The sequence below is a fragment of the Apium graveolens genome, chromosome 3 (assembly GCF_009905375.1).
Source record: "Apium graveolens cultivar Ventura chromosome 3, ASM990537v1, whole genome shotgun sequence".
Lineage (NCBI taxonomy): Eukaryota > Viridiplantae > Streptophyta > Magnoliopsida > Apiales > Apiaceae > Apium > Apium graveolens.
The window spans coordinates 294644245-294713861 of record NC_133649.1 but is presented as its reverse complement, the minus strand read 5'-3'; the positions used below and the strand labels follow the sequence as shown (position 1 = coordinate 294713861).

At 38.1% G+C, this 69617-nt stretch overlaps 7 protein-coding genes and 1 non-coding gene across 16 annotated transcripts; 2 read left to right on the top strand and 6 right to left on the bottom strand.

The window, feature by feature from the left end:
- The first annotated feature begins 17317 nt into the window (after positions 1-17317).
- On the top strand, positions 17318-21673 carry LOC141713634 (uncharacterized). Of its 2 annotated transcripts, XM_074517138.1 has the most exons (3): positions 17318-17456; positions 18455-18810; positions 19089-21673. In XM_074517138.1, exons 2-3 carry the CDS (start codon positions 18464-18466, stop codon positions 21505-21507), a joined length of 2766 nt encoding a protein of 921 aa, XP_074373239.1. In that variant the 5' UTR covers positions 17318-17456; positions 18455-18463; the 3' UTR covers positions 21508-21673. The 2 variants fall into 2 exon arrangements, with proteins under 2 accessions (XP_074373239.1, XP_074373238.1); XM_074517137.1 differs by lacking the exon at positions 17318-17456 and having other exon boundaries at positions 17619-18810.
- A 564-nt stretch (positions 21674-22237) lies between these two features.
- LOC141713633 (uncharacterized) lies at positions 22238-25713 on the bottom strand. 2 transcript variants are annotated; one of them, XM_074517136.1, is made up of 5 exons: positions 25418-25713; positions 24889-24978; positions 23933-23976; positions 23045-23330; positions 22238-22739 (listed from the first exon to the last, which is right to left on the bottom strand). In XM_074517136.1, exons 3-5 carry the CDS (start codon positions 23951-23953, stop codon positions 22429-22431), a joined length of 618 nt encoding a protein of 205 aa, XP_074373237.1. In that variant the 5' UTR covers positions 23954-23976; positions 24889-24978; positions 25418-25713; the 3' UTR covers positions 22238-22428. The 2 variants fall into 2 exon arrangements, with proteins under 2 accessions (XP_074373237.1, XP_074373236.1); XM_074517135.1 differs by lacking the exon at positions 24889-24978.
- An 890-nt stretch (positions 25714-26603) lies between these two features.
- Positions 26604-32213, bottom strand: LOC141713631 (sugar transporter ERD6-like 5). Of its 3 annotated transcripts, XM_074517133.1 has the most exons (18): positions 31985-32211; positions 30804-30866; positions 30332-30421; positions 30185-30244; positions 29956-30021; positions 29688-29753; positions 29535-29610; positions 29386-29450; positions 28739-28831; positions 28235-28315; positions 28069-28153; positions 27930-27973; positions 27790-27852; positions 27661-27720; positions 27522-27575; positions 27323-27382; positions 27115-27229; positions 26604-26843 (listed from the first exon to the last, which is right to left on the bottom strand). In XM_074517133.1, the coding sequence occupies exons 1-18, from the start codon at positions 32129-32131 to the stop codon at positions 26731-26733; spliced, it is 1401 nt and encodes a 466-aa protein (XP_074373234.1). In that variant the 5' UTR covers positions 32132-32211; the 3' UTR covers positions 26604-26730. The 3 variants fall into 3 exon arrangements, 1 of the variants encoding a protein (XP_074373234.1); XR_012572001.1 differs by lacking the exon at positions 26604-26843 and having other exon boundaries at positions 27141-27229; positions 27522-27580; positions 27650-27720; positions 31985-32213; XR_012572002.1 differs by lacking the exon at positions 26604-26843 and having other exon boundaries at positions 27151-27229; positions 27650-27720; positions 31985-32213.
- Positions 32214-48106: 15893 nt separating this feature from the next.
- Positions 48107-49619, top strand: LOC141713632 (pyrophosphate-energized vacuolar membrane proton pump-like). Its single transcript, XM_074517134.1, has 4 exons — positions 48107-48418; positions 48553-48963; positions 49063-49122; positions 49216-49619. Exons 1-4 carry the CDS (start codon positions 48230-48232, stop codon positions 49420-49422), a joined length of 867 nt encoding a protein of 288 aa, XP_074373235.1. The 5' UTR covers positions 48107-48229; the 3' UTR covers positions 49423-49619.
- A 1417-nt stretch (positions 49620-51036) lies between these two features.
- Positions 51037-53961, bottom strand: LOC141713630 (arogenate dehydrogenase 2, chloroplastic-like). 3 transcript variants are annotated; one of them, XM_074517131.1, is made up of 3 exons: positions 53519-53961; positions 52725-53362; positions 51037-51342 (listed from the first exon to the last, which is right to left on the bottom strand). In XM_074517131.1, the coding sequence occupies exons 1-2, from the start codon at positions 53876-53878 to the stop codon at positions 52739-52741; spliced, it is 984 nt and encodes a 327-aa protein (XP_074373232.1). In that variant the 5' UTR covers positions 53879-53961; the 3' UTR covers positions 51037-51342; positions 52725-52738. The 3 variants fall into 3 exon arrangements, with proteins under 3 accessions (XP_074373232.1, XP_074373233.1, XP_074373230.1); XM_074517132.1 differs by having other exon boundaries at positions 52725-53359; XM_074517129.1 differs by having other exon boundaries at positions 52725-53961.
- Positions 53962-59963: 6002 nt separating this feature from the next.
- On the bottom strand, positions 59964-61997 carry LOC141711153 (jasmonate-induced oxygenase 4-like). Of its 2 annotated transcripts, none has more exons than XM_074513581.1 (4): positions 61679-61997; positions 61334-61581; positions 60890-61217; positions 59964-60756 (listed from the first exon to the last, which is right to left on the bottom strand). In XM_074513581.1, the coding sequence occupies exons 1-4, from the start codon at positions 61913-61915 to the stop codon at positions 60487-60489; spliced, it is 1083 nt and encodes a 360-aa protein (XP_074369682.1). In that variant the 5' UTR covers positions 61916-61997; the 3' UTR covers positions 59964-60486. The 2 variants fall into 2 exon arrangements, with proteins under 2 accessions (XP_074369682.1, XP_074369683.1); XM_074513582.1 differs by having other exon boundaries at positions 59964-60726.
- Positions 61998-63449: 1452 nt separating this feature from the next.
- On the bottom strand, positions 63450-63522 carry TRNAE-CUC (transfer RNA glutamic acid (anticodon CUC)). Its single transcript has one exon. It is a non-coding gene; the product is annotated as a tRNA-Glu (tRNA).
- Positions 63523-63680: 158 nt separating this feature from the next.
- Positions 63681-66932, bottom strand: LOC141713628 (heparanase-like protein 3). Of its 2 annotated transcripts, XM_074517126.1 has the most exons (10): positions 66437-66932; positions 66218-66298; positions 65783-65819; positions 65517-65700; positions 65260-65411; positions 64934-65161; positions 64661-64844; positions 64438-64563; positions 64258-64357; positions 63681-64177 (listed from the first exon to the last, which is right to left on the bottom strand). In XM_074517126.1, the coding sequence occupies exons 1-10, from the start codon at positions 66752-66754 to the stop codon at positions 63809-63811; spliced, it is 1779 nt and encodes a 592-aa protein (XP_074373227.1). In that variant the 5' UTR covers positions 66755-66932; the 3' UTR covers positions 63681-63808. The 2 variants fall into 2 exon arrangements, with proteins under 2 accessions (XP_074373227.1, XP_074373228.1); XM_074517127.1 differs by lacking the exon at positions 66218-66298 and having other exon boundaries at positions 66437-66929.
- Between the last annotated feature and the right edge of the window lie 2685 nt (positions 66933-69617).

Below are 69617 nucleotides of genomic sequence, written 5' to 3'. Positions count from 1 at the left end.
TTTCATGAATGTATTTTCTCAATATATTAATGAAATTTTCTATTTTTGCAAGATTTTATCTCTGAGTTGTTTGGTATTCTGATGTGTTTTTATATCCTGATTTATCCATATTCTGATGACCATTTTATCTCTGATACAAATCAAGTTCTGATTCTAACGTGGCAGTACCTGTTTACTTGGTTTATTTTTTTTTGTCATTCTCTCACTTAGTGTATTTTTTCCAGAATATTGGTTTCACAGTGAAAATAATTTAATAAGTGGTAACAATTTAAATTTTAAATTAAAACTGAACTACCTAAATTAATGGGATTACTTGGTAAGTGGAACAGTTTTTCCTTGAAAAACTGCATGTGATAAGTAATGATTACTGTTTTCCCATGCCTATTAATTATTCTTTACTGCTGCATGTCTGACAGATATCCAACGGTTACTTTTTCTATCGTGTATAAGTAAAAGAGAGAGAAGATTGTAAAATCTTTTATTTACTTTCACACTTTATCTCTCTTTTCTTTACTTCTATTCTATCTCATCTCCTGACGTTTTTTTTCATACAGACATTTTGTCAAACACCTTACAGGCAAACATTATTTCTCAATTTTTCTCATGGCACCTAAGGATTTGATTATAGATGGAGCAAAGTTTATACCCAACAACTGTGCTGCAATCTTAAACCATGATGAAGCTCCATCTGATTTGCACTTCTTCTCGCACACAGTGAAATTGGGTATGCATTGACTCAACCTTAAGTTCTTTCCTGCCAACAAGTTCTGACATTTTGGCGTACTGGGCATTTTGATAATGGTGGTACTACTGGTACTCCAAGCATTATTTTCGAAGTAAATGATGTTGAGCATGTGGTAACTCCTGGAGCAGTTCGAAAAGCTCTACATTTACTAAAAGGCTGCATTTTCTCAACAGCGGAGGAACCAGTTCTACAACAGCTCATGACCAATTTGGGGTATGAGAAGAGTTTGGCTAAGCTTGGACAGTTGAAAAGAGCACATATCAGAAAGGAATGGAGCTTTTTCTTCGACTGCATCACTAAAGCATTCGGCAATAAGTGTTCCAACTTTGATGCCATTCCTATTATGAGTCAGCACATCGGGTATGCTATTATTCACCAAACTCATTTTGATTATGCAAGTGCTGTGCTAGGCTTTATAGGGGATAGGATGATAGAGGATAGAAATGTAGTATACTTTGCTAGATTCTGTCAACTTATATATACTTTCTGCTGTGCTAATGAACCTCAACCAGCCAGTTCTTTATTTCCACCCTTTAAACTTGTAAAACGGGCTTTTAATGATTTGGTAAATGCTGACCTTAAGAAAAAGGTGGTTAGACCCTTACAGATACCTCAGTCTGTAAAACAGATCCTGGTAAATGCTGATCCTAACACTTACAGATTTGTTTACCCTGATATACAACCCACCAGTACATCCCAGACACCACAACAATCATCAGAACATACCATACATACATCTCAACCTACTCAACACTCTATCAGACCACATCTCAAACCTTCACAGATAACTCAACCTTCATCATCAGCACATACAGTAAAGCCTTCATCTTCCAAGCCCAAGAGGACAAAGACTGTACCTCAGCCACCATAGAAGAGAAGGAGGATTGTTCTGAGAGATGAGTCAAACAGTGAGGAACAGGTTCCTGCATCAGAACCTGTTGTTAAAGAAGCTGAGAAGGTCTCTTCTCAGAAGGATACTGGAATTGGGGGATCTAAGCTTCTCAAAAGGCTTAGAAGAATGTCTTATGCTGAAATTCCCAAGGAATCTCCATCTTCAAAGAAAAGAAAGAAACAGAGAGCTCACAGGCCAGTTTCAGAGGATGAGGATGAAGAAACTAAAGAAGGAGATCAGGAATCTCTGATCTCAAACGAGCCAAAATTTGCTACAGCTATTGCATCTCCACCTCCATTGTCACCAACTCTGAAAGCTGCTACAGATAAAGCAACTACACCACCTGTGTCTCCTGTACACGAACCAGTATCTATTGCAGACCCAGGCACAAGTGCTGAGATTGATATTCACAACCTAATTGTGCCTGAGGTTCTCTACTTAGAAGCTCCAACAGCTCCAATTAATCCATCAACAACACCAATTACTGATGCTAATGAAACTCCAGAATTGTCTACAACACCTTCTCTGCATCTAGATATTGAAGATCAGACTATAGGTTAGCATCAGAATATGGCTGTTGATCAGAACTTGGAAGCAGATCAGCACTTAGAGGATGATGTTGAAGCCTCCATAGCCTCTCATACTGTTCTTTTATCAGAGGATGCTGAATTTGTAAGTTCTGATGCTGCAAATGCTGATGAAGCTGGTCCTTCAGGACATGCACCTCAACAAACTGTTCCTAAATCTGAATTAGTCAAAAAGTTTGTTCGAGGAGATGCACCAGTACCTTGGAGTGAAACTCCTAGAGGACAGGAGTGGACTAAGGAGTGGAACACAGTTATCTTTGTTCCATCTGAAAAAATTCTTGCTGAGCACTTGGCAAAAGCTGATGAGATGTTAATTAATGATGATTTCAAGACAGCTAAGAGTTACTGCACTTACTACACGACACCTTCAAGGTCAACAGTCTATCACTCAAGACAAGTTGAATAGGGTTCAAGAACTCTTAATGCAGCAAGATACACTTGTTAAGCTGAACAAGAAAAACTTTTTCAAACCTACCTTTGACAGAGTTGCTTACATTGAGAAGACCCAAGAGAAGCAACAGTCTCAAATTGATGAAATTTTGAAAAATCAAGTTTCTAAGCAATCTCAACTCGATAAAATCCAATCCTCAGTGGAATTGCTTGTCTCTCTTCTCTTACCTGCTGATGCCAAAAAGGGGGAGAAGGTACTTAAGTCTAAATACAAAACTGTTAAGACACTGAAGGGGAAGGATGATGGAAAAGATGACCAGGGAAACTCTGGAATGGGTGGAGGTCATGGTCAAGGTAGAAGTCTCTCATCAAGAAGAGCTGAAACTACAAGTCATAGGACAAGTTCTGATACTGGAAAAAGAATTACTTCTGATACTGGTAAAAGGATAAGTTCTGATGAACTTTTGGATCTTGATGAAGAAATTTCAAGACAGTTATTTCTGAAAGAAAATCCAGGAATGGACCTTGAGAGTCTGATGGAAGAAGAAGCTAGACTTAAGTTAGAAAAAGTTAATTCTAAATCTGAAGCTTCTGTTGGTAAAAAGAAACTTCCTAAGGCCAAAGGCATTGTGATAAAAGAAAGGACAAATCTTGAAGCAACCAAGGCTAAATCACAGTTGCAGATAGATCCAAGGTCTAAGGGCAAAGAAAAAGTTGGTGAACCTGTAAAGGTTTATGTGCCTCATGTGAATGAAGAAATTACTGTTGAAGATTCCGATCTTACTCTGACTTCAAGAAAGATTTCTAAAACAACCTCTGACATGGCTTAAGTTGTTCAGAGTCAAGATATAATTAGTTCTGATATTACAAAGAAGCAAGTAACCTCTGACATAGCTCAAGTTGACTTGATATCTGAAGATAAGGAAAAGGAAACCTCTGACATTGCTCATGTTAAACCTTCAAAGATACTCCTACCAGGTTTCAGCAAAGCCAAACAGACTCAACCTTTGAAGACTGTTGCAAGTGGTTTTGAAGCAAGAGTGGTTACTAGAAAGGAAGCAAGAGATAAATCTGGATTGGGTAGTGCTGATGAAAGAAGAATACAAAACACAACCAATGATCCAACTTCCTTAAGTGAACCAGGTGTTGGAGCAACTCCTGAAAGATTGAATCAACTAGAATCTATACAAATGGTTTACCATACTTACTTGAAAGAACACATCTTGTTGTACTTTATGATAGATGGTAGGGTTTACCATATAAGGGAAAATGCTATTCAACTGAAGTATTTTGAAGAATTGGAACATGTATTATTCTTACTTCAAGTGAATGATAGAATAACAGAAAGTGCTGCAAACTATTTGACGACTCAAATTCAGAGACAGAAAAGGTTTTACTCTGTAAAGTCTGACAGCACATATCATCCAAAGTACAGAGATCACAAGGGTGATATTGTTGAGATGAAACCTAACTCTGCTAAGATTATAACTACCTTTCTGGGTTATAAGGCTGTAGAATTCAATCTTGAGTCTGACAAGGCGTATTTGATCAGACTGGATCAGGACATAAGGAAAGCTAGAATAAATGATCTCAGGGCTGCTATCTTCCAAACTGGTGAAGATTCTGCAGAACTTAAAGATGCTAAAAGGAGGATGATTGATGAACTCAGATATGCTGAGAGATGTTTGTTAAAAAACTATCTCAGAAAAATTCCTGACATCAGAGAGATCAGAAAGTGAAGCCAAGTCAAGATCTACAACTGCTCAAATTCTGATATGAATACAGACTGAAATTGTTATCAGAAGTTAAAGTTGGTAAAGCTTTAAGGACTGTAAGTTGTAGTTATCTAGTCAAATTCTCATGCATTTGTACTTAATGTTTTTGACATCATCAAATATCTGTTAAACTTGTATATTATGCTAATTTACAAGTTGGGGGAGATTGTTAGATATATTTGATAATGTCATGACTAATATGATTTATGTTTAGTTTTCAGATCTTACTTAAACAGGACAAATCAGTACTTAACTGAAATCAGCACTTATACTGAAGTCAGAACTTAAGTCATCAGTACTTAAGGTTCAGGAGATATTTATCAGGAGATAATATCAGGACTTAAAGGAAACGTTCAGATAAGGAAGGCGGATGATTAAAGGAAGAGAAGATCGAGACAAATGTAAGAAGAGATATGCATGAAGAAGGAATTCTATGAAGAATAGAATACTTGGAAGAAAAGATATCTGATTGATATATTTTAGGAAGCAGAATTATATTCCATATCAATTAGAAATTATCTTGTAACTATATAGTATATAAATACAGACATAGGGTTTACACTATAAGTGTTATCATTATCGAGAATATTATTCATTGTAACCCTAGCAGCTCTCGTGATATTTGTTCATCACTGAGAGAGGACAGTTCCATATTGTAACAGAGTTTATTACTTTGAATAAAGTCTGTTTTCAGTTACTTGTGTTATTTGAATTCGATTTGATTGTGCTATACACTGTATTCAACCCCCTTCTACAGTGTGTGTGACCTAACAGTATGTACCGATCTTTGCGGATTACTAATTACCAGTTAGTAATCCTACGACCAGGAAATATTTAAGTTTAGAGTTATCATCTTTTAGGTCTCATTATTATGATCTCATCATAATCCATAAAAAGCTTTACTCTAAACTATAGTATATCTTATTTAAACACTTAAATAGATAAAGCCCGCAATAAAAACAAAACAAGTCTTTTATTAATATCAATGAAATCAAAACATATTACATAAAAGTTATTCCTAAATCATCATACATGATTGGACTTAGGACACATCTCTTTCAATCTCCCACTTGTACGAAAGCCTATCATTCTGGTATCTAATACCCATCTTGTCTTTATAACGATCAAAGTGACTTTGAGAAAGTGGCTTTGTGAGTGGGTCTGCTACGTTATTATGTGTGTCAACTCCCTTGACGTCTCCTCTTTCAATACAATACAAGAAATGTTACCGCGTTCCCACTAACCTTTTTGTAGACACGTGGTTCATCTATGTTTTTGATAAAACCAAACTCTTTGATTGTCTCATCAAAACGAATGTTCCATCTACGAGAAGCTTGCTTTAAACCATATATGGTTCGCACCAGCTTACACACTAGGTGTTCATTTCCCTTGGAAAGAAAACCCTTTGGCTGTATCATATATACTTCCTCTTCAAGTTTCCCATTGAGGAAGGCCGTTTTCACGTCCATTTGCCAGATCTCATAGTCGTAGTAAGCAGCAATCGCAAGCAAAATCCGAATTGATTTTAACAGGGCTACATGCAAAAAAGTTTCATCAAAGTCAATCCCTTGCCTTTGTCTGAATCCTTTTGCCACGAGCCTGGCCTTATAGGTCTCCACCTGCCCATCTGCTCCAATCTTTCTTTTGTATACCCACTTGCACCCAATAGGCTTAACACCTTCAGGCGCCTCAACCAGAGTCCATACTTGGTTGATATACATAGATTCCATTTCGGATGTCATGGCACTATGCCATTTTTCTAAGTCAACACTACTCATAACCTCATTATAGGTCACAGGGTCGTCATCATCAATGATTGACAACTCATTGTCATTCTCAATGACAAGGCCATAATACCTCTCAGGTTGGCGAGACACTCTCCCTGACCTACGAATGGGCTGTTCCACAGAAGGTTGTTCAGTCTGAACAGGTGTTTCTACTTGATCCGTAGTAGTTTGTGCTTCTTGAACTTCATCAAGTTCAATTTTGCTCCCACTGTTTCCTTCAAGGATAAACTGCTTTTCCAAGAAGGTAGCATGTCTGGAGACAAACACCCGATGATCGGTGTAAAAGTAATGCCCTAAAGTCTCTTTAGGATATCCCACAAAATTACATTTTATAGATCGAGATTCCAGCTTATCTGGGTCACCTTTCTTGACATAAGCTGGACATCCCCAAATCTTAACGTGTTTAAGGCTCGGTTTCCTTTCTTTCGATATCTCATATGGAGTTTGAGGAACAGATTTGGAAGGCACCTTATTCAGTAAATATGCTCAGGTTTCCAATGCATAACCCCACAGGAATACTGGAAGATTCGCATAGCTCATCATGGACCGAACCTTGTCTAACAAAGTTCGATTTCTCCTTTCAGATACCCCATTTAACTGTGGAGTATATGAAGGAGTCCATTAGGGAGACTATACCATTTTCTTTGAGATAAGCTAAAAACTCTCCATTCAAGCATTCACCACCTCGATCTGATCGAAGAGTTATAATACTATGTTTGGTTTGTTTCTCCACTTCATACTTATATTCTTTGAACTTTTCAAAGGCTTCAGACTTGTGTTTCATCATACACATATCTGAATCTAGATCGATCATCTATGAAAGCAATGAAGTATGAAAATCCACCCATGGCTTGCGTAGACATTGGTCCACATACATCCGTGTGTACCAATCCTAGCAAATCTGCAGCCCTCTCTCCATGTCCACTAAATGGAGATTTGGTCATTTTACCCAATAGACAAGACTCACATGTAGGATATGATTCAAAATCAAAGGGGTCAAGTAACCCTTCCTTATGCAATGTCCTGCAGTCTAAATTCACTAATATGACCAAGTCCGCAGTGCCACAAGAAAGTGAAATTTTCATCATCCCTTTTTCTTTTATTAGTATGTTCAATTTGTAGTAAATTATGCCCTACGTCACATACATACAGACCATTGTTTAAAATACCACTTCCATAAAGAACGTTATCTCTAATAATTGAACATTTATTATTCTGAATAACAAACGAAAATCCAGCCAAGTCTAACATGGAATAGAAATAATATTCCTCATAATCGAGGGAACAAAATAAAAATTAATTAGAACAATAGTCTTGCCCGTAGGCATATGTAAATGAAATGATCCTACAGCTTCAGCAGCAACTCTTGCTCCATTTTCCATCCGTAGAATTACCTCCTCTTCTTCAAGAGTCCTACTTCTCCTTAGTCCCTGCAACAAATTGCAAATATGAGAACCACAGGCGGTATCTAATACCCAAGTAGAAATTTGACTTAGTGACATATTAACTTCGATCATGAATATACCTGAATCAGAAGCGGTTGTCTCACTACCCTTTTTCTTCTTCAATTCTGCAAGGTAAACCTTGCAGTTCCTCTTCCAGTGCCCCGCCTTGTTACAGTGAAAGCAAATAGCTTTGCTCTTAGGGTCTTCAGCTTTTGGTGGAACCGGCTTTTTCTCACCTACTTTCTTCTTCTTGGAAGGGTTCTTCTTCCTTTTCTTAGGATTGGAACCTTCACCAATTAGAAGAACAGAACTCTTCTTAGGGGGGAAATTCGACCACAGTATTCAACATGTTATGGAGTTCAGGCAGGCTGACATCCAGCTTATTCATGTGAAAGTTCACAACAAACTGCGAGAACGAACTCGGAAGTGATTGCAAGACCAAGTCTTGGCTCAGCTCCCCATCCATGGCAAAACCAAGTTATCCAAGACGTTCAATCAAATTGATCATCTTAAGTACATGGTCATTCACAGATGATCCCTCAGACATCCTACAACCGAACAGTTCCTTCGATATCTCATATCGAGCTGTCCTCCCTGCCACATCATATAACTCTTGTAGATGCATAAGGATAGTGTGAGCATCCATATGCTCATGTTGCTTCTGTAGCTCAATGTTCATGGAAGCTAGCATGATGCATTGAGCAACATTTGCATCATCTATCCACTTACGATACACAACATGTTCATCATTATGTGCACTGCTAGCAGGTTCAGTAGGCTTAGGTGAGTCAAGCACATATTCCAGCTTCTCAACCCTGAGAACAATTCTCAAGTTTCGAAGCCAGCCAGCAAAATTAGGACCAGTCAACTTGTGAGCATCTAGTATACTCCGGAGTGATAATGCTGAAGACATAACGAATATAGTAAATCTGTAAATGATGAACACATAACAACACTTAGAAAATATTCAATTTCATTTCAAGACACTATATGAATCGGGTCTTTATTCATAAGTGGCTCCCACTAGTTTATCTATTTATACAACCCCTAAGTGAAAATTAAGCATTCATAATGCTAGTGGGAATAGGGATCCTACATTCCATCACACAACCTCGGCTGTAGCACGAAACGTCATGTGATGTTCAATAGACAGACAAATCTTGTCAATTACATCTTATGTTATTCCCTAATAAAACTTTAGCTTCTTGAATAATTGAGTCACGACTGTTGCACGACAAACTCAATATTCTAAGTCAAGTCTAACCCAACATTTCGTACAATTGAATCAGTCTCCAACGGCCCACGGCTGTAGCACGTAACGACCTTTAGATTCTAATTCAATGTACACATCTCTATGTAATAGACAAGTATTTCTTATTTCGAAATCAAATCCCTCGGCTGTAGCACGAAACAACAATGATTTAAAAAGAAGAACCACTTTCCACCATGTTGGAAGGCTATGACCGACACAAGCCCATTATGTCATTGACCAATTACTACTTGATATTATTTAATTTTAGAGGGATTATATTATGTTACAATCATAATCATATTATAAAGAGATTCTTCCTTTTAAATTAAATATTTCAAATCAATAATCGATAATCAGATGATTCCCAGATCGGGGGGAGCATTGTCAAGAGGCGTCACTTAATACCCCTTTCTTACAGATAGAAATCTGCTTTTGATAGAATCATCCTTTATCTCAATATTGAAAATTCATATTTAATTACGTGTTTCATAAACACAAAAATCTCATGATTGTATTCATAATATTATTGTTAAGGCAAGAAACGATTCCTATTCTAGAGTTTCTAGAGCACGCCTTATATTGATTTAAGTTCACCTAAATCTATCATCGCATGGTAAACATAGGCATATATCTCATATATAAAATTAAATAAACAAGTAAATGTAAAGTGCAATAAAGTAAATGTGTTTGGTTATGGCCCATCCTATGTGATCTTTATCAAGCTCATGATAAAGATCAAGGTCAATCTAATATGGTGATGGAACTAAATACAACTACTTATTACATAAGTCTTCTTCTTTGCTTAGACTTCTTGTATGCCTCGTCTTCTTCTTTGTATCACCTCCATTGGATAGCCTTCTTAAGTCTTCAATTACATTACATGATTGTAAGTAAAACTAATCTAATGAACTTACAAGAATAACTCGAGTTACATTCGAGATTTATGATTACAAAGATTGACGACATGCAAGTCGTATTTAAAACCAAAACCAAAATCAAAACCATTACACTAAGGTCGAAAGGCCATAACCATCCACCATGCTTATACAACACATAAAAGCATGTTAAAACTACATAATCTGATCTTAACATATCATATTATCCATGATCTAATCATAAAAAAAATATGACAAAAATCAGAAAAATCTGAATCAAATCAGAAAAACAAGAATCACTATTTACGGGCAGTAAACGACGTCAAACGCCTTTCAGACGAGTCGTTGATAGCATTAGCTATCAGTTTTGTTCAGACGCTCGTTTACCTATGGAATAGGGTATTCGTTTGCGTAAATCGGACACCAGACCCAGATTTCAGCAAATCTGCAGCAGCCAATTCAGAATCCGTATCTAATATGACTCTCATAATTAGAACAAACATAAATTATGTATATATCAGTATAGGGAGTTACTCAAATGAGAACCCCAATTAAATTGAGAATTGAGATCTAATCTCAGCCATATAATTTGTATCCCTACATTAAATCTCAACCACCCATTTTATATTTTATACTTTTTTTATCTTTAATCTCTCTCATCCAACACACTCTCTTCACCCACCCCTACCTCACCAGCCCCCATTGGTCTCCGCCGCCAACTACTGGCCACCACCGTCGCCGGAAAAAGCACCGGATCTACGATCTTCTCTCTCCACCCCTCCCTCCCTTCGCCCCTGCCATCGATCACCATTACACCACCTTAAACTCTAGCAACACATCTATATCACCTCCGCCATCATCAACACTTTTCTTCAAATCAAGACGGTGTGCTCCAATTAAATCATTGACGATGCTTAGGACGAAAGAGATTGATGTGCAGAAATCCTGTAGCGATCGAGACGCCATTAAAGCTCTGCTCGAGCTCTAAACAAAGGCGATTTGCTGATTTACTGTTCAGATATGAGGATTCTTGGTGATTTAGTTTGATATTCGGTGATTTTCTGGTTGATTGCAATGATTAATGGTATATGACAGACATGTGTGATTGTGATGTGGTGGTTGTGATAGTTTGATTTAGTGAATTTTTTTATTCTGGTTGTCAGAGCATGGCTGGATAGAGATGCAGTGGGGTGGTTGTGGTGGTTATTTTTATTTTTTGTGGTGATTTTTAGTTTTCCGATGGTAATTTTAAGTTTGGCGGTGGTGATTTTATATTTTCGGTGGTGATTTTTTTGTAGTCCGTTGGTGATCTTTGATTTGACGGTGGTAGTTTTATATTTACCGGTGGTGATTTTCTGGTGATCGCTGGAGGTAGTGGTGGTCACCGGTGGTGGTGGTGGCCGGAAATGGTGGTTGTCGGTGGTTGGAGGTAATGGTGGGTGGTAAGTAGAAAGAAGATGTAAGAGATGATATTTGGGGAAGATGATAAAATTTAAAATGAATGGTCTAGATTAAAAATATATTTAAATTTTTGTGGTTGAAATTAGATCTCATATCTCACCAAAAAAAGGTTCTCAATAGAGTAAGACCCTATCAGTATATATACAGATTACATAATCATCTTATGATTATACAACTCACATGAATATCATATATTCAAAACCATACATATATAAGCATATTATATCAACATCAAATCATGGCGAATCACGTACATGCTCATATATCGAAAACAGTTAAACACATAAACGAATTAAAAACTTTTCGCAAGTAGCTCTGATGCCATTGAAGGGTTTTTAGCACATAAACGCAACGAAAACGTAAATTTAAATCTTAAAAAAACCTGAAACCCTCCGCAGTAGTTCAATATGTTTACCTTAAGAAGCTTTACGTTAATGAAAAGATGGAGGTCTTTAATAGCGATCCAAGAACGATGAACGGAAATCCCTAGCAGCTGCTCCTCAAGTGTGAAGCACTCCACCGGTATCCACCAAGAGTACAATGTGATGGAGGAGGAAGAGGTTGAGAGAATTAGTTGTCTCCCTTTTGTTCTACTTTAGAATTAGGGTTAATTATTTGGGTTGAGGTAAATAGGGTTTATAATAGTATATTTATAGGCAAAATTTTCAGCTGAAAATTTTCCATAAAATATTATTATTATTAACCCTTTAATTGATTATTCTTATTAACCAATTAACTAATAATTAAAATACCTTTTAATCATTAATCCCTTTTCTAAACACTTTAGAAAAATAATTCTCTCACTTGATTTAATCTCCAAAATTAAATTCTTAATTAATAATATTAAGAATTAATTAAATCTCATTTAATCAATTATTAAATCTGCTAATTAATTATTTATTTCACAAATAAATAATTACCAGCCATTATTAATTAATTCCTCCACCATTAAATCATTCTCTTTTATGGTGTGATCCTGTAGGTTCAATATTAAGCCGGTAGTAGAAATAAATAATAATAAAACTATTTTATTATTATTTATATAAATTCTCTAATTTATTAAATATGATTAATTAATAAATTAATCATATTTATTCTACATCGTGAGGGATACTTCTCAGCATATCGCGACTATCCGGATAATACGAATTCACTGCTTAGAATACCAAGAACCTATTCAGTGAGTAGTTACCGTACAATCAATTCCTTCTACCCTGCAATGTCACGATTAAATACAAGGCATGGAACTTGTGTCAAGCCTATCTTATTTAATCATTTGCTTTCCCATTCACTATACTTAGTTCTATTTAATGTAAATTAGAAACTCCTTTCTAATTTCATTCACTCTGGCCAGAGATTCCTGAACTAGCATAAGTGGATCAGCATTGAACATTATCTTCCTTCACTGGAAGGGGTAGATCCTCTATTGATCATACACTATCTTCGTGTACAAATTCCTCTACCCATTAGAGCCCTTATAATTTTCCCTGGAGACTAAGAACTAAACCAAAACATAGTTCAGTGTACACAAGATGACTATGATGACCTCGAGTCTAAGGATACTTGTACAACTGTCACTATGTGAACAACTGCTGACACGTGAGTGAACTCCATCAGTTGTTCAGCTGTGTGAGTCATGTTCAGTGAACTTATTCTATAATAAGCACCTATATACTAGCTATAGTGTCACCACACAAATGTCTATGAGAACAGACATCCTTCATAATGAAGCAAGCATAGTATGTACCGATCTTTGCGGATTACTAATTACCAGTTAGTAATCCTACGACCGGGAAATATTTAAGTTTAGAGTTATCATCTTTTAGGTCTCATTATTATGATCTCATCATAATCCATAAAAAGCTTTACTCTAAACTATGGTATATCTTATTTAAACACTTAAATAGATAAAGCCCGCAATAAAACCAAAACAAGTCTTTTATTAATATCAATGAAATCAAAATAGATTACATAAAAATTATTCTTAAATCATCATACATGATTGGACTTAGGACACATCTCTTTCAAATCTTTGACTTGTACCAGCTGTATTAGGCTTGATATAGGCTGATATTATGGGATATGATAGGCAGATTATAGGGGATTTTGTAGGCTGATTTCCAGGCAGGTTTAGTGGGATCTGCCGACTGATTTGTAGCTCTAATTAGCTCTGTCGTACCTATAAATATAGGAGCTTATTGTATAACTTTTTTCAAGTAACCCCACATATCTTTAGAAGTCTTGTAAGGCCTAAGATTGGGAATCATGGAGGGTTCCATACTCCCAAGAATCCAAGACATAATTTGAGCATCCTTCACCTTCCATTTCGCAAGTTCATCTTCTTTGTTGTCGATGCAGAAACTGTTCTATCAACGTAGCCCCATAATTCTTTTCCTTTGACAAGAATTTCAAATTGGAAAGACCAAGCAGAGTAGTTCTTCCCATTAAAACGAACAATAAAGTTGTTAGATTGCTCCAATGACATGATTCGAGAAGAAACAAGAACCAAGAGATGAATTCCAAGAAGGTCAGACTAAAAAAAAACTGATTATGAAGTAGGACAAGAAGTGCAGAAGCAGATTTTAAATAATCAGCTCTGATACCATGATAAATATGTGTGAAAATGCTTATTTCTTTCAATGAAAAAGTTATACAACAAGCTCCTATATTTATAGGTACAGCAGAGCTAATTAGAGCTACAAATCAGCCGACAGATCCCAGTAAATCTGCCTGGAAATCAGCCTACAAAATCCCCTATAATCTGCCTATCATATCCCATAATATCAGCCTATATCAAGCCTAATACAGCTGGTACAAGTCAAAGATTTACAGCTAATAAATAACAGTTATATACATACTAATCACCTAGTAAATAACACCTATAATTCACAGGAATGATGATTATATTGACATGAGTTACTTGCGACCAAGGGAGCTAGGAGGAGGATTTTTACTTAGTTTCTTGGCATGCATTAGTTACTTGCGACCCCTGTTGTAGTAGTGCAAGACTTACTTGCGACCTAGAGTACCAAGGGGAAATTTTTGCCTTAGAAACATTTCCTGCATGAGTTACTTGCGACCCTTGTATGCATACATGCACTTAGAATTTTATTTTTGCTCCTGTTTTTTCCCTGAGGCTCGTACCAAGTCAAGCTCAGTTCCTGTAATCAAATATTGAACTGTAATACCAAAATATTGATTCTAATATTCAATATACTGATCAGGGTGACTCCTACTACAAGGTAGTGATCACTTTGACTTAGTTTCTGTAGATTGCTTTAACCCTTAAACAGTCTCGTCTTCAAGTCTTCTCTCTGAGTCTTCGTATAAACCATATATCTACCATATCCAGATACGAATCCTCACTTAACAGTCTTTCTAATGATAATACTCAGATTCCTTTCACAAATTACTGACGCCTAGTGCAACTGGACTGGTTCACAGACGACTAGCTTCGATTCAGGTATTCGTATTATATCTTTGATTACATTGTTAAGCTTGCAACAATTTCATCGCTTCAAACATTGACTTTCAATAAACAAATGTACTTTCACCGGAATCCTTTCTGGTACTTTAGACAACGTCTTCATTGCTACTACAATCTTGAATACTTCATTCACTATTATTTACCTACGCTTGAACATATAAATGAACTCCTGCCAGTGGGTATAACTTCAAGACTGCAACTGTCTTCTTTAACCTCTGTCTATACCATGTCTTCAGTTCTTCAGATTCATATGCTTCGAACACTGTCTATCTTCAATTAATGCCAATACACTGAAATCTTCCGGTAGCACTTATACACTGAATTTGCATCATTTCTGAAATCTTGAAAGTCTTTAACCTTATTCTTCACTGAGGCATGATCATATTAATGAACTTCTTTCAGTGATCTGTAAACAAACTTCAAGCTTTCTTCTAATCTTTTGATTCTTTGTATTTGCCTTGTCTTCATTTCTTCTGATTTCTTGTGTAGTCGTAGTATTATTAACCTGTCTTGTTCTAGTATTGTTCTCATGTCGAGTTATCACGTAACTGTTCATACATCTACGCAGTCTCACCAACAGGATATCCATCGGTCGGGGAGTTTCCTTATCCGTGAAGTTTCGAAGTCGTAACCGAGCATTGGGCCTTTGTGACTAGGCCGCATCGCCGGGCACTCCTAAAGCAAATCAATGTTCGAGTTATAATAGGAAGTTGGTTCGACAACTTCTATTGGGGCACGGAATGAGAAGCCAAGTCTATCTAGGTTTCTTGTTCTCCAAGAACTACGTAGGGTTTGATCCTCTATAATAGGAGGTGTGTAGGCACATTGTAAGGGATTAGAAGCGATAACTCTATATGCTATCGATCTCAGCCCCCAATTCATCAGAATCACCATACTCCGACGACTTTCACGGCGAAGGACCACAACCGCAGATCTTGATTCTGACCGCGAACCTCAAATCTTTGTTAACCAAATTCCTTCGTTAACAGAATTTAGCTTATTAGTTTACTGAAATGATCCCATCAACACGACTCTTCACCGGGCCTATCGCAGTTATTACTTCATTTTATTTGGCGCATGTATGCAATACATCGTACACATTGGCATATATGTGCATATGTTACTTGTCATGTTCTCTTTTCTGTTCTTTCCCCAGTTGCTGGTGTATCTACAGGACACTCCTTAGCTATTGATGTATCAAGAGGATACCTGTAATGATAGGCGTACCAAGCACACACCATTTATCCAAAGGTGTGCCATATGATTATATTCTACCTGATACTGATATTATGTTTGAGTTTTAGCGTGACGACTTCATTCCCCTAGGGCGTAGCATTCGGTCGGTTCGGTCCAAAACCAGACCGAACCAAATAGACCGAAAAACCGAATTACCATTTTCTCTTGGACCGGACCGGACCGAAATTGTAATTTGGACCGGACTGAACGGAACCGAAATAATTCGGTTCGGTTTTGGACCGAACGAATCGATTTTATTTTTAAAAAAGCTGTATTGAAATTTTAAACCAAAAATTATAAAATATAAAATATAATTAAAGTAAGGTGATATATAGAGTACTAAGAGTGTAGAAAATAATTACATATTAAAAATTATGATTAAAAATTTTAAGATAAATGTAAAATGTATATAATATAAAATTATAGTATTTATAATTTGATCTATTCAGTCTATTCGGTCAATCGTAATGTGTAAATAACAAAATGAAAAAACTACCTTTAAAAGTAAGAAAATTTATAAAATCTAGCAAATTTATGAAAATACGTTATGCAAATTTGTAACCATATTTTTAACATAATATACAACCTTAAATGTAATATATATATATATATAATTATATATATAGGGTTTTAATCCCTAACAATCATGTGTTAAATAAACTTTATCTAACACACTACTTCACAACCCTTAGATCTTTATTTCAACGGTCCGGATTGAAGATATTTTTTTTAGCTTCCGCTATAAATATCCGCGGAAAGGACTTTTTCCTTTCCGCAGGATATTTATAGCGGAAAGGAAAAAGTCCTTTCCGCGGATATTTATTGCGGAAGGTAAAAAAAAAATTTCAATCCGGACGGTTGAAATATAGATCCGACGCCCCTGGAATTGCGTGTTATTTAAACGGTCCCTGACACACGATTGTCAGGGACTAGGACCCATATATACATATATATATATATATATATATATAATTCAATCTAAAATACAACCTAAAACAGTTGTACAATTTAAAACAAATGTAACCTATTATGCAAAAACGTATTTTTGCAAATATTAAAAAATAAAATATTAAAAAAATAAAAATAAAATAAAATAGTATTTTTGCATATATTTTTTGAAGTTGGAGAAATGGAAAAAAAAATTACAAAAAGTTATATTTTTTATAAATTCCAAAAAAATGAGTTTGTATATCATATTTATTCGGACTATATTTTTCATTAAATTATTTATAAATCAGACTTCTTAAAAAACATCATGTTTACGTCAAAAAAAAACATCATGTTTTGTTTATTAAAAATCGGATCTCATAGAATAATTTGAACAATTATCAAATTGAGTGAGAGTAGTGTTTGGCCAGTATTTATAATTAATCACTACATTTTCTACAAATTGTAAAGTTAGTCCTTGTGCGATGATTTAAGTTTCATTCACATCCTTTTAGTTTGTGTTAATCAATTTATAAGCTCGCCTCTTCCTGATTTTGCCCCAATTTTCCAAACCCTCCAATTCTTCTACTTTTAAAGGTCTCTCTCTCTCTCTCTCTCTCTCTCTCTCTCTCTCTCTCTCTCTCCCCCTCTCTCCCTCTCTCTCTCTCTCTCTCTCTCTCTCTCTCCCTCTCTGTGACTCTGACTCTCTCTCTCTCTCTCTCTCTCTCTCTCTCTCTCTTTCTCTCTCTCTCTCCCCCTCCCTCCCTCTCCCTCTCTGTGACTCTCTCTCTCTCTGTTCTTAATTTTGATATACAATTATAAATTATGTGAATTTGCATGAATTTAGCTGCTGAACTGAACTTTACTTGTCAATTGGTCACCCTTTTGTGAAAATCTCATATTTGTTACATGTCATCATATAAATATATATATGTTCAAATGTAATCTGTTTTCAAGACTTGAATTGTGTAAAGTGACGATTTTTTATACTGTGCACTACTTAGTTTATTACTTTTTCTATAGATTTTTAACTGCTGTATTGTAAAAGATGATCACATTATATATATTTTTGGCTGTTGATTTCAGATATTGATTTGTTATCGATTTGTTAGAGCAAGTTCAATGCTAGATGTAAAACGGCAATTGTCATTGCTATATTTTGCCACCAAAAGGTGTTTTTTTGTAATGCTAGTTGCATTTTACAAACAAATTGTTCCGAATTTAAGCAACATTTTATTCAACTCGTTCATTTCATATAAAGTGGACCTCTTTGCGCTCTGCTTTTAGTATATTTATGAATTTAGCCGTCTAAGGGTAAATGAGATGGCAAGGATAGCTATAGCTATCTTTGGCTATAAATATACAATTAAGTATTCATTATCTAACTAAGGGTAGCTATGCATTGGAGTTGAATTTTGTGATAATGTTTCTATATTATAGCTATAGTACTAAATATGGCTACGCTACGCAGTGGACTTGCTCTTAGCAACTCTCTCAATTCTCGATGAAATGATGTAGCCATTTTATAATTTGAAGACCATATAAGTATATTGATCATGATTTTAACCTTGTGTTTTATTTTGTGAAATATGAAGATCTATGCAATGGTGCGGGGGAAACTTATATTAATATGCCAGTATGGTGGCGATTTTGTTACAAATGATGATGGGTCGTTGTCATATGACGGAGGAGAGGCAAATGCAGTCAATGTCAATCTTGAGACTCTATTCGATGATTTGAAGCTGAAGTTGGCTGAAATTTGTGATGTAGACTATAGCGATATGTCCATCAAGTACTTTCTTCCGGGAAACAGGCGAAATCTCATCACTCTAAAGAGTGATAGAGACTGGAAAAGAATGCTTAATTTTCATGGGAATTCAGTAACTACAGATGTTTTCGTTATGGGAAAGCAAGGATTTAATCGTGATTTGCTGAATATGCATGCCAGCAGGTATCTACCTCAAGTGCATTTTTTTCTTTCAATAATCTTTATATCTTTTAGTTTCTACTTTTGATCAGTGGTACAAATGTAGTTGGCTAGCCTTTAGTAGGTCCTTAAATTGCTCACAATAACATGGGATAACTCTTTCGTTCCAAGTAGTACTGTTTGCCCGTGATATATGGAATAACTGAAACATTTCTTCTATCAATATTTGATGGTAATGGGTTAAATTGCCTTTTTTTTGCATTAGCGCATTAAGCACATGAGTAAACGTGTAATGCTTTCAGGGGAACTAGTATAAAAGTTGCTGAGACGGTAGAGCCTGTTGCCGAGCCACTTGCGGAGACTGTAGAGCATGTTGTCGAGCCACTTGTGGAGACTGTAGAGCCTGTTTCTGAGCCAGCAATCTTTACCGATCTAACGGCAGCCAATCGAGTCAGTGGAAAGCATGTTGTGAGAAGAAAGTCTTTTAAGCATGTTGCCAAGAGAAAAACCACGGCAGCTTCTGCTCCCAAGCCTTCTTCTGATGTCCCTATAGTAGTAGTAGCTCTTCCTGCAGCCACTAAGAAAAATAGTAGAACAACTATTACCTCAGTCCATTCTGCAGAACCTGTGGCTAATTTTGATTCAGAGAATGTCCCAGAGTCTAATACTTCTGCTGTCCCAGAGTCTAATACTTCTGCCGTGGGGATCCATCACAGCTCGGATGAAATTGATTTGTCTGCTACTCCTGCAGATGCTGTAAAGAAACGAAGGCGCACAGCCTTGTGGAAAATTGGTGCTAATGGTCCCATGATTGTTGCAGATGATGACGGGGATGGAAGTTCTTGGGAAAAGAGCAACCATCTTAACCATAATGGGAAGCGTGGGCGACATGTTACTCCTAGGAACTCCGACGGTGACAATCACACTTTAAGTTCCGGTTTTCATGACCATCCGTTGGATAAAGAAGTTGAATCTTGGAGGGATATCATTAAAGGTGTTGGTCAGGAGTTCGAAAATGTTCAAGAATTTCGAGACTGTCTACAAAAATATGCTATGGCCCACCGTTTTGCATATAAATTGAAAAAGAATGAAGCTAATCGTGCAAGTGGCAGATGTGTTATTGATGGTTGTTCTTGGAGGATCCATGCATATCGGATCTCTACTGATCAGCCTTTTGAGATTAAAAAGTTTCAAGATACGCACACATGTGGAGGTGAATCTTGGAAATCCGGTCACCTAGCAAGGAGTCGGTTCGTAGGTATCATCAAAGAAAGGTTACGTGATTCTCCGAATCAGAAAACGAGAGATATTGCTAGTGGCATTTCGCGGGATTTTGGGATTGAATTGAGCTACTCACAAGTAAGGCGGGCTATAGAGGATGCGCGAGAGCAACTTCGTGGATCTTATAAGGAGGCATATGATCAGTTGCCTTGGTTTTGTGCAAAAATATTGAAGACTAATCCTGGTAGCTCCACTAAGTTCATCATCAATGATGACAAAACGTTTCGTGGCTTTTTTGTGTCGTTTCAGGCAACAGTTTGTGGTTTCTTAAATGGTTGTCGCCCGCTTCTTTTTCTCGAAGCATCACATATACGATCAGAGTACCAAGAAATCTTGTTGACAGCAACTGCAGTCGACGGGAATGATGGTTTCTTTCCAGTTGCCTTTGCTGTAGTAGATGTTGAAAATAGTGATAATTGGCGATGGTTTCTAGAGCAGTTAAAATATGCAATTTCATCTGCTCAATCCCTAACATTTGTTTCGGATAGAGAGAAGGACCTCAAGAAATATGTGCTTGACTTTTTCGAGAATGCTCATCATGGTTACTCCATCCCCCATCTTCTGAAAAGCTTTAAAAGGGACTTAAAGGGTCCTTTCTCTGGAGATGGAAAGGCTGCATTGCCTGGCCATCTCTTGGCTGCTGCACATGCCACCAGGCTTTCTGATTTTGAGAAGTGTACCGGACAAATTAAACAGATATGTCCGAAAGCTTATGACTGGGTCATGCAAGTAGAGCCGGAGTTTTGGACAAGTTTGTTTTTCAAGGGTGAGCAATATAACCATATAGCACAAAATATTGCAGAGCCATACATTACATTAATGGAAGAATTGAGGAATTTAACTATAGTACAGAAGATAGAAGCCCTAATACGTATGATGGCTGGGTTGATGGACAATGGTCAAAAGGAATCTTGCAAGTGGTCCACAAAACTCACACCATCATATGAACAAAGGTTACAACGATACAACATAAAAGCACGTGATATGAAAGTCTTGTGCTCATCGGACACCTTATTTGAGGTTCGCGATGACAGCATCCATGTGGTAAATATTAATAGCTTGGACTGCACTTGCCTGGGATGGAAAAAAATGCAACCATGCTGCCATGCTGTCGCTGTCTTCATTTCAACGGGTAGGAATTCATATGATTATTATTCCAAATATTTCACAGTTGATAGCTACCGATCAACATATTCAAAGTCCATAAACTTGGTACCGGGAGTAAAGCATGCGGAAGATGAAGATGGTCCAGGTTCAACCGAGTGTGTGCTTCCCCCGGTGCCCACTAGGACAGCGGCCCAAGAGAAGAGGGAACTGAAAGAAGCAGAGTTAGTTGATAAAAGGACAGTTACCTGTACAAGGTGCAAAGAAGAGGGGCACAATAAAAAGTCATGCAAGGCCACCTTAGAAATTGTAAGTGTTACTGAGAAAGTTTTGTAACTTCATAGATCATATACAAAGTTTAGCTAGTTTCTGATTGTTATGTATTTTAGTAATAATTTTGGGATTGTATTTCCTATTTAGGTCATGTTTCTTCTAGACAATGATACAAATTAGAGAAACTGGTATTGTTTTCGGAAAATATTGAAGTTTCTGTTTTAGACAATGATAAATTTGAGAAACGGGTATTGTACTCGGTGAAATTACTTCCAGCATTAAACCCTAATGGGATACAAGTATAAAACAAAAAAATTATGCCCAGGAGTCGAATCATACTACCTCTGTCCTGTGGGATTGTATATCTTTACTATTTGGATTGTATATCTTTACTATTTGCACGTATTTTGAGACTTTTATAAAGTATTGTTTCATAATATTTTTTTTAATTTTTTTTGAATAAAAGTTTAAACATAAAACTTTTATTCAGAAAAAAAAAATTAAAAAAAATATTGTGGAGTTGTATTTTAAAGAAATATTGAAAAGCAGAATTTAATTGAGGGAAATACGAGGTTTGAATAAAGTATAGTTTCATAATGCTTTTTTTTTAAAAAAATCTGAATAAAAGTTTAAACATAAAACTTTTTTTCAGATTTTTTTTTAAAAAAAAAAATATTACGGAAGTATACTTTAAATGAGCATTGAAAAGCGTGCCGAAAAGTAACGTAAACAATCCAGTGGGACTGAGGGAGTAGCATTTACAGCAAATACTGAACAAGACACCCATTATCAATTTATCAAAGGATATGTAAGCAGCCTCACGTTCCATTTATAATCGTTTATAGATTCAAGATTACATATACATGGTTGTGTCATTTAACAGATACCTAGTTTACAACCTAAGTAAGTTATGTCTTGCTACATCAATATCTAAAGTACATAGTATATCTAGAACTAGTTCTCTAGTACATAGTATCTCTACAACTAGTTCTCTGTACATGGTGTATCAATATGTGAAAGGAAGCTTGTACACGCCGGGCAAGGCGGATCTCTTCTATCTTCGTAACTTGTTTTTGTTTCTAAACAGTCAGCGTGATAAACATGGCCACAAACTAGAACTGCCACAACAGAGAGGTCACTAGTCGATATGGTATTTCCAAATATATACGATCTACTTTTCAATTGTTTCTGGCATATTCCACACGTCATTTGTATTACGTCGGCAGAAATTGCTTCCATTACTGTGGTTCCAGATCTAATTCTTTCTGGCCTCCGAGATGCTTTTTCTCTACCCTCTGGGAATGATAAGAAGCGAAATTTCACATTAAAATACGTACAAGGACAATCATCTATATGACTATATCTTACATATATAGAATTATGGTCATTCCACCAGGACAGGAGATACTAGAACTGTAGAGAAAAGAGTTATAAGTTTTGCAACAGAAATAAATTTAGCATCACGAAAAATCATGACCATCTCTCTTAGTAGTTTTGATTTCGCAGATGCTTTACACAATATTCATTTATTCTCAGTATCTTTTAATTTAAGCAAGAGCATTAGATGGATATGTAAGCAAAATACCCTCAAGAAATTTACCTGCATGCCTACTGGATTCTGAATTTCCTTGCCTTGCCAACTTGAAAGACAGTTTATCATTATGTAGAGGAGTAACCTTTCCATGAGAGCTTGATGCATCAGTATAATGAGGAGAGTTTCTTCGTGAGTATTGACGGCCATAGTAATGACGTGGATGTCTTACTACTATTGTACGGTTGTGGTGATGAGCATTTGACTGGCTCGGTAGCTTCACAGGACTATCCATTATGTCCATAATGGATGATAAAGGTTTTATTGAACTGGTGCCAACCGAATGTGATGATTTCTACCACCAAAACAAATAAACTTCACGTGAGAGAGACTTAGACCTTGTTCTTGTTTCACCTTCCAACCAAATGGTGCTATTAAACAACTTTCCCTATACCCTAAGGTACTGGAAAAAAGGCTTAATATGTTTGACATGCTTATGTCTTTGAAAGCCCGTTTTACTATTAAAGAACGGATCACTGAGAGACAATATTTAGGGCAATACTCAACTATAATGTCCAAATTATATAATCTGAAAATATTCGGGTTCACAAGATTCGAATAAGAGACTTCCTAGTCAAAAAGGCCTTCATATAATGTTAAATTACCAACTATTTTAAAACCTTAAACTATTAGGAGATGAGTTTAATGTGTATTATGCTTATGTCTTAATAGATGCAACTAAAGAAGACTACGCACTGCTAATGTGAGAATATTAATGTATTCACTCAACAAGAACATATGAAAGGGAATAGAATTTGACAATATCAATTACGGTCCCTCAGTCCTAAATAATAAAGTGAACTTGGTAATTTCAAGGAAAGAACAGGGAAATTTTAAGGAAACCGGAATAGAAAAATATATTTTTTAAATAAAATTGAAACAGGCTCAATGACAAACCTCATTTGAAAATGAATCCATTGGAGAGGAATACGGTAAAAACTCTGCAATACACAAAGTCATAAAGAGCAATGAGTTATGAAGTTTCCAACTTTGAATAAATAAAATCCTCGGTCACATTAAAGAAAATAAGAGTTGTAAGACAAAAAAAAGCTCTAAGCATTTATCATTTATCCAAATAGAAAGTCATATTCTTTAGAGCGCACAGAACTCCTGGTAAAGTCCTGCTAAATCGTCAAAGGAATTAGTAAGAAACCGCTAATTTTTAAATTTTACGAGAATTGAGTGGATCCGAAAAACAGACATTTCCTATTCCGGGGTACTTTCAAAGTTTGTGAATTCCTTGAATAATAGAAGTTTCAAATCTTCAAAAGATTCCTCATATGTACGCAGTAGTAATAACAATTTTAGGCAGTTGTCTACCCAAGATTCTTATTTCTGCCCAATGTTCAGGACCATGTCAAGGAACAAACTCATGTTTTAGGTCGGCAATAAATTTTAGCTTTTCCCCTATTAAGATATAATAAAAATTAATAAAATACACAGTATATGTTCTTTAAAAAGGTGTCTCTTTTCAGTTGGATTTATACCACTTGTGAATCATATTAGATGCAAATTAAGTTATTCTGTGTGAAACAGTAAAACCCATTGTTTTGCGGATCTAAAAGTGCCTACAAAATATTACTATAATAGGATTTCAGGTACACCTAACTTGAATTGTTTTGGGAAACCTAAAAGGTACTAGCTTTTGCAGTTTAAAACTATGTAGATATTTAATATTTTTCCTACAAATTGCAACCTGAACAAAGAAAAAAATAAATTTCCTATTCCGGTGTACTTTTTAAGTTTATGTAAGCAGTGCAATAATGGATATTTCAAGGCTACAAAATATTTCTTAAATAGTCATGGCATATGTAAACAATACACTCGTAACGAGATTCTAGTTAGTTGTCTACCTAAGTTATCCTTAATCCTGCCCAATGTTCATAACCATGTCAAGGAACACACCCAAGCTGCAATCCACGATAATCTCAACCTTTCTCCCTCTGAAAATATAACAAAAACTAATAACTACTCCCTATATCTTCTTCAACATGGTATCCCATCTAGTTTACCACAAATTTGACGCAAATCAACTTTTTCCCAAATTCCCATAAAACCCACATTCGAATACCAACAAGATATAAACTTTTAGTTATCTAAATCACCTAAATGCCCACAAAACATCAAATTATATCATTTCAAGAACAAACCATCTTTAATTTTACATGAAACCATAAGAATACTATTTCTTGAAAGTCGAAAAGTATCTAAACAATTACACCCTCAAACCACAACCTAAAAAGTAATACATTGATCACCCAGAAGTTAATTTATGATATATTACAAGAATTAAACATGATCAGTACCAAAATCAGAAAAAATAAAAAACCCAAAATTAATATAAATTAAAAAATAAAAATAAAAATAAAAAAGTAAACATACCCGAAGGAGAAGGAGGAGAAAGGGTCTTGTTGTGGTCAGTTAATTTCTTTCTCTTTCCCATTTTTATCAAATGATTTATATATATTGAGGGGAGAGATTGATTATAGATACAGATGGATTGTGTGTATAATAAAGTTTAAGAAAAATATTAAAAAAAGAATCTGGGGGGTTATAAATGGAGAGGAGATGATTTGTGTGGCAATGCGGACATGAAGCAGGCAAGATCGGAGGTGTACGATGATGATGATGATGATGATGATGATGATCAAGAACTCAACTTGATAATGTAATAATATCTCACTTTTACACTACACTTTCTATTTTGGCATGATTCTAAAAATAGGCTGATTTTCTAATAAATTACTCAAAAACAGGTTAAAAATATTTGTTTGATTAATTAATTTTTGATAAATTATCCGATTTTTTAAAAATCACCTGATAAATCGTAAATTGGTATCTCAATTGCATACTTCCAATTTTCGAAATCTGTAATCATGTAATTTTCCCTTAATTGTTTCCTTTTTTTGGAATTAGATTACACGCACACCACTCAAACCAAACTCTTGACCTCTCGCACCAACACTTTATTTATTAATTGTTCCTTCCGGTTAATATTATATTTTAAAATATTGTCCTATTAATTAATATATAAGTTCAAATTTCAAAATTTAAATGCTAAAAATAAGTACTGTACCGATCAAAAATTTTAGTATTTCGGTTTTTAATAATGTAGTATCGATAAATTTTTCGATTAAAAACTTAATGATATGATCTTGTTCGTATTTATTCAGGAAGCTTGCTTATAGTGTTATTATTCATCTTCGTTCGGAAAGTTAATTCGTGACACTTGTGCGATAATAAACTTAAATGAAAATAATCATATCAACCTAGTGATCATCTTCTAAAAAATATATGTAAATTTTAATATTACATAACAAGTTGCAATTAATAAAGCTTTACAATTATCTTAAATAAAGGGTAGAGCAACGGTAATACCATCTTAAGAGCTAAAAATTGGCTAAGCAAAAAAAAACATGAACTATTCAATAAGCAAACTTACTTAGTGTTTCTTGTAACCGGTGTTCTAAAAATCAGTACTACTCAGTAGTCAGTACTCAGTTCGACAAGTTAAAAATATGGAGTAATGAGTACTCGGAACATTCACGTACTCGGTTAAAAACTCGGATGAAATAAAATACTAATTTTTAATTTTAATATTTATTTAACTTAAAACATTTTGTAAATAAGTAATATACAATATAATTAATTATGTTTTCGAGTATCTCGAAAGATTACTCAATATAACTCTCAGATCAGTTCAAGGATGCTTGTATTTCTTCCAGTGTCCGGCCCCTGGTCTCCGGAACCAACTTTGCCACGAAAACAATTGTCAATCCGCAAACAACAGAAAACATGAAAAAAGTCCCTGAACAAAACATAACAACAGGAACACAATCAAGATATCGAAAGTTTACTTTGTGAAGTGCACGTGGGAGGATCTAGTAAGGGCCACGAGGGACTCGTGTCCTCCCTAAAATATACGAAAGTGCCCCCCGAAAATTGAAAAATATAAAGGTGTATTCACAAAATAGGGTCGGTGTAAACCAGGAGTTTAAATCCTGGATCCGCCCCTCCCCTGCAAGTGCATGTGTGTGCCAATGATGTGTTACTGCAGTCTAAGAAGGGATGGTGATTACCTTCTGAGCTCCATTTCATTAGAAAATTAAAAGCATATGAAATCACCCAGGTTCCGAACCAGTTGACTACCGTCACAAGACTACCAGCTGGACCCTTAATGTTCATCGGAAATATCTGAATCAAAATAAATGAAATGTTACATAGTTTTTTCGCTAATAAACGATCAACCTTAAGATACGGAATAATTTAGGCACTGTGAAGGACTACCTCTGACATTATAACCCATGGAATTCCTCCCATGCCTATTGAGAATGATCCCTTAAATATCTGGTCAAATAAAGTAATAGGTCATTAGCATGAAATTTGTCTCTGTAGTAATGTGTTACACAGTTCTAAGCTTTAAATCGAAGTTTAAAATCGATAATACAATGTAGATGAGAAGTAACGATACAGGTTCATGCATTACCAGTACACCAAAAAGCGCTAATACTGGGCTTATCTCCTTCCACAGTTGAAGGTCCTGCTCTTACAAGAGTAAGTTTTTAAGAAGACAATTTTGATCAAAAAGGAAACAGCATTAGAAAGCGGACTTACTGTAAAAGCACCTGCAGTAAAAATGATAATCCTACGAAGAAGCAGCCCAAGCATGTTCCTGCTGCTGAAATCTGCAATGCTAGTGTATTCAATAAGAGAACAAACTTAAACTTACAATAAACTTACAATTTTTTTTGTACCATTAGTAGTGGCCGTCGACCCAATTTATCCATCAAAAGTACGCCTAACAATGTCATAGGAACCTGCAAAAGATCATCTTCAATGTTTTCAAAAATTTAAGAAGCATGATACGGAGAAAGTAAAGATGGTTTCCACAAACCTGAACAAACACTATGCCTATGGTGCCAAATCTACTTGAAAAACCTGTCATTGACCAATAAGAGTAGGCAAATTTTTACGTAATTGTTACATGTGTAATTTCGCGATTTTAATAAGAGCCAGCCAACAAATTAGCTGACCAGCTGATATGAAAATAGCGCTTGCATAATACGTAATCCCATTCACCCCTCCTAATTGCTGCAATACCATTAGACCAACTCCGACCTGTGATAAAATTTAGATTAAAAAACAAAAATACCCCTCGATAAACCATGATAACTTAAATAAAAGAGCAAGAAGGCTCACAATCAGCGAGTGAGAATATTTCCTCTGAAACAAGTCAAAAAAGCTAGTATCTGAAAGCTCTTGAAGGGTTTCTATGTAATCCTGAAATAAACAAGCATGAATACTAGATATATAGATGTGCCTGCCATTGTTTTCATCTTTATAAAGAATAATACGAAGCAAAGCAGTGATTGCACTGCAAATATTAGATTAAAATTTGGCGTCGCATAAATATGTTGTACACTCTACACTTGGACATGTATATGGATATGGACACTCGACAATTCATTTGGGCCCAAAACATGCAAAAACAAATGAAACAGTAGATTGAAGAAAGCTCTCGAACATTCACCAGACTGCCTCTCTATTCCCATGTGAAAATTTCCCAAAAAAAACTATCACAGGTTTTTATATTGCCAAGCCTGACCCTTGGAAATCTGGATATATGTATCCATGACAACAACTTTAGCTGAGTCTAAAATAAAATAAGTAGTGCACTAAACAAAAATAGAGTAGAGAACTTGCTCTTATTTCAGCAGATTCTGCCGATATGTCTGCATTCTTTCCCCTTAAGCGCTGTAAAGCAGACTCGCTGTCTTTCTCTCTACCAATCTTTGCCTACACAAATATGGATATTAATAAGCAAGTCAAAAAGTTTATAGCCTAGAATAAAGATGATCTTGAAGGACTGTGTAGACGAGCAATGTCTTCAAATTAACAGTCCATACCCAAGAACATAATTGTAAGGCCTCTCAATACACATAAGGTCAATTATAAAAAATTATGACCTTCCTCTAACTAGCCCTAGGCTAGAAGCAGATAAACTCTGAAGAGATATACCATGTATTCTGACAATCTTTTATTCAATGTCTTATTATTTTCATAAATCAGCAAACTAGGTTCTGTTTGATTATCAAAGTATCAGCAGACATAAAATTGATGGAACGGAGTAAGTATCATTCCTAACCCTTAATACACAATGAGGGAATATAAAATAGCTCTGCAGCAGGGACCGCAGAGCAGTAGTATTTTAGTTCTACAGACACCAATCCAAAAATGTAATATTTTTCCTTGTTCTGCTGACTGCCATAAACATGGCATTGATCAAGTGCTATCACTGCAAAATCACATCGACTCCTTCTGTGGAACATGGCAATGATTAACCAACTCACCAGCCATCTAGGAGACTCGGGAATGAAGGGCAGCCCCAGAAGATGTAGTACACATGGAACAATTCCTGTAGATATAAGTATGGTTCTTTTTATAATTGAGTTTCCTTCAATGCTGTAACATAATAAATTACAGTGTGCAAGAAAGTTACCAAGTATAGTCAGGATACGCCAAGAGATGAAATTTCCAACTATAAACATTACTGATATGCCACAACATATCATAAACTGCAGCATTTGTAGGACGTAATCAAGTTATCTGTCGATCTACATTTATATATGCAAGTCAGACAGTTTTCAGATACCTGATTAACCGTTGTAAATGCTCCTCGAAGATTCTTAGGTGTTATTTCTGCTACGTATACAGGTACCTTATGAAAGAATGATCCGTGAAGCATGTTATAAATGATCTTACATTTCACATGGACTGCCGTTGAACAACAGATTTACACCCTCCAAAAGTATTGTATTTTTGCCACGTACTTATGTATGAAGAAAATGAAGGAACTAATTGCAATACTATGCCCTGTGCTGAGACACGTCTGCTTATGTTTAAGATATTATTAAATTTACCACGTATGAAAGAAGCCCAACGCCATAGCCTATTAATAGTCTTCCACAGTCAAGCCACCAAGGACCCTGTAAATAACCACAGAAGAATCATACTATGAATGATGTATCCAAACAACTTCAGTCATTAGACATCACACTTTGAGAATTAAGTAGTTGCTTGCAAGACAGCGTTCCAGTTACCGATTCTCATTGCAAGGCATAGAATCAGGCAGTGTAGGGTTTAACAAACCTTTGAGAAAAATATTCCTGCCCAACCTAGTAAGCAAAACATCTCTGAAAATCCCATAGCCTACAAGTTTGAGATAAAAAAAATATGTTCAAAAAATTAACAGTAAATGATGCACTGTCGGGAGTTGGAAGTTTGTGTCAAACTTACACCTCTCCGACCAAATAGATCTGCTAGCTTCCCACTCATAATAGCTCCTAACATTGCTCCAATTGTCATTATCGAACCAAAAAGTGAATACTGTAAAGTTAAAACCAAGATGTGAATACTGCAAGGATGATATCTACAAGAGAATACTGTAAAGAAGAAATTAGGAGAAGAATAGCAATTGACAAACTAATATCCATCAAAGAATCAAATTTAGGAATGTAATTTTATGAACATATTTGTTAACTTTCTACAATATTTTCAAAGAAAAAAATTGTGTATATTACGAGTCAAATATGCTTTTTCAGCCAAGGAAGGTGCAGCCAACACTAATTAACAAATTTACTCTAATCAACCATTATAACATCAGCGCTCTAATTCAATTCAAATAAGTTTATAAACAATAAATTAGCATGTACTGAAATATTTTAGCAAATATTTGTGACATGATATGTGGCAAGTGTAAACTGGATACCTCTGCTAGAGAGAGACCAAGGTCATCCATGATCCCGGTCTGTGCAGGTGATGAAAAGCCGATCTGCACATCATTTGAATTTTAAAAATTACGGTTGCACACTTCAAATTAAAATTATACAGTAACTAATACTGGAAATCCAACAGGATGCATACTATCCTTAAACATAAACTAAATAATTACGAATTCCGTAAAGAAGAAAAATCCAGGCCAATAAACAAATTTTGTACTATTATCACTCAAAACCACGGAAGTTACTCGAGGATCCAATTCAGCATTACCCAAACCCAGGATCCCCGGTATTGCAGGAACTTATACTCTACTCCTTCCGTCCCTTTTTAGTTGTCACATTTGACTTTGACTCAATCAAATTGACAAAAGTTCGACCGAGGTTTATTAATAATTTATAATTGAACAAAATAAAAAAATTATCACAGGAATGTAGATTTAATCTACTTTAATATATAATTTTTAGTCTTTTAAATAATATAAGAGTAATGTTTAATTTTTGGTCAAAAATTGGTCAGTTTGACTTCTATAAAAGGAATTGTAACAACTTAAAAGAGACGGAGGGAGTATTAAATTAACAAACCTTATAATAATTATGAACTCAAGTCTACTGGTATCACTTGAACTGATATCATGTTAATTATTAAGTAACCTACTCTTTTGAGCGTGATTTGGACAAACATATTTAACTAGATGCCTATTGCGAAGTAAGGGTTTATCACTTGTCACCCCAGGATCCCGACTCTTTTAAAGTTTGCTGGGAACAAACATATTAAACTAGCTGCCAGTTGTAAAGTAAGGCTTTATCACTTGTCGTCCCAGGATCCCAACTCTTTTAAAGTTTGCTGGGTACAAACATATTTAACTAGCTGCCAATTGTAAAGTAAGGGTTTATCACTTGTCGTCCCAGGATCCCGACTTCTTTAAAGTTTGCTGGGAACAAACATATTTAACTAGCTATCTCTTGTAACATATTTAGCAACCAACCAGGATACTCTTAGAGATGCTCCTTTCCTAAATAACTGGCTCTTCTAAGGTGTCTAATTCAGTTCATACCATTTAGAACTAGCTCTATATTACATCTCTAGCATGTAAAAAAAGATGAACTAGCTCTATATTACATCTCTAGCATATAAAAAAAAGATTGAAGGGAAGGGAAGCAAAGTACTTACAGCTGATCCAAAAACAAAAGAGCCAAAAACAGCCACCAAGGTGCTAAACACAAGAACCAGTGTGACAAAGTTGTCATCAGATAAAACAGTAGGAAGAAGAGGATCACCAGAGCTCTGTTCTTCATAATCTTTACTTTGTCTTGCCATGGTACAAGTCAAATAAAGTGACAAAATTTAAGTTTTTTGAGGTTGAGATAAGGCCAGAGTGTCTACTTTTAAACAAGAAAAAAGACCAAGTATAGCAAATGAGGAGAATATGTCATAAATTCTTTCACTTCCCAAGATTTGGCTCAACATCAGTGACAATTGTGATCAGAAATTTGTGATTATTTTCTACTAAAACATAAAAAACAACATTTTATAAGAAAATATGGAGGAAATATTTTGTTTTTTCAAAAAAGTGCCTTAAAATTTTATCAAACAATTATATATTTATTTTTCAGCAAAAAAAGACCCTAAGTTTTACATTTATAATGAATAATTTATACAAGTTTCAAGCTTTTGCAAACAAAATTTATGAATTTTATTTTAAGTCAAATAGAGTGTTGAACCTAATTTTTGTGAGTTTTATACTTCATGTCATATTATGTGTCGTCTTTTAACAATTATGTGATCAAGTTTATTAAATTTTGACTGATAATCGAGACAAATTTGTGTGCTATTTTTATAAAATGAAAAGTACATTTTAAATAGGATATGTATATTTTCTAATAATATAAGTTTTGAATTTATTTAATTATATACTAAGTATAATTTGCTATCAAAATTTTAACAATTTGACCAAAGACTATTCAAAATAGGACAGATAGGGATGGAGGGAGCAATTATTAGAATAATTTTATGGATAAGTACTAAAAGTTGATGCTTATTTAAATTAAATAAATAAATATTGATATGAAGTGAATACTCTTTAATTATTTTTTTTAAAAAAATACTTATCCTAAAAAGTATGGACACTCAAATAATTTGACATTTTGTTAGGGGCATCTCAATTATTCATGTGTGAGTTAGCCAAATTAGCTAGAATTTAAACCAAAATTTAATGATGTTTATTACTACTCCTTCCTTCACACTCGGTTGTTTATATTGGAGAACCGGGAATCGGTACATATTTTAAGACTTCCAGGAATCAGCACACATTTTAAGGTTTCCGTAAAATGTGGTTTCTTAAATTATTTTAAATATTTTTTTAAAAAATAAAAATATAATATTTAAACTTTTATAGGAAAAAAAATTTTAAAAAAAAATTATAAAAAATATATTTTAGAGTATATACGTTGTAAAACACTAGGAAAAAGTATGATCGATGTTGTAAAAGAAGCTGACATGTACGGATAAATATTAACTACCAAAACTATAATCCCGCAAATCTCTGTAACTACTTTCCTCTTCTAATGTAGTAAGATCTACTTAACTACATTTCCTGTTTTATTTCATAAACATATCTAAATTAGTATCTCAGGTGGTTTAACAGGCCTGTTTAAGTTACAATGGCAAGACAAATACTGTCTGAGATGGGAACAGAGATCATGATTCCAGTATGTGCAGTTATTGGAATTGCATTCTCTCTGCTTCAGTGGATTCTCGTCTCTTTCGTCAAGCTTTCGCCTGATAAATCATCGAAAGGGTCGTCGAAAGAGCCCTTGATTGAGGAGGAGGAAGGTGGTAGTGATCATAGCGTCATCATGAAATGTGCAGATATTCAGAATGCTATTTCTCAAGGTGCATTGTTATTTTTCATACTTGTTTTTTATGATTTGTTTGTGTTGTAGGATAATATATTTGTTATTGAGAGCGTACACCGGGTCACGGCTACCTATGTGTATAATATTGTTGAAAAGTATAAGATCCTGTAGGTCTTCCTATATCACCCTAAGGTTTTATACGGATTGGTTACTTAACATGGTAACAGAGTTCGGTTTAGGCAGGGACTCGTATTGCTGGTTGTCAATCGTAGCTAAACGTATCATACGATTGAGGGTGAGTTTGAAGAGTATAAGATCCGGGTGAATTTGAAGAGTATAAAATCATGTTGAGACATTTCTCTATCACCTTAAGATTTTAGATGGACCGGTTATTTAACAAATATATTTATTTCTTCGTCAAAATCTAATCTGCATTGCACTATCACTTTGCATGATGAAGTTTGTACATCTTATAATGATTTTTGAGTTCGTATATTTAGCAAATCATTGATGTTTTTAAGATTTTGTAGGATACGATGATTTCTAGTTGAACATGACTCATTATAAATAATCAATTTATTCTGTTTTTATGTGGATGATCCTTAGGAGCAACTTCTTTTCTTTACACGGAGTATCAGTATGTTGGTGTTTTTATGGTTGCTTTCGCGATTTTGATATTTCTTTTCCTTGGATCTGTGGAGGGGTTTAGCACAAAGAGCCAGCCTTGTTCATATGACACCAGCAGAATGTGCAAACCAGCTCTCGCAACTGCTGTATTTAGCACCATATCCTTCTTGCTTGGTGCTGTCACATCTGTTGTCTCTGGCTTTCTTGGAATGAGAATTGCTACCTATGCAAATGCTAGAACCACATTGGAGGCAAGAAAGGGTGTTGGGAAGGCCTTCGTCGTTGCATTTAGGTCTGGCGCGGTCATGGGTTTCCTCCTTGCTGCAAATGGTCTTCTGGTTTTGTATGCTGCCATCAATCTGTTTAAGCTGTACTATGGTGATGACTGGCAAGGCCTCTTCGAGTCAATAACTGGTTACGGCCTTGGTGGATCTTCCATGGCTCTTTTTGGAAGAGTTGGTGGAGGTATTTATACTAAAGCTGCTGATGTTGGTGCTGATCTTGTGGGTAAGGTGGAGAGGAATATTCCAGAGGACGATCCTAGAAATCCTGCGGTAGGACTTTGTATTATGACATTCAAATTTTAATCTATCGAGTAGTTATTAAACTAACGGTTTATTTGATCAGGTGATTGCTGATAATGTCGGGGACAATGTTGGGGATATAGCTGGTATGGGATCTGATCTCTTTGGCTCTTACGCAGAGTCATCGTGTGCAGCCCTTGTTGTTGCCTCAATCTCCTCTTTTGGGATGTCACATGACTTCACCGCAATGTGTTATCCTCTCCTCATCAGTTCTATGGGCATTCTCGTCTGTCTGATCACTACACTATTTGCAACTGATTTTTTTGAAATTACAAATGTCAAAGAAATTGAGCCTGCACTAAAGAATCAACTCATTATCTCCACCGTGCTGATGACTTTTGGTATAGCGATTATTAGTTGGATTGCGCTTCCTACTACATTCACCATCTTCAGTTTTGGACAGCAGAAGGAGGTTCAGAACTGGCAAGTGTTTACTGCTTATATTAATAGAATCGTATCATGTCGAATGCAGATGATTACACATTACAATTGTTATAGGGAGAATTTCGTATAACAATGTTGTGGAGGTTAATGGGCGGAACAAAGATCAAGGACGGTGTTTGAAGGCGAAGGAAGGTTGTTTGGTGGTGGCTGAGCTTGTATGTGGACTCCTTAAGAAAGAATAGGGTTTGTTATTCTCTGTCAAGTGTCGACTCATGTCTCATACAAGTGCCTACGTACCCTATTTATAGGGATCAAGCCTCACGTAGTTCTTGGGGAACAAGTCACGTAGGCTAGGGTTAGGACTCTTCAGCCCGTGTAGCCAAGCCCACGATAAAGTCAGGCCTTCAGCCAATTAGTCACGTAAATCTCGATCGGCTCCACACGCTTCCTACAATCTCGCGGCATCTCCGCAATCCTTCCCGTGATTGTAGGAACAACCCGTGTCGATCCCGAAATCTACGAGCAACTCAGTCATCTATGAGTCACTTTCCATGTTGTACACAAAGTCTTTCGGTGCGGCCCGGCCTGGTCACCTCGGCCCGCACCGCCTTCAAACAATAAATATAATCTTACCTCTGTTTATATAAGATGTGGGCTCATGAGCTCAGCCCGCGTATGGGCAGCTAAGCCCACCTCGCATGAAGGCACCTGAGCCCACCTCGCGTGGGCACAACCGAGCTCGGCTCGCATATGAGAGCCCAAATGACAAATATGAGCTCACCTTACATGTGTGAGCCCAGCTCGCATGTCCTCACTTGAGCCCAGCTCGCATGTATGAGCCCAGCCCTCATATCATGAGCCCAGCTCTCATGTCATGAGCCCAGCTCTCATGTCATGAGCCCAGCTCGCATGTAAACTCAGCTCGCATGTTACGAGCCCAGCCCGCATGTGCTGGCCCAAGTCATATAAATCCATGGTTCTAGCCCACACACAAGAGTCCAGCTATTTAATGCACCCACAGGGACCTGTTTAGGGCCCATGGCCGAAAGCGGGCATAACAACTACCCCCCAAAATTCCTGGTCGCATCTTGAGGCTAGGTATTTTCTAATCTTTTTATGGCCTCGCAAGTGTGAGCCCACCAGGCCGCACCAAGCCGCCTCGCGTGTCTCGCCTCGCATGCCTTTCATCTTTGCATTCATTTTGACAGCCGTTGGACAGCTGGCGTGGGGATTCGTGTCATCTTATGAGATGACGACACGTGTCGCCTCCTCCTTTCTCTCTCCTATCCCCTATAAATATGTGAGATTCCAATTCATTTCTCACATTTCCAAGAACACTTCCTGAATTGCTGCTCAATTTGCTCAAGGATCTACCACGGCGAAGATTATCATTTCAACAAGAACCGTCTACCGGCGGCGATATTCTCCGGGACCAGATTCATCAGGATCTTCATACACCTCTCCCACAGGTACTCTTCGATTCGAGCCCGTTTTTTATTCATGCTTTATTCACGCACGCCATGCGAGCACACACCACCTGTTCGATGCGAGTTCACACACAACCACAACGCGCGATGCGAGTCCTTTTGCTCGTTTAGATACTTAGGTGCGATCCCGTGTGAGATGTGAGGACACTTAGGTGCGATCCCATACTTGTTTTTTTTTTTTTTGTTTTTTTTTTTTTTTTTTTTTAGGGCCACACACTAATTTTCACCATCTTTTACAGATGTCGAGTGCGTCTTCAGCCCGCTCCTATGGATCATCTCGCTCTTCCTCGAGCCCGGCTCGCACCTCTGCTAGCCCGGCTTGCTCTTCAGCTACTCCATCTCCATTAAACCAATACCCTCCTGAGCAACGAGGCTCCAAGGACTTCCAACGCGAGCTGACCTCTCTTTCTGGTCGTCTTAGCCAACCTATCTCTCCCGGCTCAGCTATCACCCCTCAAGGGGCTTTGAACATTGCCAGAGTTGAGAACTCGATGCGAGCAGCTGGATCCGGCTCGCTTGATATTCACCTCGACCCGAACCCTGAGGATTTTACCAGGGAGAAGAATATATATAATTGGAGAAATAGGCCCGTGGACCTCTCTCATATTCCAGCCTCCCTTGGGGTAGAAGAGCTGCTAAACCGCGAGCCTGCTCCCTTGGATAAAGACCGAGCCGAGGAGATTTTAAGAGAAATGGCTGAAGAGAGGGCAGCCCGTCTGAGGCAAGCAGCAGCTAACCACCTCGACCCCATTCACCTTGATTCAGAATCAACTGACAGCGACCTGGGGAGTGCATACTATGACACCAGGAAGAAAGGAAAAGAGCCTGTAGCTGCTGAATATCCCATCCTGGGACTCGAGGGTGAAGAGGACGGCTCGCATTGGTCCTATGACTCTCCTCAGAGCGAGGAGGTGGCGGATGTTACAAGTCAGTACAAGATTTGCAACTATAATTATGCCCCCGCGGCTTCTCCTGAGCCTTATGTGCCTCCTGCCCAGCCCGAGCTCGAGGGTGAAATTGTTTTCAAAAGGCAGATCATTCCTGATGGGGAGGAGAGCTCAACTGCAAACGAGGAGGTTAAGGTGCTCGCTTGTCGCGACCTGCCTACCTCGCTGACTCAGAAACATCTGGCCGAGCACATTGAGCAGTTTCAGCTCGAGGGCCATATTGTCTTGCCCCTACCTCATATGAGATGCTATAGATTCAATCACTCGGAGAATGGAGGCAGGGTGCCTCGCATGGTCTTGTCCACCTTCCTATTAAGGCTGGGAATCTCCTCTCCTCTCCATCCTTTCATCAAAGATGTTTGCGAGTACTTCCAGCTCGCACCCCTTCAGATCAATCCAAACGGATACCGGGCCGCCCTCGCATTGTACATCATGTACCACAAATGCGGGTACCCTTCTCTAACCGCGAGGCAGCTGGGTTACTTCCTCCATTTGAAGCATTCTCCTAACGACTTTGGATATTTCTACTTCTCTGTCTGGCCGTGCTTCAACAAGAAAAACCTCATCCACAACGGGCCGAGCAACTCAGGGAAGTGGAAAAGCCCTTACTTCTATATCCACGAGGTGCCTCGAGTCCAGACTCATTTTTATTATAATCCATGTAAGTTTTCTCCTGCCCGCTCTCGTCTCTTCTACCATAGCTCTTTCCTTTTAACAAGAATTTCTTTCATCTCCAGCCACCCCGCCTCGCACTGTCCTTGTGGGACAGGAAAAGATAAACGCGGACAGTCTTCTAAACCTTCCTAAGGCGGACCGGGACATCCGAAAACTCATAACGACCTCCAATCTGGTCGCATGTGGGTTTTTGAAGGAAGGAGTGAGGCTGACTCCTCAGAAGAAATCTAGGAAGAGATCCAGAAAGGGTAAGAATATCGGGCTCGCACGTCCGGGCCTGGCTGCTCGCATGCGCGAGCTCGTGTGCTCACTTTTTCCTGCATGCATCTTATTTCACATCGCACTTTAATTCTCCATATTTTTCAACTGCTCGCATTACTTCTTTCCTTTGCATCTTGCTGTGACTAATCTATTGCTTTGTTGTTTTCTTTTTCAGAAATGGCCATCTCTCCTATCCCCTTCATGGAAGAGGCGGAGCAGGCTGCGGCCTCGGGCCCAGCTCAGCCCGCAACTGCGAGCACAAGGGCTCGCTCTCAGGCCAATCCTTCGGCCCGCATGACTACTCTCTCCGAGCACCTCAAGGATTCAGGGCCCTCTCCTCGACTAAAGAGGCATAGAGGTAAAGAAGGAAAAACTGGCGAGCCTGAGCCAAAGAAAGCTGCTCCCTCTGATGCTCCTCTTCCCTCTTCTTCTTCTGCCAATGCGGTTGCGACCACATTCGGCCGGCTCGCCCAAGGTCACATCAGCGAGCAGGATTTAAAGGATTGGTCTTCTTCTGCTCTCGAGGTTAACCAGGATGCACTCTCCCGAGCCGCGGCCGAAGTATACTATCGTCAGTTATCTAAGGCTCGAGAGATGCGAGCCCTCAGCCAGACCAACACAAAGCTCGAGGCTAAAGTCAAGTCCCTTCAGAGTAAGGTCGCTGAGCACGGGCAAGAGAAAGTTACGCTGGTGAACAACTATAATCAGAAGATAGTTAATCTGAACGCTGCTCACGACAAGGCCCTAAGGGAGCAGAAGGAGGCTCATGACCTGGCTGCTGAGGCATGTAAGAAGGAGAAGGATGCCCTCGAGGAGAGGGTGCTTGAGCTGGAGGGATCAGTTTCTGCCCTGACCGAGGGCCATGAGGCCGCCCTCGCTGATGCTAGGAACCTGGGGGCCAGGAATTTCATGAAAGTCTTTATGAAGAAGGTTCCTGACTTCGATTGGGCGGCTCTGGGTGCGAGCACAGCGAGGCATGCTGACAAGTTGAAGCTGGAGATGGAGAGGGATGCCCAAATTGCTGAGGAGGCTAGGCTCGCGGCCGAGAAGGCCCAGGTCGCTGGTGAAAATCGTGAGGGAGCAGAAGCTGATAACCCTTAATATAATTTTGATTAGAACTAGACTTTTGACTGGGTAAGCGGGCACCCCTCTCGCCTCGCGCTTGTATTTGAAATATTCTACCTCGGGGCATAACTTATTTAACTTTTGTTTGTATAAAATGTCTAAGTTTTTTGTGCCCGCGTATGTCTTTACGGTGCTAGCTGTTTTTTTTTTTTTTTTTTTACCATGCTTCTACTGACCAAAAAGTAATCATAACTCTGGCCGCTTATGGCGAGCGTTACCCCTTCACTACGAGCCCAATTTATTCAGCTCGTGTCATTTGTTCAATCAAACAACCATTGAAAGAGAATGCCAAGTGGAGCAAGCCCGCATCGACTTGCAGGTGTTGTAGGTGTGCTCGCACTAGGAGCTCGTATGTGTCTTCTCCTCGCATCATGCGAATTTGAGTATGTTTGATGGAGGGCCGGGCCCCCTGGGTCGCATTTATGGTTTTGAGGGCCAGGGTATGGGCTCGCATCGCGAGCCTATATCTCTATCCACATATTTTATCTACTATCTGTTCGTATTTACCTAAGCGGGCCGTGGCCCGACTCGTTTCATGTTCTTGGCATCAAGCGGGTCGGGGCCCAGCTTGATTTAACATGTTAATAAAACAACTGTTCTGTCCTCGCATGGGTTCCCAAGGATGGGGTCCCCTGCTGGGTATTTAATCTATTAACAGAAGTTAAAATGTCAAGTGCACAAATAGAGATCAATCGTTTATTCATAGATAATGGGAAGTGAAAGGAATACATGCTTGTGGTCTCAGGGAGGCACCTATATGGCACTACCCCCCGAGACTTGGGAATATTTGAAGATAATACTAAGTCTGAAAAGAATAATATTACTGATAATACTTGCGAAGGTGTTCCGCGTTCCAGGCTCTTGGGATCAGCTTGTCTTGCATATCATTGAGGTGGTAGGTTCCCTCCCAGAGCACCGATTTTATCTTATAAGGGCCTTCCCAATTTGCTCCCAAGACTCCGTGACTCACCACCTTGGTATTTGGCATGACCCGGCGCAGAACTAAATCTCCCACCTTGAAAGTTCGGGCTCGAACCTTACTGTTGTAATGCCTAGCTGTCCTCTGCTGATATGCCGCAATCCTGATCTGAGCCTCTTCTCGAGTTTCTTCGATCATATCCAAATAGAGCCGATGATTGACCTCGTTTGCCTCTGAGTCATAGTTGTCCCTTCGAAAAGATCCTGCTCCCACTTCAACGGGCACCATAGCTTCACACCCATACACCAGAGAGAAAGGGGTCTCTCCAGTTGTAGTTCGGGGTGTAGTGTTGTAAGACCATAAGACCTGGGCGAGTTCTTCTGGCCATGCTCCTTTCTTCTCTTCAAGCTTTGCCTTTAAGGTATGCTTAATGATTTTATTAACAGCCTCTGTCTGCCCGTTACTCTGGGGGTGGCAGACTGCGCTAAAGCTCTTCTGAATCCCCAGCTGCTCACAAAACTCTCGCATCTCCTTGCTATCAAATTGTTTCCCATTGTCAGATATCAGCTTGTAAGGGATGCCATAGCGACATACAATAGCCCTGTGTACAAACTCCCTGAGCTTTCTCGCTGTGATAGTGGCTAGGGGCTCGGCCTCTGCCCACTTAGTGAAATAGTCTACCGCAACTACCGCATACTTGACGCCTCCCCTGGCCTTCGGGAGTTCCCCAATCAGATCAATTCCCCACATGGAGAAGGGCCAGGGGCTCATGAGGGATGTGAGAGAGGCCACGGGGTTGTTGTAATAATTGGCATATCGCTGACACTTATCACAAGCTCGGGAGAATTCAAAAGCGTCTTTTTTCAGCGTTGGCCAGTAGTAGCCTTGACGGAGGATTTTCTGAGCTAGAGAGCTACCCCCCGAGTGATTGCCACAAATACCTTCGTGTACCTCCCTTAGGATGTAGTTGCATTCCTCCCCATGTATGCATTTGAGAAGAGGAACACTGAACCCTCTTCTGTATAGAATCTCGTCGTATATCACATAGCGGGCTGCTTTGTATTTTATTCTCCTTGCCTCGTTCTTTTCATCCGGAAGTGAACCTTCTCTTATGTATGCTAGAATAGATGTCATCCACGTGGGGCCAAGCTCATTACTGAGGCTGCCCACCTCGTGCTCGGGCACACTGGGTTGCCTCTGTATATCAAGGGGCACGGTCCCTAGCAAAGTGCTCTCGCGACGTGAGCCGAGCTTAGCTAGCTCGTCCGCGCCTTCATTCTGCCCACGCGGGATTAGTTCCAGCCTCACCTCGTTGAATCTTGCGATTATCCTCTGTGCGCACTTCAAGTAAAGCTCTGTTCTCGGACCCTTAGCTTGATACCCCCCATTTATCTGATAGACCACAATCATGGAGTCACTAAACACATTCAAATTCTCGACCTTCATTTCCAAAGCTAGCTTGAGACCGTTGATCAGGGCCTCATACTCAGCATCATTGTTGGTTGCATGAAAGGCCAGATGGGTCGCACGTCTGATCTTGTGAGCCTCTGGGCTGATTAGCTCGATTCCAGCTCCTGCTCCATCACCGTTAGAGGCACCATCCACATACAGGCTCCACCATGGGGCACTATTTTGTCTCTCCAGTCCAACTTCTTCTGTGCTAGGTAGAACAACAAGGGCTCCCGGCTCCAATTCTTGATATGGGGGAAATTCTAGCACAAAATCGGCCAGGGCTTGGCCTTTGATCGCAGTCCTTGGCTTATAATCCACCTCGAATTGGCCGAGCTCAACCGTCCACTTCAACATTCGACCAGAAGATTCTGGTCTATGCATCACTTGCCTGAGGGGGTAGGAGGTTCGCACTTCTATCTTATGTGCCTGAAAATAGGGCCTGAGTTTTCGGGAGGCCAGAATCAGAGCATACGCTAGTTTTTCGAGGCTTGTGTATCGAGTCTCGGCATCGGCTAGCCTTTTACTCACATAATATACCGGGAGCTGGACACCATCCTCCTCTCGGACTAATACCGCACTTATTGCAAAGTCGGAGACGGCCAAGTATAGGATCAAAGTTTCTCCTGCTCTTGGGTTGGACAACATGGGAGGGCTACTGAGATGCTTCTTTATGTTCTGAAAGGCTTCTTCACATTCTTCGGTCCATTTAAAGTTCCTCCCCACTCCTTTGATTGCTTTGAAGAACTCTTGGCATTTATCGGAGGATTTTGAGACGAAGCGGTTTAAGGCAGCCACTCGTCCCGTTAAGCTTTGAACATCCTTCACCCGTCGAGGGGATCTCATCTCGAGTAGGGCTTGTATCTTGGCTGGGTTGGCCTCAATGCCTCTATGGTTGACAATAAATCCCAAAAACTTCCCCGATTCAACCCCAAACACGCATTTCTGGGGGTTGAGTTTCATTCTGTACTCCCTTAGGATCTGGAACATTTCTGCCAGGTGGCGGACATGATCCCTCGCTTCTTTCGATTTCACCAGCATGTCGTCTACATAGGCCTCCATAGTCTTCCCCAATTGATGTTTGAACATCTTATTCACCAGCCTCTGATAGGTTGCCCCCGCATTAAGGAGCCCGAAGGGCATCCCGATGTAACAGTAAAGGCCCCGATCAGTAATAAAGGAGGTGTGCTCCTGAATAGGCCCATACATGGGGATTTGGTTATATCCCGAATAAGCATCCATAAAACTAAGCAGCGCGTGCCCAGCCGTGGAATCCACCAGCTGGTCGATTCGGGGTAGAGGAAAGCTGTCCTTCGGGCAAGCTTTGTTCAGGTCGGTGAAGTCTACACATGTCCTCCACTTGCCATTGGGCTTCTTGACAAGCACAGGGTTGGCCAGCCACACGGGGTAGAAGGCTTCTCTCACAAGTCCTGCCTCCATTAATCTATCCACTTCTTCTCTGAGGGCCTCTGCCCTCTCTCCACTAATCGGCCGTCTCTTTTGCCTAACCCCCTTCTTTTTCGGGTCCAGGTTGAGCCGGTGGCACATGACATTTGGGTCAATCCCTATCATATCGGAGTGTGACCATGCAAAGACATCCAAATTCTCCCTTAGGAAGCGGGCTAGATCCTCTCTCAAGTTAGGACTTAGGTTAGAGCCTATTCTGAGTACCTTGGAGGGATCATTTGGGTCTACCAAGATCGGGATTGTGTCCTCTGCGGCCCCGGCCCTCTCGACCATTGAGGGCATTCTCGGGTCTAGATCTGCTTGAGCCTCGCTAGTTTTTTCCATTCCCGTGATTGCCAAACCTTTCGCATCCTTGAGCTCGGTTTGGTGAGCTTGGGTCGGGTTTATCAAGCGTTCAGAGGTCGCAGTTACAGTTCGAGTGATTCTGTCGGGTGGGTCCATAGTGGTTGTTTCTTTGTGTGCCCACTTCTCTCTCCTAAGTGTTGCAGTGATTTGTTCTGGGCTCTCTTCTTCATCACTTGCTTCTTCTACAATCCCCTCTTGTATCAACATGATGGGCTGAGATGCTTCCATTAGTAAGGCCCCTGGGCGTGGTTCCACCTGAATTCCCATGTGCTCGAAGTAGTTCTCGGGCAACTCCTCAATTGAAATCAAATTACAAGTCTCGTGGCCCTCAGGACGTATTCTTTTCCTGCCCTCTGCCTCTTCCATGGGGATGTCGCACTCACCTACTTCAGCTGTCTCCCTTGAGGCATTTCTTGACTCGGCCGCTTTGAGTGCCTGGTTGTAGCAGACCCTGGATTCGTATTGACAGCTCTTCAAGATGCCTACCCCCGTGGGGGTTGGGAATTTTATCGTCATATGATGGATCGAGGTCACCATCCTCATTGCCCTCATAAGGGGTCTGCCCACTATAACATTGTAGGCACAAGGCTGGTCTACGACTGTAAACATAGCGATCTGGGTGGCCACATGAGGCTCCTCTCCTATGGTCACCGGGAGTCGAATTGTCCCTTTCACTCCGATCGAGTCTCCCGTGAACCCGTACAGGTGCCCACCTGTTGAGGTTAATTCTCTATCCAATAATCCCAGTTTTTTGTAGGCATCATAAGTCAAAACATCAGCCGAGCTCCCGGTGTCCACCATTGCTCGGTGAACATTCACCGTCCCAATCTTCATTTTTATGACTAGGGCATCGGTATGAGGATAATGCACCCATTTTGCATCATTCTCTTTAAACACGATATCATCGACCTCCCTTTCAAAGAGTTCCGGGGGCCTTTGGCTTAGATGATTGACGTTGGTGAGCGGCTTGTCCTTTGCTTCCCGGGCATATCTGTCCATCGCCTTCCGGCTGTCTCCACCAATGTGAGACCCGCCTAGAATAATATGAATACTACCAGCCCGAGGGACCCTTTCTTTGTCTTCTGGGGGTGGAGGAGGGACGGTATGATAATCCGTCCTGTGTCTTCGAACCTCCTTGACAACCCACTCCGTAAGCTTCCCTTGTCTAATCAAAGTCTCGATCTCATCCTTTAGTTGTCTACAATCAGCGGTATCGTGTCCGGTGGCCTCATGGTATGCACAATACTTCGAAGTGTCTCTTTTATTGTAGTCTGTGAGAGGAGTTGCCTTCCTGAATACCCCCTTCCCCACATATGTAGCATATATGTGGTCGATAGAGGCTACCAGAGGGGTGTGTGTCTGCCATTTACTTGTATAAGGCCTTCCCGAATCTTTAGTGGTCTCTTTGCCACGGGCAGACTTTTTCGGGCTCGAACTATGCCGATACGTCTTCCTCCTTTCATCAGGGCTTGAGGATCGGTCCCTCTTCTCTCGATAGCTTTCGCTGATTTTCAGCTCTCTCATCGATTTCTCTACCCTCTTGAAGGGTTCGGCTTGCTCATAGAACTCGGCCAAGGTCCTCGGCTCACTCGCTTGGAGGCTCTTCCAAAATTTTGATCCTTCTTTCAGCCCTGCTATCAAGAAATTTTTGATGGTCTCCTCACTGGCTCCTCTCACCTTCGGGACCTCGGCGTTGAACCGACGAAAGTATTCTGCCAAGGGCTCCCCCTCCCTTTGCTTGATGTTGGCTAACGTGGCCACAGGAGGCGAATAGTGGAGGGTCGACTGAAATTGTCTGACGAACAAGTCCTCCAATTGCCTCCACGTTCTTATGCTAGCCGGTCCCAACTTGGAGAACCATTGTTGGGCACTACCTCTGAGTGATGCCGCGAAGAGTCTGCAACGGGTCATCTCCGGCACCTGATAGACTTCCATCTCAGTGTTAAATTGAATAAGGTACTCCGCCGGGTCGGCTTCGCCGTTGAATAGAAGGTCGGGGTTGTGCCTAAACACCCGAGGTAGGGGGGATGATCGGATAGCAGTCGTAAACGGAGAGGGGGCAGCCGAGGCAGGGGGCCCTCTCTTCTCTTGCTCCATCTCATCTAAGATCCTTCTCAGGTCCCTTACTCTAACAACTTCTCCTTCTCTGTCACCACCCGCATTACTCGAATGGTGTGAGCCCTGAGGTCGTTCGCGGCGTCCCCCTTCCCCAGCTCGGTCCGACGACTCCTCTTCACGATTGTATCTGCGTCTATGTCGCTCCTCCCTCCTGGGTGAGGTGTGTTGACGTCTTTCCGGAGGGGTCGTTGCCCGTTCCCTTTTCGAGCCTCTTTTATCCACGGGCTCTTTCTCTTCTCTCTCCTTCTTACAATTCTCCAATTTGAGCCTGAGGTCATGCTCGCTTAGCTTTCTACCCACTCGGTCTAGCACGCTAGTTGACCTTGCCTCAGATGAAGCTGGCTTCGGCCCCGATCTCGTAGAGATCTGGCTGCCCCGCTCATCATGGCCTTGGGGTATATCTTCCTTTTCGCGTGATGTCTCTTTCTTCTGTTTGGTCTCGGTTGCCACATCATCAAAATCGTGGATCAGCTTCTTCTGAGGGCCTTTGCCCTTCCAGCTATGCTGTGAGACCTTGAGGCGGCGCGCCTTACGCTTGGCGTTCCGGACCGAGCTTCTTTCTACCTTTGACATTCGGGCGTTGATCTGATTCATCTGATCGGCCAGCCCTTCTAGATACGTCATCACAGCCTGCCCGTCCACGGTTGCAATTGGTGGAGGTGGCGCCTGATTCTCTGGGGGCGTGTGTTCGAAAGTAGGGTCCTTCTTGCCTCCGCTCCCTGGTGTCGTCGCTTGCTTGCTTTCTTTGATCATCTTTCTCCCTAAGATGAACGATCGCCCCTCCTTCTAGCGCCAAATGTTATAGGGAGAATTTCGTATAACAATGTTGTGGAGGTTAATGGGCGGAACAAAGATCAAGGACGGTGTTTGAAGGCGAAGGAAGGTTGTTTGGTGGTGGCTGAGCTTGTATGTGGACTCCTTAAGAAAGAATAGGGTTTGTTATTCTCTGTCAAGTGTCGACTCATGTCTCATACAAGTGCCTACGTACCCTATTTATAGGGATCAAGCCTCACGTAGTTCTTGGGGAACAAGTCACGTAGGCTAGGGTTAGGACTCTTCAGCCCGTGTAGCCAAGCCCACGATAAAGTCAGGCCTTCAGCCAATTAGTCACGTAAATCTCGATCGGCTCCACACGCTTCCTACAATCTCGCGGCATCTCCGCAATCCTTCCCGTGATTGTAGGAACAACCCGTGTCGATCCCGAAATCTACGAGCAACTCAGTCATCTATGAGTCACTTTTCATGTTGTACACAAAGTCTTTCGGTGCGGCCCGGCCTGGTCACCTCGGCCCGCACCGCCTTCAAACAATAAATATAATCTTACCTCTGTTTATATAAGATGTGGGCTCATGAGCTCAGCCCGCGTATGGGCAGCTAAGCCCACCTCGCATGAAGGCACCTGAGCCCACCTCGCGTGGGCACAACCGAGCTCGGCTCGCATATGAGAGCCCAAATGACAAATATGAGCTCACCTTACATGTGTGAGCCCAGCTCGCATGTCCTCACTTGAGCCCAGCTCGCATGTATGAGCCCAGCCCTCATATCATGAGCCCAGCTCTCATGTCATGAGCCCAGCTCTCATGTCATGAGCCCAGCTCGCATGTAAACTCAGCTCGCATGTTACGAGCCCAGCCCGCATGTGCTGGCCCAAGTCATATAAATCCATGGTTCTAGCCCACACACAAGAGTCCAGCTATTTAATGCACCCACAGGGACCTGTTTAGGGCCCATGGCCGAAAGCGGGCATAACAACAATAATGAAAGATAAATAATTTTTCTTTGAATATACTTGAAATCACATATAATCAACATTGTTTATCACAGAGGTGACAATGAATCTTTGATCTACACTTTGTGTTTTCAGGCAACTATTCCTTTGTGTCTGTGTTGGTCTGTTGGCTGGGCTTCTTATCGGATTTGTGACGGAGTACTATACCAGCAACGCTTACATGTACGTAGCTTTTCCTGCACTTTTTTCTACTGGAAAATTCTTGATCTTTGCTGCTTTTAACCTCTTCAATAACTTTCAGCCCTGTGCAAGACGTAGCTGATGCCTGCCGTACAGGAGCAGCAACCAATGTTATATTCGGCCTTGCTTTGGGATATAAATCCGCCATTGTTCCTATTTTTGCAATTGCATTTAGCATTTTTGTCAGTTTCAACTTTGCTGCTATGTATGGTATAGCAGTAGCTGCCCTTGGGATGTTGAGCACTATTGCTACTGGGCTGGCCATTGATGCATATGGTCCTATTAGTGATAACGCTGGAGGCATAGCTGAAATGGCCGGAATGAGTCACAGAATAAGAGAGAGAACCGATGCCCTTGATGCTGCAGGAAACACCACTGCAGCTATCGGAAAGGTATATATAATGTATCCATTCTTTCTGGTTGAGCTGCACAATTAAACTTTCTATATCAGTCAATGATTTTGCATTTAAATGTTATTCACTATTTTTTTCTGGTCAATTAAAAAAATCAAGTTTTTCTCACTCAGGGTTTTGCAATTGGATCAGCAGCCCTTGTGTCCCTGGCTCTGTTCGGTGCATTTGTAAGCAGAGCGGAGATTGAGGTTGTCGATGTGTTGACACCCAAAGTTTTCATTGGTCTGCTGGTTGGTGCAATGCTTCCTTACTGGTTCTCAGCCATGACAATGAAGAGTGTGGGAAGTGCAGCTCTTAAGATGGTTGAAGAAGTGCGCAGGCAATTTAACACGATACCTGGTCTAATGGAAGGCACTACGAAGCCTGATTATGCTAACTGTGTCAAGATCTCCACAGATGCCTCCATCAAAGAGATGATCCCCCCTGGAGCTCTTGTCATGCTAACACCCCTCATTGTTGGAATTTTCTTTGGCGTGGAAACTCTTTCTGGTGTCCTTGCTGGAGCACTTGTTTCTGGGGTACAGGTAAATCCCTGGCACAAATGAACTTTCACTCAAATGACATCAAAGCTTGCCTTTTGCATTTAAGCTGTAAATCCATTTCTCTATGTTGTGTTGCTGCAGATTGCCATTTCAGCTTCTAACACCGGTGGTGCATGGGATAATGCTAAGAAGTACATCGAGGTAAAAGAAATAATTAAGAAAAACGACTAGCTTTGCTTCTAAAGCTCTTCTGTCTGATTACAGCAGGACTAATGCTCTACATTTAAAATGCAGGCCGGTGTTTCTGAGCATGCCAGAAGCCTTGGTCCTAAAGGTTCCGATGCCCACAAGGCAGCTGTGATTGGTGACACTGTTGGGGATCCTCTCAAGGACACGTCTGGACCATCACTTAACATCCTCATTAAGCTAATGGCAGTTGAATCACTGGTGTTTGCTCCATTTTTCGCTAGACATGGTGGATTGTTATTCAAAATCTTCTAGAATCAGAGAAATTGCAGGCAGGGAACTTCCTCACTTTTTAATGCTGTCTTGGTTCTCTTACCTAAAGCTAAATTGTTTGCCTTTTTTCACCTTCACCCTGTCCTCATGGTTAACACACTGTCACCATTATATGTAATTTCTAGCAATTAAATTTCCATGACTTGTACATTTTTAATTTTAGTCTGTTCCGAGGGATCTCTCCCACAGACCTGGCAAAGATAATGATTACAACATTCAATCTTAATGACAACTTGCTGCACAGTCTTATATATCCCTTGTTGGAATAATCTTAAATTTAGTTATTAATTATTTGTTTATTTAATTATTAGATATTTAGCAATAGATTAATTATTAGAGAAAAATATTATTTTAGAATTGTTTAGTAGTGGGGTAGTGGAGTTATGGAGTAAATTATGGACATGTAATTTATCCATTAATTAGTAGTGGTTAGTTTTAGTAATAGTTAGTTTTAATATGTTTGTAAAACATATATAATGGCTAGTTTACCTTGAGTTTACTGAAGTTGTTTGTTGAATAGTATAAGATCTTGTTGAGCCCTTCCTCTACCACCTCCATGTTTTACACGGGCTGTTTACTTAACATGTTATAGGGGCTCGGTTTAAGGTAGTTGCAACCTTCCTCCGACACCGTAAAATTTTAGCTGAACCGGTTATTTAACATGATATCGGGGGCGGTTTAAGGGGGTTGCGACCTTCCTCCGACACTGTAAGGTTTTAGCTGGACCGGTTACTTAACGTTAATAAATTTGAGTCTTCCCAGTTTTGTTCAAGTTTCTACTAGCTTGCTTCTGAAGAGCAAGTGCATAGCCAGACAATTTGAAAATGCCAAGTCAAGCATGATGATCATCTAGACCAATGAACCTAGACCCGACAAAATGGGTCTGGATCCGAAAAACCGAACCGAAATTCATGAAACCGAGATCCAAAATTGGTTGGATAAACCTACCAACCAGCAAATGTTCAATTATTGGACTTGAGTCAAACAAAGCATCTCGTCTGCAGTTTTATACAAATCAAGGTGGTTGCTGAGAAGAGCTTTACAACCAGAGAATGGACAGCTTGCAATAATAATTAGTAGTATAAAACTTGCTACAGATGCCAATTTGTCATTTTTAAAGCTCAATACACTTTTAGACTTGAGAGTTGAGTCAAACAACTGCGATTTTATAATGTTCAATGTGGTTGGTGAAATAGAGGTTTACACTTCACATCCAGATTCCAGAGGGTGGACATTGGACAACTTGCAATAATATTTTTTTTTTTGCTAAATGCAATAATAAATTTAACTTGCAATGTACTCAGATTTATCATTTTACGGTTCCCTTGTTTGCCGCAAAATAACTTTTATTCCGGGATAATATTATCTCAGAAAACATTTTTAAGAAAGAAATCTTATGTAATTCAAGAAATTTATGTATGAAAAGCTGGAAACAATTTTCCAGCAAACAAACACCGCCATAAAGAAGTTTTACATGATTTTGCGCCTGCGTGCAAAATGCTAAATAAAGATATGAAGACGCGAGTTCATGGGATGCAAAGATATGTTGAACCTCGCATGGCGTAAGATAAGTAAAATACTTGGAAATAACGGGAGTAATATTTAGAGTCCAAAACTATAATATAACCAAAAGAGACTTAATTCATTTCAATCAAGAAATCCAGTAGCTTGGCAGCCAAAAGTTCCCCGACAGCAGATGTATTTTTGCTTCTCAGAAGAACTACTAAAACCCTGGACTACGAGAAAGTACAACAGATGTGCTAAAAAGATACAATTGAATAGTTACTTTACCTCCTGACTGCGGCAGTGTACAACAGATGAGGTAACAAAATATAATTACACAGCTAGTACACCGACAGGCTTTCACTTGAAGTAGTAGCAGAATCTCTTCACCACTATTCCCTGCATCACAAACCGAGGAATAGGTAATTAAACACAAGATACCTTCAAAGGGTAATCAAAACATTACTTGATACATGTCCGTAATAGTACAATACAAATGATCCAAAGGGTAATGTTTGAAGTTATCTTTGTTATTATTAAGGGATAATGTAGTGAGGAATAAATATGTAAGGGTAGTATAGGCTTTTGCTAAAAATTAATTTGTATTTAAAATTTCGGCCTCTGCTGTAAACATGGCTTGCAATACCCTATAATAAAGCTTAACTGCTTCCAATTTACGTTGCTCTGCCCATATGGTATCCATAAGATTTGTACTCTGCAAGCTTCCAGTACCACTACGGTCACCTGGACCGCTGCTTGGAAATATAGCTTCAGGATTACATGTGCTGAAACTACTATCAATGTATTCTTTGGCAATATCATGAAGTTAGCATCTGTTTGAATTAACAGGTATGATCGATACGCTACAGCTGTTATAAAAGAGAATGTGTACTGTCTCTTTCAGAAGATTCTTTTGCAGCAGATTGCCATTTTTTTAGCCGCAATATAGATCAGATCATCCTAAGTTGTCTATATGGAGTTGCAAAGATTTCCCAACTGAATTTAACTTTCAAAGAAATCATTTTCAACTATAGAATGCAGCCGCAATGTACACATCAGGTTTTCCGAAGTGCATTTGTCGATTGGTCAAAAGCTCGTCGAAATGGGAAAACTGGGAAGGATCATGTTGATATTATAACATTTTATAATAAAATATTCATCCCTGCGGTTAAGCCTCTGCTAATGGAGCTTGCGCCTATTGGAACTGTTTAAAAGACCACGTTTTCCTGAACTTGTTTCATCTCTATTGAGTGAAATGCATGTAAAGTATACCTATAATATATGTTGAAAGTAAACTGATTCAGAAAGGTGACCATTCAAGTACTTGAATTTTTTCCTGAGGATTGGCTTTCTTATCTATTCATAGCATCTTCAAACCGATGCAGGACAACTAAACAAAACAATAAGACATTAATGTTAAGACATTAATGTTTAACAATCTTGGTGATTGAACTGCATAATAATCACTACCCCTGAAGAATTCGAACCGTGGAATTAAAAATATTGATTGGAACCAACATACGGGATGAAACTGAATTTCAAACAATCAATATGAAAAATGATAATCATCGAACAGGAAAATTGTTCTTTTTCTTTTAGCATGGAAGAGAAGAAAATCGTTGGGAGGAGTAATTGATCTTAATTAGTTATTTTGTTATGCCTTGATCTAACAGTAGAGTACTACCTAGTGAATACCATATAGCGATTCCAATCGAGGCAAAAACAATAAACGAAAGAATTGAAGATTTACATGGTAAAAAAATTGAAACCATACAACTTACCTCAATTAAAAAATTTAGCTTGTTTCTTTATTTGCATTTTCTGAACAAGAAGACAATAACCTCCCATTTTGAGGCAACTCGGGCAGAAATATTCTGTCAACAGGCCTCTCCACTCCCTCCTCCGCCTTCCCAAACAACTGTTTCCTCAACACGTCATGTAAATGCCCAAACAACTCCGTCTTCAACGACTCAAACGCCAAATCCAACCTCTCCAACTGCTCCATCGCATTCTTATTATACATAAACAACCCGTAATACAAATCAAAACTATCACTAGCCGTATTCTCCACCAAATTCAACAACGTCTCGTACCCTTTAGTATTAATCGGAGTACTATCCAAACTCAACTTCTCCAAAACCCTCCCCATTGTATGAGTTATAAACTGCGATCCCGCAGCATGTCTATCATGCTCAGCACAACTCATTCCCACCATCCTACACCCCTCATTCTTGAAAATATCAAGAAACCTCTCACACCGCAACTCCCTACTCTCCCCAATCCCAATCCTGACCTTATCATACACAAATGACAGCCCTTTCCAACTCTCTTTCCCGCTCTCGGGCCCGAACATCGGGTGAGTACACAATATATCAAACTCTTGAGGCAAAGTTTGCAAAAACAAACTTTTCGGAAACTCCTTAACAGAAAGCACATCAACAAAAAGGGTATTTCTTTTTAATCTTTGTAAAGGCAATGACTTTAACACAAATTCAGTAGAAATAATTGAAGTACATAACAAAATAACATCAGGGTGTTCTTCACAAAGATCATCAGCATCTTTAAAAAAAGATACCTTAAGTTCTGCAGCTTTTTCAGAGTAATCTGAGCGAGAGTGAGCAAGAACAGTGTGACCCTGATTCACGATTGTTTTTGCTAAGAATTGGCCGAAATTACCAAACCCCACGATGGCGATTTTGAGTTTAGTGGACTTGGTGAAGCGGTGGGAGAGATGTGACTCGTAGTCGAAAGGCTGGGCGGCGTCAATGGCGCGGATTGAGAGACGGAGAGAGGGAAGTTTGTGGGAGAGATTTGGGAGAGATGGACGTTTATGGGAGAGATTTGGGAGAGATGGACGAGAGAGATGAGAGGGAGAGAGAGAGTGGCATTGTTTGGAGTTGACGCCGGTGAAAGGTTGTGGCCGGAGAGAAATCATGGCGGCCAAAGAGAGTCGACAAATTTATGTTTTTGGTTTGGTTTAAAAGCTTACATTTCTTTTCGTATTTATCATTGATTTAGCATAGGTTGTCTTTTGACTTGGGACAAACATATTGACAAACATTAAAAGATAAAGAAAGGAAGGTAATTTTTTTGTGGGGCCTTATATACTCAGTACCATTGTTATAGAAATCGGTTAATTTTTCAAAATCGCTCATAATTCCCTTAAAAATTGGTAAAAAAAAATTCGTCTGATTTAACCGAATTTCGATAAATCGTCGATAAATTATTAGAATTTTTAAAAATATCGTAAATCGGTACCTCAACCAAATAGTTCCGATTTTCGAAATTTGTAATCATGACTCATACAGATATATACATTAATATATTATTAACTTATAACCCCGGCAATTAAATTACAAATTATGTCGTATTGGTATGTTGCCTACCATAATTACTACTCCCTCTGTCCCTCCCAAATGTTTACATTTTGGTTAGGCACGGAGTTTAAAAAAAATGATAAAGTAGCGGATGAAAGTTAAAAAAGTGAGTAAAGTAGTGGGACCGAATAATATTATATGTATAAAGTGGGTATAATTAGAGCTGAGCATTCGGTCGGTTCGGTCCAAAACCGGACCGAACCGAATAAACCGAATAGTCATTTTTTCTTGGACCGAACCGAACCGAAGTTATATTTTGGACCGAACCGAACCGAAATAATTCGGTTCGGTCCGGTTTTGGACCGAATAGTCCGAAATTTTTTTCAAAAAGAAAATTGTATTAAAAATTAAATCACAAATTATAAAATTTAAAATATAATTAAAGTAATGTGATATGTAGAGTTCTAATACTCCATAAATATAATTACAAATTAAAAATTTTGATTATAATTTTTAAGATATATGTAAAATATATATAATACGAAATTAAAGTATTTATGATTTGGTATATTCGGTCTATTCGGTCCGGACCGAAATATTTGTTAAAAGAACCGAACCGAACCGAACCGGATTTTATATCGGTCTATTCGGACCGGACCGAATAGACCGAATTTCTTAAAAATTTAGGACCAAACCGAACCGAATTAGCACGGTTCGGTTCGGTTTTTCGGTTTCGGTTCGGTTTTGCTCAGCCCTAGGTATAATGGAGAGAAATAGTGAATTTAGTTATTTTAAAAATAATAAAAACTTTACTATTTTTGGAAAAATTTTGAAATGTAAACAATTGGATGGGACATCCCAAAAAGAAAAGCGTAAAGAAATGAGAGAGATAGAGGGAGTATTTAAAACTTTTTAAACTAGTTAAATTATAAATTATGGTCCTAAACACAGGTTTAAGATGGATCTAAGTATTCAAAATCGAATTAGTTATGTGCGTTGTAAAAAATTAATGAAGGATTAATCGATAAAAACGGGGATCTTTAAAACGATGTTTATACTTATAAAAAAAATAGAGCAGATGGACCGAGTAAAAGACAAATGCTATACCACTCAAGTAGAGCTGGTTGGTGATGTTTTGACTTTCTTTTTGATACGTTTTCCTCGAGCGCTACTTCTTTAATATTTTATTTTTTTTAATTGATTTTTTAAATTTAATGTTATTTTATTTCTCAATGTCATTGAATTGAGAGGTGCATCCTCTTATGTATCTAATCTTGGTGATTAAGATCAAGAGTGGGTTGGTTTAAGGGGCTTTGTCAATTTTGTTGTGCGGTATTGGTATGTTGCCTACCATAATTACTATTTAAAACTTTTTAAACTAGTTAAATTATAAATTATGGTTTTAACACATGTTAAAGATGTATCAAGTATTCAATAGTTAATATTAAATTTACAAAAAATTGGATAAGTACATAAACTAAAATAGTCGAGGAGATCGATTTTCAACTTTCGTAATCTTACAAATGTATTTTCTCGTGTTAATACCAAATTTTGATTATCACCTTATCTAATTTCATTTGATAAATAATATTTATTATCACACACTTTCATTACTTTTAATTCTTCATAAATATGGCGAAGACAAAAAGGTTTACCAGCCTCTCTCCGGCCTCTCTCCACTAGTTTTCTCCGGTGGAAAGCCAACTCGTTCATTCTCTTTTGTTCTCGTTAATTTTTTTAATAAAATTCAATTTTTTTGGTGTTTGTGTGTCTTTTCTCTTGAAATGTGTGTTTTGTCTCTATTTTTTAGTGTTTTGTTATGTTTTTATTTAGTTATGGTTGTGTTTATTTGGTGTTGCATCTGTTAATAACGGATTTATTGATATTTTTAGTGATCTGAAAAGACTTCATCGAATATGGGGCGGTGGTGATTATTGCAAGATCTCACTCACTTTTCACAAAAATTGTTCATCCTTCGTAGGTTTACACTTTCGACATTTTTACAGCTAGTATCCGACATGTAGATAGTTGGGGTGCATTCGGCATGTCTATAGTCGTTATTCGGCATATTGATATTTGTGGTGTCGCTTCTCAAATCTCAGTTTAAACGATTGGTGTTTCTGAATAGTGGGCTAACAATAGTTTTTATGTGATGTGATCAATTGTAATGTCTCTATTTTAAGAGATGTTTGTGTAATTTGGATCGCTTGGGATGTTTTTAATTTTGTTCATAGCTTCAATAATTTTTAAATTCTACGGTCATGTTTGTTTCATGGTATTCAGTAGGTGATAGGATTGTAATCCTTTAAATTTTTCAATCTCATGTTTGTTTTGTAAAAAAATAATGAAGAGTTATCCAAGAATTTTAATACTTTAAATTATCTTATCTCACGTTTGTTTTGTTGGAGTAGATGATATGACTATAATCACCTCTAATACTTGGTGGAAAGAGATATTGTTTTATCCTCTTATACAAGTCATTTTTTATAGAATTATAATCCTCTCATGTAATTCCACGTGAAACAAATATATAATTTAAAATTTTAAAGGACTATATTTCAATTCAAAGTACAGTTCCTCGAAATAAACATACGATAAAATTTTAAAGAATTATATTTCAATTCTATACTTAATCCTATTAAACAAATATACGATAGAATTATTTAATGCATAGGACTAATTTTGATGGGATTAATTATCTTCAGATTATCATCCCATAGTTATAATCACATGAAACAAACATGGTCTATGTGTTAAACGATCAGCAAACAAATTATCTAATTATTTTTAGTATCTTATTTATATTACCACCTGATTGTATGAGCAGTTGTGATTTTGTACCGACTGTATTATATTCAAATTAATGAAATACATTATTTGTCAAAAAAAATTCTTCATAAATATTAATTTAATTTTTAATATTAAGATTTTAATTTCCGTCAGTGTTATATCAGCCAGTGCTATATTTTTTCGGTTGGTGATAACTGATGCTTTAATATTATTAAACCAAGATGGCATCATACATTATGTTTATATAATGTGATCAAGAAATTATTAAAATCGTGTATGGTACATTTCATAACACCAACTACAATTTCTCAAATTAAGAATCTATGAAAATCGTGCTGGGTTAAAGTGTCTGTACTTGGGCCAGGTCCCTGGATCCAATTGAGCATATGGTCCAATAACATACATAAATGGGCTTAAGAAAGTCTACATCAACATTCCACATTTCCCCCATGCAAAATATATTGCATCAATACTTGAGTGGTTAAGAGGACGGTTACTCAAGTGGTTAAGAGTTTATCAAATATTGTTTCAGATCCTCGCTCACCCCGAGACTCATTCGTCGCTGCTGATTTTCACGTATTATTTTCAAATTTTCTTTTTTCATTCATCTTAAAATGCATGTCAAAAAGACGTGTAGAAGGACTATATGGTTTCTCCGAAATTTTTATTTCCATTATGCGCTAATTTGAAAAGAGATGCCTTTATGAAGATTACCTCAACTTGATCACCAATATTAATGACAAGAGCATTGGGAATAGTAGGAATACTAAACCATTGATCATCTTGCAAGACTTGAAGGCCTCCTACTCCATTGTCCTGCAAAAGGAATGTAATAGCTGATCCATCTGCATGCGCTCCGACTCCAACTGTAAGATCAGGCCTTGGACAGGGAGAATAGAAGTTAAATCACCAAATTGATCTAAAAAGCACTTCTCTTTCAAGTTCAATGACCTTGAGTCCTTGACAAGGCCTTTAAGACAACTTTGTTTAACAATCTTAACTTGTCGGTATATTTCAGTAATATTTTCCTGCAAAACCATAGGTCATACTTGGTCAATTATCACAGAATTTAAACTACAATTGCACATATATGAAAGTTAAATCTAAGTTTCTTACCCATAGAAAAGTGCATTACTTGAAATTTTCCGGGTTTTGAGGCCAAAACTAGAACTTCCTCTGATATGCAGGGTTTGTGGTGAGATACAAGCGGTCAGCCCAATCAAGAATTTGATGCTCTGAATGAACTGTTTCATTCCCATATCCGTCATTATCATCAGCAGTTGTGGAGCACATGATCTCAGGAGGAGTACCGCGTACCATCCTCAAACGGATGGTCAAAGCGAGATTGTGAATAAGACTTTGGAGGCCTACTTGCGATGCTTTGCAGGGTCACAACCCAAATCATGGTCAAAATGGCTGAGCTGGGCAGAGTATTCTTACAACACAGCTCCTCATTCATCTACCAAGTTTACCCCATTTAAGATCGTTTATGGTCGTGATCCACCATTAATCACAAGACTGGGCAGGGGGCAATCTGCCGTAGACAGTGTGGATATGATATTTCAGGAAAGGGACTTCATGTTGGATGAACTCCACTTGAATTTGTTGTAGGCTCAGCAACGTATGAAAGCCAATGCTGATGCTAAGCGCAGGGACGACACATTTAAAGTAGGCAAGCTGGTATACATCAAGCTACAACCTTACCGGCAACATTCCATTGTCAAGCGGCCATATAAAAAACTAGCAGCCAGATTTTAAGGCCCTTTTGAAGTATTGCAACCAATTGGACAAGTGGCGTATAAGCTGAGGCTACCCGCGACTAGTAAAATTCATCCGGTTTTTCACATTTCTCAGCTCAAACGAGCTATTGGACCTCTCCCAACTGTTCCAACTTTACCACTACAATTGACTGCTGACTTGGAGCTGCTAGCAGAGCCGAAAACGTTGTTGGATGTCCGACAGGCTAAGTCCGGGACTGCAGGTGAATTAGAAGTTCTATTGAAATGGAAAGGCTTGCCTATATTTGAAGCAACATGGGAGATGCCCCCTCTATTTCAGCTCGTTTCCCTGCCTTCAACCTTAAGGACAAGGTGAAGCTTTGGGGGGCAGGTAATGTGACAGGTAATGTGACACCTGGTCCTCTAATTACATATGCCAGACGTAAGCAGAAGGATAAAAAGTCATTTCATGAGGTAGCACGGCACATTTGGAAATAACCAGCTGGCAAGAGTAAAATAGGAAATTGACATTGGGGGAAGAAGATAAGGGCGAAGGAGGAGAGTGAGAGGGGCATGCTGAGTATTATCATATTGTATTTTCTTTTTATGCTTAGGAGAGATCTGACCTCTCGAAAGATAGCCGGTGTTATCTTTTCATACCGTCTTTAATTATTAATTCGAAGAAACTGAGTACTCAACTTGTTGAGAGTTCCCTTAGAATTGTTTTTGCTTTTAGCGGTGTTAACTGAATTCTTTACAGATTAACATGAAAGGCCTCATCAATGCACTTGCTAATATATCTTTCTGGGACTGTGTTACAGTCCACAGCCAGTTCCTAAACTGGCTTTAACACTACTGATTCAAGATTTCCGGCCATGTTGATGTGGGCAACTGTTCAAGCAGTTGTATGTTCTAAGCCAAGTTTGCTTAATTTTTTGTTTATGAGAAGCTGGATTAACCTTCTCAGTTAAATAAGTTCTTACTTATAATGGTTCTTCGCTAATTTCCAAGTTTTTAAGCTCACGTGTTTTGGTGTATGATGGTTACTTTTGTTCATGTCGAATGTTTAGTATTTCGCCTCTGTAAATGAGCTCATTAAGAAGCAGTTACCTGCATTTGCAGTCATGCATGATGTTCTCTTAACAATCCACATACACTTTTCAGCCATAGAAGAACAAAGATGAACAATATGGAGAAGAAAACTAAAAAAAAGAGTAGTTGAAATTAGGGGATATATGAGCTGGTTTTTTAAGGCAATCATCTAAAACAACACAAATTTTTATATGAAGTACCACCCTCATTACCCCTAAGAAATTAGACTTGGACTCAAATGATAGACGACAATGTTGTCAGGGACGCGAATTGCAAGGCTTCTGAACAATTTGGACTGATTTGCATACTTTGTATCAATATCGCTCACTCTAGTGGTAATTTGATCAAGAAATTATCCAGGACTTGAACCTGATCTCTGGACTCATTATGCCTAACCTGCTATATCGCAATTGGGCAGATGGCCAGTGTCTAAAACCAAAGTCATAATCCATCAAGATAGCGTGACAATTACTACATTACGATTGTTGTTGTTATCCTTACTTTGCAGCAGATGAAAACATCAAAAACCTGCAGCAGGATATGAGCTTACAATAGCCCATCACATATTCATGATACATTCCCCCCTTGTGCAAAATATTTTTTCCCTTACTTGGATACACTGCTTATTAGTACAATTTTACTGCTTCAATAGCTCTCTTTCCCTGTTGATAGTTCTCAAAGAAAATACCAACATAATTCTTGATCTTCTTGTACAACCTTGGGCTTGTTTCTGAAATTAGATCTTCTGCTGGCTCTATAAACCTGCTAGAATCCGGACAGCAGAACACAGCCGCGGTTGTTCTCTCTCTTTCTGAATTTGTCACCACTCTGTGCAATGGACTCTTGAATATCCCATTACTCATTATCTGCACATACGCACACACACATGTAACATACTGTTCAAGAGTATAAGATCATGTTCGGGCCTTGCTCTACCACCTTAAGGTTTTATAGCGAGTGGTTACTTAACACATACATCTCTTGTCCAGATCTAATATTTGATAGTAAACACATCCTTAATGATATTACCTCTAGTTGGTCACCAACATTGACGAGAAGAGCATTGGGAACAGTAGGTACACTAAACCACTGATCATCTTTCAAGACTTGAAGGCCATCCACTTGATTGTCTTGCAAAAGGAATGTAATAGCTGATCCGTCTGCATGTTGTTTGACTCCGAGTGAAAGATCAGGCCTTGGGCAAGGAGGGTAGTAGTTAAATCTTGCAACCATGTTTGAATTCTCACCATACTGATCTAAGAAACAGTTTTCTTGCAAGTTCAATGACTTTGACAAGGCCTTCAACACAACTTGATTCAACAATATAATTTTCTCGGTGTATTCCTGCAATATTTCCCTGCATTTGAAACCATAACCTTATTACTTGTTATAATTATGATACAATGTTAATCGAATTCACTAGATGGATCTTAGCACATTCAAATAGTTATTGCTACAAGAAGAGTGTATTGCCTAAAATTCTCGGGATTTTGAGGCCAAAACTGATACTTCCTCTGATCTTCGGGGTTTGTGGTAAGATACAGACGGTCAGTCCAATCAAGAATCTGATGCTCTGAAAGCTCTGAATCATTCCCATATCCTTCAGTGTCCTCGGCAGTTCTTGACCACTTACGCTTTTCGCTCCATGGAAGTGCAAAGAAGTCTCTGCCAATGCCATGCACTTGATCAAGAAAAGAATCTGTCATTCCATGACCAATAACCTTAATGAACAAGCAACATAAACACATCAGACTCATCAAAACAAATGAAAAAAATAAAAATTATGCACATTTTGTTATTAAACGAAACGTGACAGACCTGAAAGCAACCACATGAAGCTAGAGAAGTTCTAAGTTTTTCGAGTTCTTGTTCTGCAGATGGTGATGAAGATTGCATGGAGTCGAGATCAATGACAGCAACATCTATCACCGGAGAATTAACACCAATGTCCTCATCACCGCGTTTATGAATATACCGTTGCGGCGGTGTGTTACAGTCCACTGCCAGTTCTTGAACAGGCTTCAACAACACTACTGATTCATGAGCTTCAGCCATGTAAATGTAGGCAACTCTTGTCAAAGAGGTTGTTGTAAGCTTACTTGATACCTTGCTATTTGTCACTGGGGATAAATTTAGCACTTAAAATCTCTGTCGAATCTTTATTTTTTAAGATAAGTTTAAATTATAATATCTTTGGTGCATTTTTCAAAGATAATAATGCACATGGCCACTTGGGGTCCTATATTTTTTTTTCAAAGATAATAATGCATCATCTATTTCTGGAATTTGAACAAGAAATTTTTAGACCTTATACCTTCATTAACACTTATTTTCGCTCCTTTTAAAAACTCAAGAACACGATTACGGAGGGAAGTGGAACTACTTTACTTGCCTTCCACTTGCTTTCCTTCCTTTTTAATCCCTTGATCCTGAGTTTTAAAAGGGAAGGAAAGCAAGTGAAGTAAAAGTAAATTAGTTTCACTTCCTTTTGTAATCGTGCTCCCGAATTTTTAAAATGAACGAAAACAAGTACTCTATCTGTCCCCCTAGAAAGTATACATTGAGGGACGGGGAGCCGACACGCATTTTAACGCTTCTTTGTAACATATTTGCATAAATTTTTTTAAATTTTTTTTTCTTCTGAATTAAAATTTGATATTTGAATTTTAATAAAAAAAAGAAAATTTTAAAAATAAATTAGGAAAGTATGTTTTTTATTCACCTTAAAATGCGTGTCGAACATTGAAAAAAAAACTGTATACAATCTGATGGGACATAGGGAGTATTAATTAATATAAATTTGACAATCTTTCATTCCAAAACTTTCACTCCAAAAATGAAATGAAAGTATTTTACCTTCTAAACACTTCATTCCTTCCCATTAAAAAACAGGTGAGCAAGCCCCGCAACTGGGGAGGTAAATTGAGGGAATTCAACAACCCAATTAATTTGGGTTTTCAAATTTTCAACCCACACCGAATCATTTAAATTTGTAACTCAAACCAATTTGTAATACTTCGGTTTGGATCGGTTTGATCGGTTTAGTAAATATTTAAAAATAATATTAATAATTTTATAATAAAGCAGAAAATCTCAAAGTCTAAAACACTTGAAAATAGTTTAACAAAATATTACAATCATCTATGTCGCTATGGCTAAACATCCAAAATAGAGTGATAATACAATACTTAGTTTTTGAACTCGATAAACGAAAATAGTAACATATTCTTTAAATATTAAGGATTAATGTTATTATTTATTAAACTACAGATAAATGAGTCTATCTATTAAGCCTGAACATTTTCATAGTTATTAAATCAATAGATTAACGTGTAAGTATATTTTTAATCGGGTTGAAGTAGATCGGTTTAAAAATATCAAAATTTATATCCAACCCAATTAAATCGAGTTGACATTTTTCTAACCCAAATATTTATTGGGTCAAAAAAATCGATTAGAATCGACTGAAATAAGATCGGTTCGGATCGGTATGTGTACGCCCCTAGTTGATGGGGGCAGTTTGTTGAAGACTTGAACTATCTCTATTGCTTCTTTAAAAAAAAGGTCGGGTGAAAAAACACATTAAAAATTCCGTTGCCGGGACTTGAACCCGGGTCTCTCGGGTGAGAGCCGAGTATCCTGACCAACTAGACTACAACGGATTTGTTGAAAGCTTTTTAAAATTAAGATATTAATCTTCAACTTAAAGAAATTGTGACATAAAGGAGCATAATTCAACTTAGCTGATTACACTTGCACACAGTCACATACTAATTAATCTCCCTGACATCAATAGAAAAACTATAGGTAATTGATAAGCTTTTCCAAATGTGTTGCATGCCTTCACTTTTCGGCATGCAACTCCTTCATTATCAGTAAATATGTGTAGGTTAAGCACCATCTAGGTGTAACTTATGGAACCATTTTGATCCCTGTGTGTTCTCCTACTCACTTGCAAGCAGGGAGAACAACATCTGGTAGGTGAACAAATACAATAGAATAAGGAGCAACCTCGATAGGCTCCGATGAATGTACACGTACAGGGATGAATATCGGTATGTCCCCGGATGAAGTTAGAGTCAATGCATTCCCATTAAGAAGCATTGTCTGACTATGTAAATTCCCATCTTTTGCTGTCAGATGGTATTCCTCTCTTGTCTGTGTGCTGGACTGATCTTCGGGAGACACTTGCATAAGCTTTGATCTCCTGTAGTAAAAACCGCGTTTGCCTTGTTTTGATGAAGTGTTATCAAAGGCTGGTGTTATCAAAACTGTTGTGCTGTTGTCAAGATTGATTAAAAGCATTGTGATACCATTCTGCAATGTAACATAGTTCATCAAAAGTTGTGAAAATCTTTGAGTTCCGTGTACATATATATGAAAACTTGGTAACTTACAGATTGTTTTGCGCAATGAGTGTAGGCACGTAGTTTTTTTGTTCCAGAGAAGCTTGTGGATAGAACCTTTCTTCCCATCAACCGGTGCCAAAGAAGAGCACTGAATAAAGAAAACATATCAAATACAGCCTCAAATACTCTCAAATTCCTCATGAATAAATGCACTTTGATCCTAATCACCTGTAGTAATCGGGATTTGGAACAAAGGTTTTTGTGTTGAGTAAACCATAGTTTCCGCCTATCAGTGTTTGTCTGCAGTATGTCTTTGTATCATAAGTTGCAGCCATGCCAAGCTGATCCAAATACCTAAAAAAAGCATTTTATAAAGGGAAATAAAATCATGAAAACCAATTTACAGTTCAAAATAGTAGAATACTTTTGCCCTATAGAGAGATAATATTACCAAAAACTATACACAAATGCGTTGGACACGAGATCGTGACCACTATTGTATGCCCCTCCTGATTCACCAACCCAAGCGGATGCCCCAGAATTCCTGACTATGCTCTGGAGTTGTTTAAAGGTATCAGCTATACCATTAAGAACCTCGGGATCAAGAATCTTTTCAACCAGGTGTTTATCGACTCCTATACACAGAAAGGTAGAAGGATTTCACATAAATATATACCCTGTAGATTAAGGTAAACGTCTAAAGCTCATGCCTACTACATTTTACCTGCACCAAGATTATAAATATGGTGAGTAACAACATTCAGCTTCGGTGTCTTGCTAACATATTCTTTAAACCAATTTGCATCAAAGAATCCTCCTGGTGATATAATCAGTGGCTGAAAATCTACACCCTTGTATATATCTTGAACTAAATTCACAAAAGAGATTGTGTCCGAAGAGTATTGAGCTGCTGCAACTCTTACTCCTACTCCAGTTCCACACAACTCATTTCCTGAAACAACCGGGGATACTCTTGCAATTAATTTGGGTGCTTTTACCATATCTTCCGAAATGGATAAAGCAGGAGCAGCAAATAGAGAGTGCACTCACCCAGCTCCCAACCATGGATCATGTAGTTTTTCTTCACAGTATACCGCATGAAAGATTCTGCATTTGTGGAATCCCATTTTCCAACAGCAGAACCAGTACTTGTGTTTATGGATCTCCCATTGAGAGCATTCAATCCAAAAATAATGCTGGCCCTGAATTCCAAAAGTAATTAAATTTCATTTACAGCGTGTTATGGCCAGTGGATTATTAAGCATTAGGTAAATAAAATCTAGGGAACAGAAGAAGTGCCTTTTTACCCTGATTTTTTGAAGAAGAGATTAAGTTCATCCCATCTGTGCAAGGGTAGGCACCCCTTTGTGAAACTAAACATCTCTGAGGCTTTATAAAGAAATGGTATGCAAGGTTGTCTTTGATCTTCAGTTTCATAAATGAGTTTATCTTGCAAGCTGCCACCTAATCTAATCTTTAACGGGGAGAAAGCTGCAGGATTAGTAATACCATGTTAAATTAGATTCTACTTATATGCCATAGATATGTCTATCATAGCAAGATTAAGCCATACCTTGTATGGCTTTCAAGAAAATTTCATTCGTAAGATCCTGCAAGATTGGAAGAATCATGGCCGCCATAAATGATTTAGTACAAATTTCACAATATACAACTTAATTAGATTAGCGAGTTTGCAAGTTTATCTGTTTTAGCAGTGACATTTAAGTTGCCTATCTACAACATACATATTACAATAATTACTAAAACTCATGAGTTCATGGGTGTTACTTAGATATCTCAGCAACCATTCAGAAACACATTCTTAAACAGTTCAGAATGTAAAGACCAAAACACATATATGCCCATAATTCTGTAGTTTGACACATTAACCTATCAAGTTCAATACACTAACTTATAGCTGATAACATTTTTTGTGTAGTTAACCACTTTTTAACTTTTAATGCATTACAATATTAGTACACGAAAGGGAGCGAGAATCAAACTCTACATCTCTTTTTTTGTTAACCAGGTGTCCAGACCGGCTCACGCGCACCTCGGCTAATTGTGGAGGGTTAGATATCTTATAGCCCTGGGAGCAAAACCACTCCAACAAGATGTACACAAAGTAAATCTAATGTAGCACATACATCTATAATAATTTTCCAAATGAAACATACAAAATTAAGATATCAAACATGTAACAATAAAAGGGAAAATAGGCAAGTACCAAGTTAAGTAAAGAAGCCTTGCCCCAACTACAAGTCCCATAATCACATTTTTCAGGTGGCCACCAATCCAAAGTAGCACACACATAATCTCTGTCTACAACTGCAATAACATTTTTCCCATCCACAAAAACTGTACCTTCACTTGTACTCTCTCCTTGTACTAAACAAACAAAATAAATGAAACACACACATAAAAACATCCTCATTTGCAAACCTAAACAACCCATTTTCAACACACTCTTTTTACTCAAAGGTGTGATGCAAGATCTATATCTATCTAAACTTATAGCACCTCCATTAGTGGAGAAGGTAAACATGACATGGGGAGTCTGAAGAAGTTGGGTCCAGGTCCAGGTATATATATAAGCAAAGAGATGATTTTAAAAAATGTGGGAAAGATGAGTGAATAAATGCTTCCCTCCTGTACTAAAGTTTTAGTGCCTTTTTCTAAATCTTTATTGCAGCCTGCACTCTTCAGTAATAGTAAGTGTGTAATGTACTACTTTAAATACCTGCACGACTACGCGTGAAAGTGAAAGTATTACTTTCTTTCTTATTAAAAACTCGGGAGCAGGCCTGAGTGTTTAATGTACTACTTTGAATCTTAAAAAAGGGTCCGGTCCTAACAAACGATGGCTTCTACAAGTAGGCGGATAATTTCCGAGTTTTATACGGATAATTGATGTAAATGTAGTGGTTCACATTATTTTATTCACACTTAACTTATCCTCAAAAAATTTCGTAAACAGATGATTTGTCAATCATCGCGGCGGCACACATGAAAAAGAGGGTATAAAACTATGAATAATGAATGAGGATTGGTTGTGCGCCACTTTAAGCTTTATCTTTATGAAAGGATTGTACAAAAGAAGTGAATAAGTGTGAGATGGATTAGCTCAAGGGATAAAAGACAACCACAACTCACCAGATCTGTGACAGTAGCCGTGTTGGTGTAGGACCTTCAAATCTCGTGACTCTCCTCTATTATGGACTTGCTTGTATTTACTCTACGCGCTTTTTCTCGGTACAAAATCCGTAAATATCAGTATCCTAAAAATCGGCGATTAATCGCTGTTCGGTACAGAAAATTCAATTGATTAAGCGAAAATCGGATCAAAAATTATTTTTTATGAAAATTGGTTAAAAATTAATGACTTTTTAACCACATGTTTTCTTATAAGAAATTATCTTGTTGCCACTCGAAATGGTATATAGAGAGGTTGTTTTCGTAATCGGCAATTAACAAAACATCATATCGTGAAAAAATTTCGCAGATTAAAAATTAAATATGAATAATGTGACATGACCATGTGTATTTACATCAATTTGCTCGTGTTAAATTTATCTATTCTCGTGGACTGATAGTTACTTTTATCAATTATTATGTTCAGGACTCTTCTGTCATGAACTTTCGTCATAAAGCATAAAATATAACTCAAACTCGCAATAAATCTATTTCTCGTGTTAAATCTATCTACGAAAATTTTTCATCGGGATGGTTACTTCCATTGATTGTCAGGATCGGGACTCTTTTGCAATAAACTTTTGTCATAATTCTTAACGATTCGCAATATATCTCACCACTAACCCCTGGATTATCCCCTAATCATTTTAGTAGTTGTCATTTAGGTGAATGTACAGAATCAAATTACGGCAGGTAACTTAGCTTAGACGGACAATAGATGAAATTTGTATGTGAATAAATATGCGAGGATAACTCTAAATTCGTGAAAGCACTCGTATTGTTGGGTAAGTGAAATGTATATGTTACTCCCTCCGTTCCTAAAAACGTTTTCTTTTTGTGTTGAATACGTTTGTCAATGCACACTTTTTATCGTTAATATCTTTAAATTCGTATTAGTATTAAATATAAAAATTTCATTGTATTAAATTACTGATAAATACGAATTCAACGAAATCACTCATGCCTATGTTTGATATTATAGATTAGACGTAAATTAGTAGTCAAACACTTACCGTGAACAGTAACGAAAGTCAAAAGAGGAAACGTATATTGGGACGGAGGGAGTAGTAGGTTAGTATCAAGTCATTGTCCTGGAGTGTCCCTCTCGTTTTATCTCTAAAGACATTACATAAAACAAATCAGAGGTCTTTAATTTCAGTGTTATTAGTTATTATACGGCTGCAACAGTTACTGCAACATCAATTTCTAAGAATATAATTACAAAAACCTATTAGTACTAATTTCTGGTTGAAGATAAAAAATATATCCGTTTGTATTAAAGCGGGCAATCGGGTCGTGTCGTGTACTTTCGTGTCGTGTAATTTCGTATTTCGTGTACGTTAACATGAAACTCATATCCGACCCGAAATGATTTCGTGTACTCATATGTGAAACCCATATCCGATTCAAATTGTGTCGTGTACTTTCCGTGTACTTTTCGTGTATATTAAATAAAAAATTAATATACTATATATATACATCTAATATATAAAAATTCTATTTTAATGTATAATTTAATGAAATTTGGAGAGTGTATATATAAATATATATATATATTTACATAGTATTATATAAAAACTTGTAAATATTTATATTATATACATAAATATATGCATGTGTTATATATATTAATTTATAAATATATTTATCTCGTGTAATTTCGTGTATCTAAATTGAAACACATATCTGACACTAAATCTATCATGTAATTTCGTGTTTCGTGTACCAAAAATTAAAACCCATATCCATATTTTTCGTGTCGTTTCGTGTCGTGTACCAAACTGCCCGCTCTAGTTTGTATCACCTGATTTCAACTCGATTAATAGAAATGAAATTGATATTTCCGTAAAAAAATATATTAGAACATTCGTATTTTCATTAATCTGGTAGAGATCTCATTGATTTGAATAAAAAAATATATTAGAACATTGTCATTTTCGTTAATCATATAGAGATCTTATTATCTTAAACGGATTTCAAATATATTTTTAAGTAACACGTATTATATTTGCTTTTCTTTGTGAATTTATATGTCTTATATAATTTATAAAAAAAAAGGCATTCTGAAACGATTTTAAATCCATATTGAATATGCTAGCATTTTCGATTGAAATACGTTTATTGTAAAATATCATATCACATTATACAAGTAAAAGTCATTTAATTTAACATTAAAAAATAGGCATTGTGAAACAATTTTAAATCCATTTTGAATA

Excerpts from the sequence above, each read along its gene's own strand:
- LOC141713634 (XM_074517137.1), top strand. The coding sequence starts at position 18,449 with ATGAAGATCTATGCAATGGTGCGGGGGAAACTTATATTAATATGCCAG. Across the intron at positions 18,811-19,088 it reads CTGAATATGCATGCCAGCAG|GGGAACTAGTATAAAAGTTG; the intron begins GTATCTACCTCA and ends TAATGCTTTCAG.
- LOC141713633 (XM_074517135.1), bottom strand. The coding sequence starts at position 25,478 with ATGGGAAAGAGAAAGAAATTAACTGACCACAACAAGACCCTTTCTCCT. Across the intron at positions 23,331-23,932 it reads TGGATTCATTTTCAAATGAG|AAATCATCACATTCGGTTGG; the intron begins GTTTGTCATTGA and ends TTTTGGTGGTAG. Across the intron at positions 22,740-23,044 it reads AGAATCCAGTAGGCATGCAG|AGGGTAGAGAAAAAGCATCT; the intron begins GTAAATTTCTTG and ends TATCATTCCCAG.
- LOC141713631 (XM_074517133.1), bottom strand. The coding sequence starts at position 32,131 with ATGGCAAGACAAAGTAAAGATTATGAAGAACAGAGCTCTGGTGATCCT. Across the intron at positions 30,867-31,984 it reads CTTTTGTTTTTGGATCAGCT|ATCGGCTTTTCATCACCTGC; the intron begins GTAAGTACTTTG and ends AATGATGTGCAG. Across the intron at positions 27,383-27,521 it reads TAGCGCTTTTTGGTGTACTG|ATATTTAAGGGATCATTCTC; the intron begins GTAATGCATGAA and ends TTATTTGACCAG.
- LOC141713632 (XM_074517134.1), top strand. The coding sequence starts at position 48,230 with ATGTATGGTATAGCAGTAGCTGCCCTTGGGATGTTGAGCACTATTGCT. Across the intron at positions 48,964-49,062 it reads CACTTGTTTCTGGGGTACAG|ATTGCCATTTCAGCTTCTAA; the intron begins GTAAATCCCTGG and ends GTGTTGCTGCAG. Across the intron at positions 49,123-49,215 it reads ATGCTAAGAAGTACATCGAG|GCCGGTGTTTCTGAGCATGC; the intron begins GTAAAAGAAATA and ends TTTAAAATGCAG.
- LOC141713630 (XM_074517129.1), bottom strand. The coding sequence starts at position 53,878 with ATGATTTCTCTCCGGCCACAACCTTTCACCGGCGTCAACTCCAAACAA.
- LOC141711153 (XM_074513581.1), bottom strand. The coding sequence starts at position 61,915 with ATGGCTGAAGCTCATGAATCAGTAGTGTTGTTGAAGCCTGTTCAAGAA. Across the intron at positions 61,582-61,678 it reads CTTCATGTGGTTGCTTTCAG|GTTATTGGTCATGGAATGAC; the intron begins GTCTGTCACGTT and ends TTGTTCATTAAG. Across the intron at positions 60,757-60,889 it reads ATGTTGGTGACCAACTAGAG|TATGTTACATGTGTGTGTGC; the intron begins GTAATATCATTA and ends ACTCTTGAACAG.
- LOC141713628 (XM_074517126.1), bottom strand. The coding sequence starts at position 66,754 with ATGTTTACCTTCTCCACTAATGGAGGTGCTATAAGTTTAGATAGATAT. Across the intron at positions 64,845-64,933 it reads TATTTATAATCTTGGTGCAG|GAGTCGATAAACACCTGGTT; the intron begins GTAAAATGTAGT and ends TTCTGTGTATAG. Across the intron at positions 64,358-64,437 it reads CCAAATCCCGATTACTACAG|TGCTCTTCTTTGGCACCGGT; the intron begins GTGATTAGGATC and ends TTCTTTATTCAG.